General features: G+C 41.0%; 1 long non-coding RNA gene across 1 annotated transcript; it reads left to right on the top strand.

Annotated features, from left to right (window-relative positions):
- Positions 1-26,829: 26,829 nt before the first annotated feature.
- LOC112635343 lies at positions 26,830-62,248 on the top strand. Its single transcript, XR_003121897.1, has 2 exons — positions 26,830-27,109; positions 62,107-62,248. It is a non-coding gene; the product is annotated as an uncharacterized LOC112635343 (long non-coding RNA).
- Positions 62,249-72,089: the final 9,841 nt, after the last annotated feature.

Raw genomic sequence — 72,089 nt, 5'->3', positions numbered from 1 at the left:
GTAGATCATGTATGTACAATGCTTAGCATAATGGCTAGAATATAGGAAGTGGTCAAAAATATTAGCTATCATCATCATGATCATTATCAATATCATCATGATGATCATGATCATCATCACCATCATCATCATCACCACCATCATCATTATCACCATCATCATGACCATTATCATGATCATCATCACCATTATCATCAACAGCATCATTGCCATCTTTGTTACTATCATCATCATCACATCATCACCATCATCATCATCACCATCACTGTCATCATTACCATCATCATCATCACCATTAGCATTACCATCATTATCACCCAATAAAGGAAAGGCCAATAAGATAAAACATATTATTGTAACACCAATCTAAATATTTATTTTGACTTTTTAAATGACCTATTGAAGGCCAAGGAACCACCACAGGTTAAAAAGGAAGGGAAAAATATTAATTCATATCACAGCATGAAGAATGTCACCGGAATGAGCAGCTGAGCATCTTCAAATACCTGGAGGGCAGTGATTAACCTTAATAGTAAGCTCTGTGTCTGTTGCTCTCAAGAGAAGAGCCCAGGGACCCTGATAAGACATCTGCTTACAGACCACAGAAATTAGTCACTGATATGGTTTGACTCTGCCTCCCCACCCCATCCAAATCTCAGGTTGAATTGTGAGCCCAAATGTTGGAGGTGGGGTCTGGTGGAAGGTGATTGGATCATGATAATTGTTTCTAACAGTTTATCACCATTTCCCTAGTGCTATCTTGTGATAGAGTTCTCATAAGATTCGGTTGTTTGAAAGTGTGTAGCACCTCTCTCTTTGCTCTCTCTCTCCTGCTGGCCATGTGAAGACGTGCTTGCTTCCCCTTGGCCTTCTGCCACAATTGTAAGTTTCCTGAGGCCTCCCCAGAAGCAGAAGCCTGTACAACCCCCAGAACTATGAGCTGATTAAACCTCTTTTCTTTGTAAATTACCCAGTTTCAGGTATATCTTTATAGCAATGTGAGAATGGACTAACACAGTCACTAAAAATAATCAGCACTGATGGTGGAAAAGAGATTTTAAAAAAAGAAGGCCAGGTGCAGTGGCTCACACCTGTAATCCCAGCACTTTAGGAGGCCAAGCTGGGTGTATCGCGAGGTCAGGAGATCGAGACCAGCCTGGCCAACATAGTGAAACCGCATCTCTACTGAAAATACAAAAAATTAGCCGGGTATGGTGGTGGGCACCTGTAATCCCAGCTACTCAGAAGGCTGAGGCAGGAGAATCTTTTGAAGCCAGGAGGCAGAGGTTATAATGAGCCAAGATCATGCCACTGCACTCCAGCCTGGGTAACAAGAGTGAAACTCTGTCTCAAAAAAAAAAAAAAAAAAAAAAAAAGAGAACACACAATAGCTGAATGTTTCAGGGGTTTCAGATAAGGCTAACACTAGAGTCAGAAGTCAGGTCAATACAACATTCTCCCATTTATTCTATCAAGATGGGGACCAGAAACTACTCCATCTCTGTATTTTATGAGGGTTCTCTGTTCTTGGGGGATAAATTCCCAATTCAAAATCCTCTTTCTTTAAGAGAAAAATATTTAATGCCAACTGAACAAAAGGAATCCTCTCTCTCTCTCTTGCTATCTGTTATCTACTGATCTTAATGAGGGTGCTGGAAAATATTGCCTGTATTTTATTTTGTGAATTACAGATATAAAAATATTTATCCAATATTATGTACTGTCATCAGAATTTCATGTGACAGAGGACATTTTTTTCTTATGAAAGATGTGAAATACAAAATAGCAGAATAGAGAAAATTTATAGGCAAGAAAGGAATCATAGCAACCTCAATATACTCATCATTGTACCCATTTTTGTTATCTTCTTCAAAACCTATGAAAGTTTCCTAATGTCCATTGCAGATCAGTGAATACAGAAAAACAGACAACTTGTATTAAGAGAAAGTGGGTTTTGGTCTAGGTACTGCCACTTTCTGACTTAACTTGTTTCTCAATTTTCCTTAGTTTCCCTTTATTAAAACTCTTCCTTATCCATCTTCTAGCACACACACACACACACACACACACACACATACACACACACAAACATGCAAGAATGCACCCAAGGCAGCCAGCTCATTTCAGGGAGAGAGGCTGCTACATACTGCATACCTATGCAGTTTGTCAAGGACAGGAGAGTTTGAACTCTACAATCTAACTTTGGCCATAAGTGAAATAGAACTTGGGGGAAGATAGTGGTGATTCATTGATTTCGTCTGATTCTCTGAAATAGAAGAGGAAAAACTACCAGAATAGCCAACATGATTTTCAGGAAGAAGCACAGAAGTAGGAGTTGAGATTTGGCTCTGAGATGACAAAATAAAAACTAGAGTTAAAGTAGCAAAAACATAGTTATTGTCTTAGTACAGAAACAGGCAGGTTGATGGAACATAAATGAATTCCCTCTATGAAGAAATTTATTATTATTTTTTTACATTCTGAATGATTTGTTGCTGTTATTGTTGTTTTCCCTAAATGGGTCCTGCCTTACTGACTAAATCGTTCTCTAAATGAGGGAGAGGATAGAACAGAAGACACCGGGCTTTGTGTGCAGAGCTTGGCATCAAGGAGGACCAGGCAATAGACGTGGCTTCTGATTTGTGGTTGCAAATGGGCTTCCTTTCCTCTGTTAGAGTTTGCACAAGTTGTTCCCTCTTCATATGGCAGAGAGGAGGTTCTCATTCTAAAGCCAGCCAGATCAGAGCAATGACTGTGCTCCCAGTGGGGAATAGTATTGGGTTCACACATGACAGGATGTTTCTAGGATTTGCATCAATTTTCTCTTTGAAAGGTTATGAGCCAGCTTTCTAATCCTCTATAGAGTTTGCAAAGTGTTCTAAAGAAACTTTCCTTCCTTCTTCCTCTCTTCCCTTCCCTTCCCTTCCCTCCCCTCCCTTCCCCTCTCTTCCCCTCCCTTCCCCTCCCTTCCCCTCCCTTCCCCTCCCTTCCCCTCCCTTTTCTTCTTTCCTACATCTCCCTGCAAAATGTTCACAGGGTCAAAAGTGCTCGATAATGGTTTACAGGGCAGACTTTTAAGAGAGAGACATCCATATTGGCTCAACTGACTAAGCACCAACTCTGTGCTGAGCGCTGCTTTAAGAGTCGTACTTTTATCATCTTACTTAACTACCACAACCTCTCGTTCTTATTTAACAACAGCAACCTTCCTCATCCCGTTTGAGGGATGAGGAAAGTGAAGCTTGGTGCTCAAGAACTTGTTCGATGTATAGTTAGAGAGATAGTGGTGGGGCTGGGATCTAAAATCAGACGGGTCTGGTTCCAGGTCCCAAGTGTTTGAGACACCATAGTACGAGATGAAGTGCTAAGATCACTTCAAGCATGATGCAGGGAGGTATTGCAGGAAAGTGGCGTGAGTTACATTTGCACCACAGATGACTGACCTGTGGTGGATTACTGTGCCAGGGAGATTATTTTCCTCTGTGCTGCCTCACTACCAGGTGGTTGTTAGAGTTCCAAATGATAAAGGGAAAGAAATAGCTCTAGCAGCCAATCACGCACATTCATATGGAAACATTCCCTGTGACTCAGTGGTGCATTAATAATGTCTGTAGCTGCAAACCAGAGAAATAAAACTCACAGAGTCTCACGTGGCATGGAGCATTAGGAATTTCACTATCAAGAAGTATCATGGGGCTGGACGCAGTGGCTCACGCCTGTAATCCCAGCACTTTGGGAGGCCAAGGCCGGTGGATCATTTGAGGTCAGCAGTTCGAGACCCGCCTGGCCAACATGGTGAAACCCTGTCTCTACTAAAAATACAAAAATTAGCCAGGCGGTAGTGGCGCGACTGTAATCCCAGCTACTCGGGAGGCTGAGGCAGGAGAATCACTTGAGCCTGGGAGATGGAGGTTGTGGTGAGCTGAGACTGGACCACTGTACTCCAGCCTGGTGACAGAGTGAGACCCTGTCTACAAAAATAAAAAATAAAAATAAGAAGTATCCTAGTAGGGCAGTTTGGAAATAGGCTAATTTTTAACAGCTCAAAGGTGTCAAATTGGTTCAGATTCTTTCTGTGCTTTTGCTTTGCTGTCTTCATCTTGTTGACTAGGTCCTTAGGCTGACTCCCTTACAGTCAGCAGAATGGCTGCTCGTGTTCCGGGGATTTTGTCACAACTGGACAGGTATTCTACGTGTCTCCTTTTATCAGTAAGAGAACTTTTTTAAAGGAAATTCCCAGCAGATGGAAATTTAAAGGAAATTCCCTTTGCATCTCATTGTCCAGAACCAGGTCTCATGCCCAAGGGGAGACAGCACGAGTGGTTTAGACAATTCTGGGTTTACCCCTGGGGCAGGGGTGGGGTCACCTTCCATGAAGGGTGAATGGACTTTGGTTAAGAAGCCAATTGTCCTGCCTTGTGAGTTAAATAATTTTGAAGCAAAGAGTAGAATTATTCGGGAGTTCACCTTCAGCTGTCTTTCCGTTGTCCCTGTGACATGGTCTGCAGTCCCTAAAACACACAGCTGAGGCATATTTTACACACCAGCAGAACCTGCCCAGTGATCTGCTGCTAGCAGCCCAAGTGAGTTCTCAAAAGGCTGAATTATTTCTTTTACCCAGACCAGATCCACCTTGGACAGTGAAAAATTTATTTATCACTCAAGTTGCCATAGCTATTTTTTAAAAAGACCTGCCAGGAACACTTAAAAATATTTTTCTGTTGGTGTCTGTTGAGAAACCAGGTGATTACTCCTGAATTTGGGTAGTTCTGCTCTGGATTTACACTACAGATTATTGGGAAGAATATGTTTTGTTTAAGTGGAATTTTGGTGCCAATCTACTCTGTAGACGCTCACCCGGGACCCCCCTGCTTGTGTGTGGTGCGTGTTACGTCTCTGGCAGACATCTTTGGGTTTTGAATTGTAATCAAGGAATGTCTAGGCACACGTGTTTTGTTCTTCTTTAAAAATTTTTCATCTTTATTTCCTTTTTTGTGGAGAAAAGGAGCTTGCTATGTTGCTGAGACCACATGTGCTTTTTCTTTTTGCGTTGTTTTATTTTATTATTTTTATTTATTTATTTATTTTTGAGACGAAGTCTTACTCTGTTGCCCAGGCTGGAGTGCAGTGGCACTCTCTTGACGCATCACCACCTCTGCCTTCCATGTTCAAGCGATTCTCCTGCCTCAGCCTCCCAAGTCGCTGGGATTACAGGCATGCACCACCACGCCTGGCTAATTTTTGTAATTTTAGTAGACACGAGGTTTCACCATGTTGGCCAGGCTGGTCTCGAACTCCTGACCTCAGGTGATCCTCAGCCTCCCAAAGTGCTGCGATTACAGGCATGAGCCACCGCGCCCAGCCCACATGTGTTTCTTCTATCAACAACTTTTAAAAAGGAAGGGAAGGTTATCACAAGATCACTGAGTATTGAGCCTGCTTGTGCCTTGTGACCACAGCCCTTCAGTGAAAAGGGCTGACGCATTTGATTATGGAATCATCAGGCGTTGTGCTGGAGAAACTAGTTTAAAACCTCAACACATGAGTTTTGCAAATGTAGCCCTTAGAATTTAAATCAGTACCATGTTTCCTACCTTTTCCCCAGGAAAATACACCATGCATTCACAGAGCCCTCCAGGCCTTGAGTCTTCCTGCTTTTCAATTGCTTATTTACTGCCTATCAACAAACTGGTTGCCAGTGTCCAGCCATAATTATCCTTGGATCTTGGTTATAATTTTAGGCTGAGGAGAGGTTCTCTGCAATATCATGAATTACTCTTGGGCTCTTACGGAAGATTCTAAGCTAGAAAGCTTGTATTTGGGGAATTAAATACAGTGCTGAATATTCATGCTTTTTAAAAAAGATTTTTTTCTTTCTTTAAATGTCAGCTTTTCTAGTGCATGACTTCATATTTGTTTATAGGTCATGGGCTATAAAATTTCAGCCTATAGAGCTCACAAAAATTGGTCAAATTAATTTAAAATAGTGTGTTGGGTGAACCTAAGAATTTAAACTTAAATGTATATTTTCTTTTACATTTAGGAGTAGAGAGGAAGAGGTTTTTTTTTTTTTTTTTTTTTTGGTATGACCTATTAATGTATGCTAATAGAGTAAAAATGTCATAATGCTGAACAAAATCTGAGATCTATCTTGTGAGCTCAAATAATCTTTGACTTCTTTTTGAGAATAAGGTCAAACATCAAAGAGATGCCAGACAAGAGGTATCACTGCTTCTATTAGTCTGACCTCATGAGGAAAGACGGGTGTTGGTGAAGGGGTAGAGAAGTCCCCCACCAGGCCAGAGTCAGAGAAAGAGCCCTAGGCTGCTGCTTAACAAATTTCTCAGCCCTCCATCCCTCCCTTCTCCCTTGCTTCCTTCCTGGCCTTCACCCTATATGGCTTTGTCCTCTCTCAGTGTATCCAATGTGCATATAAAGTCCCACACTCCTTAAATAGATCATTATTTAGAGGAAACTTCCAAAGTGAAGCAGCCTCCAGCCAAGAGGCCAAGAGCTGTCTTTGTTATTCAAGCTAGGCTTTCATTGCCTGGACCTTGGAAAAGCCATTCGACCTCGGGGTGCCAGTTGGCCCAACCACCAAATAAAGTGATTGCTGCTGGCTCTAACATACTGTGATCTGTTTTTGTAAATAAATGATTTAAATACCTCCTAAGATGAAAGGAATGTGCATTTTTGCCTAAGATAGAATTATAACCTTCAGATATAATTAGATTGATTATAGTGGTCTAATTTAACACTTGAATTCCTCAATCATTTATATCCTATGTTATTTTAAAACTCCCACTTCCACCCTGGAAATCTTTTACCAACTGTGACTCGGGGTGGTGCAGAGGGAATGAAACGTAGTGGTCTCCATTTTTGACAACTCAGGCCTGCAGGGGTTGATAGGAAGGCCATGTAGATCTAAAACTAAGATATATATATATCTTCACTTTCTGTGGCGAGTGTGCAAGATGCAGTGAGCAAGTTAGGCTTGCGTTATTTGGTTCATGCTGTGGCTTGGAGATGACACTCAAACAATGTACACTAGAGTTGAGAAAATTTAGAATCTAAAAAGCAAATCCAGAGATGTTATTTGAACGGAAGGGGTGGGGACAGGGGTAAGGCCTGAGATGAATAATATCCATTTCACTGTCTTCACTTCAATCCTGTCTTCCTTCCATGTAGCAGTGTCTATGGGGCAAGGGAATGTGTCTGCTTATACTGCCATAAGGCTCTAATCATCACTGCCGGCACAGAACCTCAGCAAATCTCTATGCAAAACAGTTTTCTGAGCTCTGGGCTTCACTTGTGCCCAGGAACTCTAACCTGGGCTGGATAGAGAACAGCCCCACATCATCCATTCTATCCTCTGGATACCTCCTTCTCAATTCTCCCCCTTGCCAACAGTCCTTCCTCCTCCTGTATTGAGCATTTGTGCACACAATTTGGCTTAGAAGTTGTATATCCTCAAGTTATATTTCCCAGAGTCATTGCTGTTTTTTTTTTAAAAAAGAGATGTTCACAAACTGTCCAAATCAACAGAAAACCACAAACCCCATGTTCTCACTTATAAGTGGGAGCTAAGTGATGGGAACACATGGACACGTAGAGGGGAACAACACACATCGGGGCCTACTGGAGGGTGGAGGGTGGGAAGAGGGAGAGTATCAGGAAAAATAACTAGACGGTCCTAAACGTAATACCTGGGTATGAAATAATCTGTACAACAAACCCTCGTGACACAAGTTTACCTATAAAACAACCCTTCACACGTACTCCTGAACTTAAAATAAAAGTTTTTTTTTAAAGACCGTAGAAAGAAAAAGAAACTGTCCAAATCAGGACAATTTGGAAAGCAGCTGGTCTTTGAGGTATTTCTGAGGAGCAACAGTAACATACAGGGTGGGGTCGATGGTCTCCTTGCTTGAATTTGCACCGAAGTTAAACACAGCCACTGTGTCTTTCCCAATCTCTGCTCTGAAGATGTTCTTTACATCATTCAATTCCTTTAAAATTGGAAGATGTGAGACCATTTCAAGGTTAAAATTCACTGTGACATAGATTTATTTTTCTTTTTTTAGCTAGGAATACTCTAGACCAGGTAGAATTTATTTTAGGTTGTTGAACAAAGTACCACTTTGGGCTACCTGGTTCTATATAGTCTATATTTATAGAAATTTACATGTACATTTGCTATAGTTGATAATTTGGCAATAAATGTTCAATGACAGAATAATCGTTATATGTCTACAGTGTGTCAATTTGCTTCCTAGTCTGCAAAAGTACAGTCTTGTTCTACATCTAGAAGAGATGTAAGACAAAACACAAACACACAACACAAAACTATTTTGTTTTCTAACAATTGAAATGATTTCTAGTCTTGGCATTGGCTGAGAAGAGTGTGTTTAGAATATTTTTACATAAAGTGATTTTTTTTGTTGTCGTTATTATGTTTACCTTCATAAAGAAACTGAAAATGTTGTTTTGCAGATTGTTTAAATAAAATAAAGCATTATCCACATGGCTTGTAAACATTTTAAAACTATAATATAAGAAGTGGAGCTGGCCAGGTGCAGTGGCTCATGCCTGTAATCTCAGCAGTTTGGGAAGCCAAGGTGGGCAGATCACTTGAGGTCAGGAGTTTGAGACCAGCCTGGCCAACATGGTGATACCCAGTCTCTACCAAAAATATAAAAATATACAAATTAGCCAGGTATGGTAGGTGCCAGAATCACTTGAACCTGGGAAGCGAAGGTTGCAGCGAGCTGAGATTGTCCACTGTACTCCAACCCGGTGACAGAGTGAGACTCCTGCCTCAAAAAAAAAAAAAAAAAAAAGAAGTAGGGCTAATATGTCCAATGAAATTGAATATGGAGATATGAAAGAGTTTTGTAATTTCACATGCTCTGTTGTGTCACCCGGAACAAACAACAAATTACAGTAGGAACTAATGAGTCTAAGTATCTACAGTCATCTTTTGAAAGAATGAGGCTTCGTTCTGTCCAGCCACCTAGTAGCTGAGGCTGGACCAGTGATGGGGCTTGGAGGGTTTGCAGAAAAATGTTAACATAGCCAGAGACTGCTCTTCTTAGAATGGTCTGCTTGCTGGCCATTGGCTGGTGTCTGGTACTTTGCAGTTGAGCTATTCCCTAAGTGATAATAATGACTCGCTGTTTTTAGAACGTTTGTGCCAATCATGTGGCTTTTGCTGAACATCTGGTTTCTTTCTGTGAATCTGAAGTTTTGAAACATGATTGGCAGAGTGCCTATGTCAGCAGGTCCAGATAAAAACCTTGGGCTTCCCTGGGCCTAAATCTTGTGAACATTTTGCAGAAAAGCTCACTCCGTGTTACTCTCGTATGGGAGGAAGAAACCATGAGAAAGACTGCCTATGAATTCCTCCAGACTCCCACGGTGTCTTTGTCCCTTACAATCTGCCTGTGTTGTCTCGTTTTGCTGCTGTAACAAATCTTAGCCATAAGTACAACTCTATGCTGAGCCGCTTGAGTATTTCTAGTGACACTCTGAACATCAGGGTCCCCAACACAGAGGGGAGCAGTCCAGAAAGTAAGCATGGTTACCTCTCAGAACCCCACATACATCAACTTCAGGACATCAAGATCTGGGCAGAGGGGAAGAGTCTTGGGGAATCATCTCCCTGTGATTTGCATCCTGTACTGGCAATGGAAAGACCATAGAGCTCAATGAGGCATGAAATGGAAATGCTGTAGGAAGGAAGTAATAGATGAATGTAAAATGGTGTGGTTTTGATGGATAAGGTTATGGTTTTGATGGATTCTAATGGAAAACAGAGTAAAATATATATGAGAGGTCTGAGTATACACCAAATATTTCATTTGAACTTTTGTCTTCTGAGGAGAAAAACTGCTAAAATGTGCAAAATGTTCCTTTTTTTTAAAAAAAACTGTAAGGTTAGAAATGTGTAGAAATATTAAAGGGAAGGTTCTTTTTTTGAGATGGAATCTCACGCTGTTGCCAGGCTGGAGTGCAGTGGCGCAATCTCGGCTCACCACAACCTCTGCCTCCCGGGTTCAAGTGATTCTCCTGCCTTAGCCTTCCAAGTAGCTGGGATTATAGGCAGGTGCAACCACGCCCAGCTAATTTTTGTATTTTTAGTAGAGACGGGTTTCGCCCTGTTGACCAGTCTGGTCTAGAACTCCTGACCTCAGGTGATCCGCCTGCCTTGGCCTCCCAAAGTGCTGGGATTACAGACGTGAACCACCGCACCCAGCCTCTTTTTATCCCAAATTCCATTAATTTTTAATACTTCTGAATATGGGATACATTATTGTCACGTTAGGTTTATTCCACTGCAAAAATATCCATATTGAAAATGTATAATACTCGACTCCCCAGGCAGCTACCTGTCCCTGTGGTACCTTTGTAAAGTTAGAAAAAGCATCCCTTCCTCAAAGAGTTTGACTGCCGTCTTTCTGAAAATGGTTATAATTAATACTGTGCCATATTTCATTAGATGTAAGATGCTAGCATTGGTCAGACTTACTCTTATTTTATATACCACTAAGAAAAACAAATGCTGCCTACAAGATGAATTAGTTGTAAGATGCCTCCTCATCTTACAGATAATTGATGAAATATAAATGAATGAAGCTAAAATACAGGATGTGAATTTTGTCTTGTTAAAACATACCCCTCTGCATGTGTGTGCCTGCTAACTTCTCAGATCTTGTCTTCAATACTGTGTGCCTTTCAGAATCCTGACATTCCTTCATTTACCAAACACCTGAGCACAGACCATAGGTGCCAGCATCCCACATCCTACTAAGAGTCATAAGTATATCAAAACCCAGTTCACAGAGTGGAGCCTATGTTCTGTAGCAGCCAGTACCAGGAGTGAGAACATATCCTTCGATTTGGAAAGGGGCAGTCCTGGGTCTGCAGCTCGTTAGTTGTGTAGCATTGGGCTGGTCATGCCACCTCCTGAACTCAGCTTCTTTCACCGGAGAAAGGAGATCATAACATACACAGCTCAGAGCTGATTGAGAATTTTCTGGGTTCGTTAAGGAGCTATCTGTGTTTAGTAAATACCTGTTCTGTTTTACTTATTGAGAATTCTTGCTAAACCATCCAGAAGTGTGTTTTATTTGCTTGTCTCTAAGACACACAAAAGGAAAAAAAAATATATAAAATGTGACATTTTGAGGGTGGAACTGTTTATGCTGGCTTTAAGCTACTACCTCAGCTCCAGACCTACCCTTTCACATCCTGATGTCAGGGCTGGAGCTCTGCAAACCACACCTCTGCTTTGCCAGCTGCTTTCTGTTGGGCTCTGTCATTAGGGGCACTGGAGGGAGACCTTGGGGGTAGAAGGGGAAAAGGATCTTGCTCTTTATGACTTTCCTGCTGCTCCCCTATGCCACCCAGCAAATGGCCCTGCATGCTGGCAGCAGTCATGGATTCTAGCTTCCAGCTTCCTCCTACTCTCCAAGGTCAGCTTCAGCACAAGCTCCAAAGACATCAGCATCCTCTGGACAATTTCACCTTCTGAGAGCCTGGGTCTCGGCTCCCTGGGGAACTTCTTCCCAGGTCTCAGGCATTGCTAGCAACTGGGTGGTGGTCTTTCTTCTGAATGATGGGTCTTTGCTTGGCACAGTCCTCCAAGCTTCTAGGCTCCAATATAACTACATGTGTGGTGTTTTTTCTTGAAAGTTACAGGCAATACTTCATGTAAAGAGGTCTCTGTGTGCAGCAAATGCTAGTTTCATTTCGCTCATTCGTGGCACCTTTAAGAACAGGTTGCAAGTATTTTATTTGCATTCCAGGCATATCAGAACATAAAACATTCTGATTTAATGCGGAATATTTGTAGGAGGATGTGAGTGATTTTTACAGTGGATTCACTGGAAGTGATATTAAAAAGGTTTTATAGAGGAAATGCGTTATGATACCCATGCAGATACATCATAATCTAGGTTGGAATGTAGCAGGAAACTGTTCAAAATATAAAATAATAGTCCATTAGCTCTGAGAAATGTAAAAATCACATAACTAAAGGAAATATATTGGCTTAAGTAAATCCTGGTTCAAAGCAGACGAAAAATGCCAAGAAAAATACTGCTAAGTAGATTCTTATCCCTTATTTGTGGTCTATAAAAGCAAATGGTAGCACTGCAGTTCAGGAAATATTGGTGACTAAAAAGCAAGTCTCAGCATAAAATTGTATGACATAAGAACAAATGCCTTTACTTGAAAGCAAAGGAAATCAAACAACAACAACCACCTATAAATTTGACTGAATTCCCACACAGGTTGTGTTGCATATTGACAAGCAAATCAGTATAAAACCTGTAAAAAAAAAAAAAATATTGAAAGTACCCCAAGGTCATTCTCATGCATGCAGTAAAAGGCAGTATTTGCTTGGCTATGAGCACATGAATAAGCGCAAAGAGGAAAATAATTCTGATAGAAACCAGCCTAAAACATAGTTTCAAGAGCTTCCCGGAAATTCCATTCCTGTTTGAGCCATGGTTTATGGCAGTGTTCAATTGAAATCTAGTCAGAAAATAGCCCATAATTTACCTCTGATAATCTGGGTGGCTAATACCTTATTTCTCAAGTAAAGAAAAGCAGGCTGGGTGCAGCGGCTCACACCTGTAATCCCAGCACTTTGTGAGGCCGAGGCAGGTGGATCATCTGAGGTCAGGGGTTCAAGACCAGCCTGGCCAACATGGCGAAACCCTGTCTCCACTAAAACTATAAAAAATTAGCTGGGCCTGCTGGTGGGTGCCTGTAATCCCAGCTACTTGGGAGGCTGAGACAGGAGAACTGCTTGAGCCCATGAGACTGAGGTTGCAGTGAGCTGAGATCATGCTATTGTACTGCAGCCTGGGCGACAGAGTGAAACTCCGCCTCAAAAGAAAGAAAAAAAAAAAAAGAAAAGCACGCAAGGATAGAAATCACCAATCTTTTCTGTTATGTTTGTGTTTCCGTTTTCTACCACTAGGGGCTAATGATATTACCACGGTCTGTAAATCCACTACTCCTCTTTCCTTCCCTGTTGGGCTTTCAATAGGCTTAGGTCACTAGACATGGGGTAAATATGTTGCTTTTTGGTAAAGATGAGTTTTGCTTGCTGACAAATATGGTAGCTCCTTACAAAGTGAGCAGTGATCGGAGACAGCGTAAGCTAGTAGAACAATGCATTGCTGTAAGCTACCCCAAATTTATTTGATTCAGCTTAGGTTAAAATACAAGCTAATGACAAGGACTCAACATTTTGTTTTACGTTTGTTGGACAGAACATTTGAGAACAACTTTAAGAAGTTACTTACACAAGTGTTTTCAAGGATTTTGTTCATTGATATTTAGCCTTTGTTTTCATAGGGAAGACGGAAGGTTACCAGATAGTTTACATTCTTATTATCATGACATATATGTCATACTTAATAGGTCGGTATCATGGCATTTTAGCTTTTGAATTTTTCTCTGTTTAGATAGGAAAAGAAATTTTTCATTATATTGAAAGTTCATTTTAACTGCTTCAAGAACTATTGGCTTTATTATTGAGACTATGAATGTTTACTACAGGAAACTATATTTGGAAAACTTTGTTCACTGTAATTGGAAATTGAGTTTGCCACCAAAGGCTGATTAAACCCAACAACTATTTAAACTTCTGACTCTTCCTTTAGTTTACACAGACAAGATAAAAGAGATTGAACAGAATCTTTTCCTTGACCTCGAGAAATGAATGACTTTCACAGGTAAAAAGGATGGACAATGTGTGACAATTTAAACAGTCATTTCACCTTCTCCATGAGCCTCAGTGAATTAAGAAATTTTCAACGCCTTTATGACTGTTCAAGAGGAAATAGGGTGGTGAACCTGTGTTTTATATAGGCTTTCTGCTGTTTATCTTTTCAGTCCTTTATATATGGCCTTCTATTGTTTCTCTTTTCTGCCCCTGAGAAGCTTCCTCTCGTATCTTTCACTGGAAGATTTGATTGTATTGGAAGAGGGAAGGAATCTCACAGGAGATCAATATGGTTTTATCTTGTATCTGTGCTATCCATGCCTCATTTCCCTTTCAGTATTCTGTTGTGGGCAGAATCCAGGGACAAGTTGTCCTGGCATTCTCATTTTGCACAGAACAGTGCCCTGAACATAGTAAGTAGTTGGAAATAGTAACTTGAGTGCATGGCTATCCTACTACAAATTATTTCTTAATGCCCATCTTTTAAGGGTATCATGGAAAATCAGGATTATGCATCATCTATAATGGAATTCATCACATTCCCTGTGCTCATTTTCCAGGTCTCCTGTATCAATGGATGGCTCTGTCTTGTGTTCAGTGCTAAAAGATGGAATTCTCCAGTGAGCGTTCTCTCATCTCATGACCAAGTCCAGCCATAGTCTGCTGCCTCCACACCACAAATGTCCTTCAATTCCAGCCTTTTGCACAATTTCCAGTTCAAACTAACCAGTGTCTCTCAATTCATCCTTTGTTCCCTACTGAGTTTCTCTTACAGCACCCACATCTGATTATAGTATTTTCTTACTTAATGTCTTTCTGTGGCTCACAGCTTACTTTTCTAAAATGATCTTGATTCTTCCAACAGCTGAAAAGATTTAATATGTCCCAGCCTCTGCTGACCTGTCTGGCCTCATCTCACCTTACCCTCATTCTTGAGAATCTTTGTTTTATTTTGTTTTTGCAGAGCGGCCATTATGATTTATTTGTCAGTCCTTGAAAAGCACTGGACTTCTCGTCCGGGGCTTCGGCATTGTCATTCCTTCTTTCTGATTCCCTTTTTATAGAGTGTTCTGATTACTCACTCATCCAGTTGATTTCACTTATTTAAAAAAATTTCAGAACAAATGTCACTTCCTGAATGGATTTTCCTGATTACACAAACTCATTTTGACTCTCCTATCATACGTTCATTCCCCTAGGATTGATCTTGTATATATCTACTAAATCTGTGATTAAATAACTCATTTTTGTTAGTTGCCTATTACATATTTTCATGGCTAGAATGTTATTCTTTGTCCTAGATCCTAACAGTAGGATACATATCCTACTAGATAGATAGATAGATAGATAGATAGATAGATAGATAGATATCCTACTATATGGGATATATATGGGATTATATCCTACTATATAGGATTATGTATGGGATCACTATATATTATGCATGGGATTACTATATAATCCCATATATATAGTAGGATGCACACATACACATACACACACTTAAAAGAACAACACACACACATGCACAAATATAAGAACAAATTATTTTTAATCCAGATTTTTAATACCATAGATCATGATTTTTTATAATGCATATTCATTTTTCTGTCACTCTCTGACCCCCAAAACATGTGGGAGATTGTTCTTGGCCATGGGTTTTGGGTGGTAAGGAGATAAATGTTGTCCTTAGCCTCAAGGGGCTCATAATTGTTCAGCAGAATTTGCTTAAAATGAACCTGTCTGCCAATATGTATAGATGAAGTATACTTAAAGCGTGTTGTGGCTTATTAGGGAACGGTCATAGGAAGTGTTGGGTTGAGGGGCTGAAATAGTGGGTCAGCCTATGTGCATTGAGAAGCGAGCCACTGGATCCCAGTCTCTGCCACCCCAAAATGAGACTGATCAGCCTGCATGTTATTGAAGGCAGAACCATTACAAAACCTCCAAGGGCAAGGTGCTGAGGTGGAATAGGGGACAGAGGAACTGGGTCTTCTCTTTAATTCTGCACACAGCATCTGTGAGCACGTGGAGGAGTTAGGTCACACCCCTGGCCATTATAAAATGTTTGGGAAGAAAATGCAGTGGCATTTGTGAAGTGTCTAGCACACTGCCTTTGCTCTCAGTCAACAAATGAATGCTCATTTCTTTCCCTGCCCTTTTTCCTCATCATCAGACCCATCATTCTAAAATATTTTTATATTCCCTTCCTGCTAACTAAGGAAGCAAACCGATGACTCGGTGTGTCCCTGTGTTCTCTGCTTGTACAGAATTTTTAAAAAGTCATATATAGTGATAGAAGCTATATACATATATTTATAATTTATCCCACATGAGTTTTGAGATTATTTTTATATGTCCTCCAGCTACAATGAAAATTTCATAAATAAACAGCCCCCTTTTATAGGTTTCATGTTACTCCAAAATGCTCTGTTAGTGCTTTGCGGACAATAGTTTCTGGTCACCTGCCTATGGAAAAAGTAAGTGTCCATGAATGCTGAAATGGCCTCGAGAAAGAAGAAGGAGAACTCAAAGCCAAGGGTCTGATAATCTGCAGAATGTTTGCTACAAATGTTTTAAGCACAGGAGTGACCTGGCTGATGTAACTACATGATGTTTGCTAACTGGCCTGTCAATTTACAGATCCCATCATCATTTTCTTTTTTTTTTTTTTTTTTTTTTTGATACGGAGTCTCGCTGTGCTCCCAGGCTGGAGTGCAGTGGCGTGATCTCGGCTCACTGCAAGCTCCGCCTTCCAGGTTCACGCCATTCTCCCGCCTCAGCCTCCCAAGTAGCTGAGACTACAGGTGCCCACCACCACGCCCGGCTAGTTTTTTGTATTTTTAGTAGAGACGGGGTTTCACCATGTTAGCCAGGATAGTCTCGATCTCCTGACCTCGTGATCCACCCGCCTCGGCCTCCCAAAGTGCTGGGATTACAGGCTTGAGCCACCGCGCCCGGCCCCACCCATCATCATTTTCTAACTCCCTCACTTCCACTGACTCTTTCAGCAGAATGAAGGTATCTTCTGACATAATGTTGACGGGCACCAAAAAATTACACATGAAATTATGAAATGTTTTAATTAAGTAGTTACTAGTTAACAATATGTATAAAGTATTTGCTATTTTGTTCTATGTTAAGCATTCCAGATTTGTGGTGAGCAAAAATGCATGGATCCCTCCTTCTATCTTGTTTATACAGAAAGGATCTCATTCCCTCTCCAGGGTCCCCGTTTACCTATACAATACGCTCTTGAAATATACATCACAGGATGCATTGTTGAATGTTACACAATGTTGAATGTTACACAATATAATGTAGTTGATTTCAACAGGAATAGTTTTATGAGTTCCTCAATGCCACAGCTATTATTATGCATTCCCAAATAACATCAAATCTTACAAAAACTGAAATAATTTTTCCAGGAGTTAGCAGTTGACAGGAAACTTTTTCCTCAGTAATGACTATAATCTAATTGTCCATATTTTCTATTTAAGCACTGTATTAGTCTGTTCTCATGCTGCCAATAAAGACATACTTGAGACTGGGTAATTTATAAAGGAAAGATAGTTAATTGACTCATAGTTCAGCATGGCTGGGGAGGCCTCACAATCATGATGGAAGATGAAGGAGGAGCAAAGACATATCTTACATGGTGGCAGGCAGGGAAGTGTGTGCAGGGGAACTGTCCTTTATAAAACCATCAGATCTCGTGAGACTTAGTCATTATCATGAGAACAGCACAGGAAAAACCCACCCCCATGATTTGATTACCTCCCACCGGGTCCCTCCCTCAACACATGGGGATTATGGGAGCTACAATTCAAGATGAAATTTGGGTGGGGACACAGCTAAACTCTATCAAGCACTTTAGAGTAATTATTTAAGCCAACTCACAATAAAAACATAACATGATACATGATATTCACATAATTCAAGCTGTAAGGCCACCTTTTTCACTAAACATAAACAAAGGAAACCCAATTAAATATTAATGGTAACTAACCAGAAAACAGCAAAGCACATGAGAGCCCTGCACACAGCAAGTGCTCCTGGCCCTGCCATGAGTCAGCCAACTTCCAAAGCTGTAAAAGGAGAACTTCTGTAACTTCACACCAATGGCACAGTGGCACAGAGCCCTTGTCTTACAGCCTCAGCTGCTTCAGGGTTAGAAACAACCAAATGGGTCCTGAGAATAGGTCTTGTGAGCAGAGAATGGGGGAATTAAATGAATTCTTCTTGCCGAAACCAAATGTGCAAATCTGATACTTAGACTGTATGTATGTGTGAAAAAGGAGGATAAGATATGATTAACAAAAGATAAATCAGCTGTCTATAAGCCCTATATTTTCAGGTGATTTTTTAAAGATTGTTTTTCACAATTTTTATATATATTATATATAATATATATTATATAATACATATATATTATATAGAATATATACAATATGCAATATATATTATATAATACATATAATATGCAATATATTATATAATACGTATTATATATATTATATATGTATTATATAATTATATTATTATAATTATATATTATAATATATAATACGTATTATATAATTATATTATTATATAATTATTATATAATATATTATAATACAGATATAATATATGTATTATATATTATATATTATATAATATTTGTATAATATAATATATAATATATGTATTATATATTATGTATTATATATGCATTATATAATATATCTGTATTATATAATATATATACACATATATATATAATTTTATGACCAGGCATGGTGGCTCACGCCTATAATCCCAGCACTTTGAGAGGCCAAGGCAGTTGGATCACCTGAGGTCGGGAGTTTGAGACCAGCCTGACCAACATGGAGAAACCCTGTCTCTACTAAAAATACAAGAAGTTAGCCTGGCATGGTGGCGCATGCCTGTAAACCCAGATACTCAGGAAGCTGAGGCAGGAGAATTGCTTGAACCCGGGAGGCAGAGGTTGCCATGAGCTGAGATTGTTCCATTGCACCCCAGCCTGGGCAACAAGCGTGAAACTTAATCTCAAAAAAATAATAATAATTTTATAATAAGGAGTCATTTGAATTAACAAAAAAGGGCACCACAAACTAAGTGAAAATTGAGCAATGAGCCGATGGGTTAGTGATTCTCAGGTCACCAACTTTGTCCTGAAAATGAGTTTCACTCAAATCCCAAGCCTATATGGCTGCCATAACCCCAGGAACATGTAAGGATAAGGGAAAAAAAGGAACAAACTGCATCACCACTTGTAAATGTGGTACGTCCTGGGGCTGTTGCTCCGATAAGGAAAAGCTGCAGCATCTGGCATCAGGCATCCATCCTACCTCGTTCCTTGCCTTCTCTTGGGCCACATGTCATAGTGATGCCCCCAGCCAGCCTTCCACATAAGTGGTCCTACCAGCTGCTACCTGGAATGGAACTGAGAGGCCAGATTCATTTTCCAGGAGGAGGCCCCAGTGAGATTAGAGGATATTTACTGAAATGACGGTTCTCTCTGCCTGGAAAACAGCATCCCACCTCGGGCTTATGCTATACCCCAGGGTTTGGTGTGTAATGACAGAGGTCATCCATCCATTCAGGGGACACTCTGGGATCATAGAGCCCCTCTCCCACTTTTCCCTCGAGATAATCTTGCCCATAAAGGGAAATAGATAGACCAGGCTTTGAAGATTCTGTGGCAATTATAAAGCCTGGGAATCTTGCAGGCAGGAGACTAGACTTACCAGTGTCCAGCACTAGAGAGAGGGCTGTGGGGAGGAGAGATGCTCCTTTCACAACCAAGGGTTCAGGGTCAGTGGAGGTTAGCAACCCTCTCCCCACCCCGTGACCCCCTCCATACACTCTACCAGGGGTCTGACCTTGGGCAAGTTACCTACCCTCAGTTTTTCTCATCCATAAAATGGGATACTTAACATGACATACATCACAGGGGAGATGTGAAGATTAAATTAGCCTGTGTGCAGAGAATGATTGGAACAGTGGGTGTCATGCAGAAAGCACTCAGTAAATTCGGTCAGCAGCCAGTGTCATTGCTGTCACTCCTCCCGTGTCCTGTGTGTGCTCATATGTGAACAGTGCCCTGGTTGCTGTTGCAGTGAGAATGAGCAACAAAAGATTTAGCTTCTAAGAGCTCAAGTTCAGCATTTCCCAGGAAAATTAGAATTTTAAAGGAACAGTCTCCTGTGGACCCAAAATGAATGGAATTTTAATTCTGCCAGATCTGTGTTAGACCTTGACTGTTACCAAGATATTTAACTTTCAAATGACTAAGTTTGCTAATCTACAAAATAAGGATATTGATATTAACCTGTGGGGTCTGTAAAACTTCAAAAAAGGAAGGGTGAAAGTCTGATGGGGTTCAGAAGAGTCTGTGCAATTAGAGGCAAATGCATGCAAATTCCAGCTCAGCCAATGAGAACTTATCTCCTCTAGCTTCATGTTCCTTATCTATAAAATCAAGATAAGAGTAGCCCCATACTTTAAATAATTATGAGGATTAAATATAATAATCTGTGTAAAATGCTTAGTGTCTGCTAAGAATTTTAGATTTGGTTCTTATCATTACATGAAATTCTATTGTATTAATCAGGCAGGATCCATTCAGCTGCAAGTGATAGAACACTTGCTTAAGCAAAATGAGCTAATTTGCTGCCTCATGTCCAGGAGTTGATCTGAGGGTTCAGTCCGGATGGGATCCAGGAGCTGAAACACTTCGGTCAGCAATTGTTTTCCTCTCTGTATCCTCACTCTTCCGTTGTTTATAATTTGCCTCCATCCCAAGAAGGTTTTCTCCTGGTGATGTTAAAGCTCTAGTCACATATTCTGCAAGTTTGGCCATCTCAGCGGGAGATACCATTTCTTAATTCCAACACTTAAAACATGAAGTCTCCATGCAGTGCTCACCAGTTCTTATTAACTTGGATGCCATTGCTGGCTCATTCCTGAAGCACTCATTGTTGACAGTAGGGTGGGAGGCTCTGGTTGGCCATCCTGGATCATTAGCTCACCCCATAGCCAGGGTGGGAGTCAGCCCCACCTGACAGCATAGGCTGAATATGGTGTGGTGTTTCTCCAAAAGGAAAGGGAAAAAATGGTGCTGTATCAGTTTGTTAGTGCTGCCATAACAAAAGAACACAGACTGGGTGTCTAAAAAAATAGAAATTTATTTTCTCATAACATGGAAGCTTTCATAATATGAAAATCCAAGATCAGGATACGGACAGGGTTAGTTTCTTTGGCGGCCTCTCCCATTGGTTCCCAGATGGCTGTCTTCTCTCTGCATCTTCCCATGGTCTTTTCTCTGTGTACACAGTTACCTCTGTCCAAATTTCCTCTTCTTAGGAGGACACTAGTCGTATTGGATTATGACCCACCCTGAAGACTTCATTTTAATTTAATTATTTCTTTAAAGACTGTATCTTCTGATAGGATTACCTTCTAGGCACTGCCGGCTGGGATTTCAATATATGCAATTCAGTGAGGGAGAGGGACACAATTTAGCACATAATTGCTGCTACTAGAGGAGAGGTGCTGTTCAGGAGTGGAAGGTCAGGCCGGAATTGCCAACACTCCAGACTATCACTGGTCTATCTCATCACAGGTTGAGTTCTGTTTTGCAAAGTAAGATGCGAGCTCAGCATCGACAACTGAGGCTTGTTCCGTTTTGCGGCTCCTCCCTCTTGACTGTGGCTTCTGCTTTTCTGCCACTGGGAAGAGAAGCTGGAAGTTCAAGAGTCGGCCTTTCCATGCTTGAGCCCAGCAGAGATCTCACTTCTGCTCAACCCACTAGCAAAAGGAGTCACAAAGCCCCACCTAACTGCAGAGAGGTTGGACAATCATGGAGAGAAGATGGATATTCAGCGTGCCATCTCCAAAGGAAAAACTGAGTCACTTCAGGAAACGGCAGCGATTATCTCGTCTTTTCTTCCAAGTTTCCATGCTGGTATTGGTTACTGCATCATCCTATCACTGTAGAGGCACGTGTTTTTCTTCCTTCCTGCCTCTGCAGTTGAGTAGGCTCTATACTCCATCAGCATCTATACTCTACTCCATCAGTTATGTCTATCACTTCCTTTTCTTCATGTTTAGTTTAGTGCCATTATCCTTGTTCAGGTCTCTATAACAACATATATAGACTATTGCAAGAAGAAGATCTAGAATACAAAAACGCTCAGAGTTGGAAACTCTAATGGGTACTGGAAAAGGAGGAATGATTCTTCATCCCCAGAGCATAAAATTCAGGACTGGAATGAGGCAAGAGACAGGAGATGAGGCTGGCTGGGCAGGTGAGCAGGAGACTAACCAATACCAGCTGTGATCAAGTCAGTCCAGAAAACTGAGAACTCGCATCCAGTGAGTGATTGGGAGCTACTGGGTAACTTGAGTAGGGAAGGTGAAGGGTGAGGGGGACTGGGGAAATATGAAGCTAGAAGCAGGAGTCCGGTGTTGTTGGAGTCAGATTTTAGCCTGTAAGGAGATCACAGAGGTCCACAGGACTTTTGACAAGTGACTGGAGTTCTCTGTCCCGCTCAAGTTCCTTATTTATAAAAAAGCAACAATTCTAACATTTCCTGCAGAGGTGGATTTAGGGAACTAATGTATACATGACAGCTATCACTGCTCTTGAGCATAATAAGTGATCAGTGAAAACTGGTTATAATTCAGAGGAGGAGAGTCAGATGGAGCAGGTTGCCTTGAGAGAAGCTATGAGATCTGTGACAAAACACACCCAGTCAGCTGGCAACTCTGCCTGGAGAACGCTGATGAAATAAACACATGACTTTATTCTCCCTCGCTCTTTTATCGTCTTCTATCATTGGCCAGAGCCAACTGGAAACCAAGGCAGAAAGGAAGAAAGAACCAGTAAGGGTAGACAGCAAGACAGGGAAGGCAGAGAGTGAGTTCGTGGGGCAAACAGAAAACATCCAGTACCCCACTGTGGATAAAATTCAAGAACAAGTATTCTCTCAGCTGCAAGTGATGGAAACTCAAGTCACACTTGCTTATGCAAAAATGAGATGATTTACCAACTCATGCCATTGGAAAGTCCAGCAGTAGATTTTGTAAGGTTCAGGCAAGGTGGGATCCAGGTGTGGAAGAACTGTGGGTAAAATCACGGAGAGAATTATCAGGGTTATTGTACTTACATTTGAGTAGTAAAGTACTAAAGTGACCCTTATTAATAGGACATGGTGATCTGTGCTTTGATGCAATTCATGAACAATAGAGATGGCTTTACTGTCACACACTTGCCTGTCCTTGGCCATCACTATATCACTACAGGTAAACTGAGCCAGCCTGGGTCATCTGTACACTGGTTCACCTGACCTGAAGAGTGTCATTATCACCAATTTATTATCTTCCAGTTTTAACCTTCTTGATCATCTCTGGTTACTGGGTGAATTATCTAACAAAAGAAATACACATTTGAGTTGACCACATGCTCTGTCTGCATGTGAAACTAGAACCACGCAAGCCTCATTGAAGATCCCTCCAAAGTGGCAAACCAGGTAAGGGGAAATGTGATCAGAGAGTTATTAGCAAAGCCACAACCTGTGAAACTCTCCACCCACTACTAGCGGATCCTGAAAGGAATCACATGGACAATCTGTGACTTGAAAGTCCAATGTCCCACATGTCCTAAACTCAGAATATTTTAAAGGTGTTCGACTGGAGTTAGCAAGGAGGTGAGACATGACTGTAATTTTATCTCTTAGCATGCTCTTTGACATCTGCCAGTCCAGGGTTTTTCGTTCTGCACACTTGTCATGACTTGTTGCCTGATTGAAAGGAGCACAAGTATCGTCTCCCACCATGATTCTTTCATCAGAGATCTGAATTGGAAAAAACTGATGTGGCAAAGCCCTTCTGTCTAGGGATGGATATCAGAACTCTGTATCCAGGGGATGGGTGACTTTGGTGGGCATAACTTGCCTAGCATGTGACCTTCTCCCACTACAAGAATAGCCAACATCCATCTCTCTCCTGTCTAGCCTAAGCTATGCAGTATAATAATGAATGGTTTCTCATGGATATGAAATAGATGTTTCCTCAGGCACACTCAATACATTTGTCACTGAATTCTTCTTGTTCTCGGGTCTGTAAGAACTGATTATGCATGTCAGATTTTTCCTCAATTCAACGGAGTTTAGCAAAACATTCAAAGGCAGTTTAGAAATGTCTTTCCTTAGACTTGGCGTCTCCATCATGCAGCAAATGACTAAGGTTTCCTAATAACTGTCTGCAGTCATGGTTATTAATCACTGCAGGGACAGGTTTTATGCCCGGGGACTCCTGCCCCTGGGCTGGTGAGTGGCTGGTGCTCATCGGGGCCCAATGGAAGGTGTCGGATGCTTCACTGTTGCATCTAAATACACCACTTGTCTCAATGACCGCAGACACTGGGTTGATGTGTGGTGCTTTCTGTATTCTCTGATGGTTTTAATATTTTCAAGTAAGAAAAAATGCACAAAAGATTTATAATTGCTGTTTGTGGTTGACTGTCATTTCCCACAGTATTTTTTTTCCCGTATTGAGTACATTATTTGAAAAATAAAATCACGAGTTGGACAGGAAACGTCATTACGGGAGACAAACTGTGTAAGGAAATTACCTGCTGTCTTCAAGGACACAATTGTCCCTTCTGACTCAAAAACCTGAAAACTTTCCTCAGGTGAAAAGGGTTGATTAGAGTGTGATAGTTAATGTATATGCCAGTCCGACTGGGCCCTGAGGTGCTCCTATCGAACATCATTTCTGAGTGTATCTGTCAGGATATTTGCCGACGAGATTAGTATATGAATTGGTGGACTCAGTGAAGTGCAATATTTCCCCTTCCCCAAAGCGTGCGGGCACCAACCAATCCACTGAGGGCCCGAATAGAACAAAAGGTGGAGAGACGATAATTTTTCCCCCTTGTTTATTTATTTTTTTCTGCCTCATTGCTTGACCTCAGACACCTCATCTCATCTCATCCTGCCATGAGACTGGGATTTGTACCATCAGTCCCCACCGGTTCTCAGGCCTTTGAGCTCAGACTGAATTACACCACCAGCTTGCCTGGGTCTCCAGATGGTCGGAGGCACATTGTGGGATATCTCATCTCCATAACTGTGTGAGCCAGGTCCTCATCGCCGCAGCACGAAACCCAAAACCTTCCGTCTCCCTGTGCATCCATCAGGGGACAACTGATATGACTGATAAAAGGAAGAGACTGGCCACTCAATGCCAGAAGACAAGAGGAGGCGATGGCAGATTCTACCTGACAGTCATCAATGGCAAACCGTCCAGGCCTTGCTGGTGAAATATGGGCATTGTCAGTGGATACGACACAGGGAGTCATGCCCACTTCAGGAAGGCTGAGCGGCTTCTCCACGCTTCTGACCTTTCTAGGGGAAACAGCCATCACTGCAGGCCAAGCTCTGGTCACTTGTCTTTGCCCAGCTGCCCACGTTGGTTCCTGGAGTGGGGGCTGAGGACGGCCACCAGGAGGTGGCTGTGCTAGACTTGACTGGGGCTGCTAGTTCCTCCCTTCTCCTCAGCCTCCTGCAGGCTACAAGCTGTTTCCACACTTGCAAGGAGGTTTCAGCATCAGTCAGGAGAGGAGGTGGTCAGACAGCGGCGGGGTCACAGGGGAACACAGAGCTGTCAGCCCAGGGACAAGGGACTGACCGATGAGCCGGGCCTCTGCAGTGACAAATGTCACAGCTGGGCAGTTTTTTTCTGAATTGAGGTGCCCCCGTTTGTCTGACTGATTCACCAGGGGGAAATACAACAGCCAGATTCTCAGGGCTCAATCTACTTGAAGAAACCTGAACTATACCATTGACAACATATAGAATTTATAGCCACAACCGGGGCTTTCTCTATCCAAACTTTAGTTCTAGTTTTCCTTTTGTTGATGAGTTCATTTACATTCAAATTTAGAAATGAAATGTATTTTAAAACTCCAAGTGCAGCTCCTACAGGAAATTTTCAAGCCCTATAACCTATCAGAATAACAAATGCGAAAGCCCACAGGAGTTAGGCGGGCAGCGTGGAAGCGTGGCTTGGCTTGTTGGCGCTGGAGCAAAGTTACCAGCCAAAACTCAGCTTCTCAGGGACACTCAGCCTCAGCCACCTACTGCCCATGGCAGCCAGAGCCGCCTGTCCCAAAGGTCACCGCCCCTAGGTGCTGACAGGCAGGGCTCCAGAGCCACACTGCAGCTGCTAATCCCAGCAGGGCCACTAACTAGCTGTGGGGTCTTGGCCCAGTCAGCTAAACTTATCAGGGTCTGTTTTCTGATTTGTAAAATAGGAAAACTAACAGTGTCGGCCTCATGATGAGTGTCGAGTCCAGGATTAAATACATTAATGAGAGAAATCTTTTAAAACAGGGGTAACACATTGGAAATGCTACATGGATGTTACCTACTGCTATGGCACATTTATTTTCATTTTTAAAAATACCTTAAAACATGAATTATTATGTGAAATCTCTTTAGATATGGGCAACTAATTGAAATATATTGAATTCATATATTCATATTTATATAGGATACATTTAATAGATAATAAATTCATATATACAATAGAGCTTGAAATATGTATGCATAATGTAAATATATGAAAATCTATTCAATACATTTAATATAGTATATGAATATAAATGCAGTATTTATGTCAATATACTCACATATTTGCATATATTTATATTTATTTGAACTTAAGATGCCCTGTATTTGCTATGGGCTGTGGGACACCTGCGAATAATCTCCAAAGAAAAATGCTCTTCTGTAACATGTGCTGAACCTGTGAGCAGGAGAGAACTAGCATCCACATTGTCCGTAGTAGAAAATGAACTGGTCTTCTTTGGAGACGAGCTCCGTTTCCAGAAGGAGAAGCCATGGTTTGCCCATGCTCTTCAACTCCTTCAGTACTGATTGTTCCAACATTGATAGCCTGCTCCAAAGTTTGTCCTACCATTGGCTAACCAGTGGCCAATCAGATACTCTCAATGGCACGAACCAAGATTGGGCTGTGGGCCCTGAACTGTGACGTCACAGAACCTGGGACCTGCACCCATACTAGGCTAGGACAAGGGGTAGAGGCAGAGAGAGAGAGAGAGGAGCCACCCTGAGAAGGAAGAGACCAGGTGGGCTCTGAGATAGGGAGACCCTTTCTATGTCGGTGCCTTGACATGTGGCACTTTGTGCTCCAGGATCGCCCCCAGAGGAACTGCTATCACTTTCAAATGACCTCGTCTTTTCTAGGGCCTTCCGAACTGATCATCTCTCCCTTCTGATACAAGACGGTCTTCCCTGGAAGACCACTGCACACCTTCTAGTAACACTGGGACCCTGGGTGAGTCACTTAACTTCTCTGGGTCTCAGTTTTGTCATCTGTAAAATGTCCAGAGCACCTCCCCAACTCGACAGAGCTATTCTCAGGATCAAAGGAGCAAACTCAGTTCATACATGAGATACTTGCCTTTTGCCTGGCCCTCAGTAGAAATCGTGTATCTTCTAATCAGCCACTTGCTTTTCCTGAACCTTTGCCAAGTAAAAGTCTGCCTCAGGACTCACAGGCTCCACACTTGTGTCCCATCGGAGTCTCTGACCAGGGAGAGCAGCCTTCAAAGTGCAAACAGGAAATTAGCCTCCAGCCACAGCTGTTCCTCCAAGTGCCATGCGGCATTCAGGCTCAGGCAGGCAGTGGGACTACAGATCCTTGTTTGTCCACTTTACTCGGTTTCCTTATCTGTAAGTGGGGATAACAATAGTAATCATGTGAGAGAGATACATATTATATATACCTCTCCCTATATTTGCTATGGGCTGTGGGACACCTGTGAGTGTGTATATATATATATATAATCACGTGAGATATTTATCTATATATCTTCTATCTATCTATACACACATACAACAAGATGAATATGAGATATGGAGATGAGACATCCCCAATGTGCCCCCAACCATATATACTTGTAAATATACAACAAGCATAATCATGTGAGATATATATACTATGTAATAATAGTAATAGTTAACATATATGATTGCTAACAATAGTTGTGAGAGATGTATATAATATATATAATCTCTCATGTAATTACTAATATATATGATATATATCTCTCTCACATAATTACTATTGTTATTAATCATATATATTAACTACTACTGTTAATATATATATTGAGAGAAAAATATATGGATTAAGTAATCCAATGTTCTAATGCCTCTAAAGTGCCTAGAGCCTGTCACGTAGTGTCGTATAAACATTAGCCATTAGTATTCTCTTATTGTATCCAGTCAGCAATTCAATAGTACTCACTGTGATTATTCTGAATTACAGATCTAATTTTCTGTTAAAAATCCTTCCGTGGCTCTCCATTTCTCTTAGTTGGCCTGGCCGCTGCCCACCTCTCCATCCTCATCTTATGTTAGATGCTCCTTCCCCAGCAGCCACACTGGCACGTTCAGTCTCTCTTTCAACCCTGGGCAGGTGGTCTCAGGCCCCTGCCTCCTGCCTTGTGGAGATGACTCTTGCTCATCCTGTGTTTCACAGCTCAGCGCTTACCTCCTCTGGGAAGGCTTCCTTGACCCCCTAAGTTTGAATTAGATGTTCCCCATCACCTTAGACTTACTTCCACCAGAGCACTTACAGCCTGTGCAGTAATTATTAGTTTGCACGCTGCCTCCTCACTAATCAGTAATTCCATCTGTTTGTGTGCTATACCTGAGTGGATGTAGCCTAATCACCAGGAAACTTCTCACCCGACAAGCAAATGGTGTTTCTAGGATGGGTTCATTGACTCCAGTCAGAGCTCTGGAAAGGCTTCTCTGCGATCCTTTTGGTCTTCCCTCATTGGCAGAAGGTGGCTGCCAAGGCTCCAAGTATTTGGTCCTCACAAAATCACCTGAAAGTGGAGCAAAGGGAGGGAGGGGTTTTCTTCACACTTCTCCAGCTTAAAAGAGCTGGAGGGAGAGGAGGGGGAGCAGGGTGTGGAACTTCCTGGAGACTGCTCAGTTCTCAAGAGTCTAGAACTTCCTGAAACACAATGGTGTAAATACTCTCCAAAACCTCTTCCAGGATGCGGTGACTTTACCCCTAGTGAATTTCATATGCTGCTACATCTATCAATGTTCTGCTATTTTATATGAAGTTGTTAGTGGGAAATGCAGATATTTACATACTGAAGATAAAAGTATGAGGCGTAGTTATCAAAAACCTTTGCTTTTTAATAGATAAATAAGGGAAACCAGGAGATTGTGCAGTTCTGTTGGGCTCCGGATCCCACTTGAGCTTTCCCCAGCATTGGGAGTGTCTCTCCTGGATTTTTAGCTATCATAGGTGTTATTGGCCTACCTCCTATCATTGCCAGGTAGGGCTGGGGCTGAGATTTCTGCCTGTAGTGTTTTCTGGACACCTTCTTGCTTCCTGAAGGGACCAGAGGGTTCAGCCATGGCAGAGACACTTTCTGGCCTGACAAATCAGGATGAGGACTAAAACTACAGAGAAGAACGAAGCCTCCCTGTTGGCTCCTGCTACTCAAAATCTTCTATCATTTTAAAAATTGTTTTCATAGGTTTTTGGGGAACAGGTGTTATTTGGTACATGAGTAAGCTCTTTAGTGGTGATTTGTGAGATTTTGGTGCACCCATCACCCAAGCGGTATACACTGAACCCAATTGGTCATCTTTTATCCCTCACCCCCTTCCCACCCTTTCCCCCTGAGTCCCCAAAGTCCATCATGTCATTCTTACGCTTTTGCATACTCCTAGCTTAGCTACCACTTATAAGTGAGAACAAATGATGTTTGGTTTTCCATTCTTGAGTTACTTCACTTAGAATGATAGTCTCCAATCTCATCCAGGTAGATGTAAATGCCATTAATTTATTCTTTTTCTGTGGCTGAGTTGTATTCCATCACATATATATTATATATTATAGACACACACACAAAACAGTTTCTTTATCCACTCGTTGATTGATGGGCATTTGGGTTGGTTTCACATTTTTGCAATCGTGAATTGTACTGCCATAAACATGCCTGAGCAAGTATCTTTTTCATAGAATAACTTCTAAACAGCAAATCTTCTAATTTCGGATTAATGAGTTTCAGTTTCTCCTGCTTTGTTTTTGAGGATGGGGAGATAGATAAAAAAGCTTAGTTTCTGTTCCACCAAATTCTACCCTTTTTCCTAAATGACCAGGAGAGTGAAGCAAATGACCTGCTAATAACCTCCACTTTGGTGGAAAAAAAATTGTGTGGCTGAAGACTAATAATGATAGTAAATTAATAATTGAATAAAATGTCACATGTGCTCTATGAGAAAAAAATATCTGTGGTCACATGTTGAACCAATTTTATGCATGGCTGCTCACCCTATATAATTGTATCTAACTACTTATTATGAAACTTTTCAAATATGCAGAAAAATTGAAATAAGTTTTTAGTGAAGACCCATATACCTACCAGCACCTAATTTCTACTGTTAACATTTTATTCTTCTTTCTTTATTCTATATCTTTTCATTTCTGTCAAAGGATGATGACTTGATACCTGAGATTATGTGGTGAATCCTATCAATCTTTCCTCCGTTTTGATTTGAGACTTTTGTGTGTGTTTTTTTTTTTTTTTTGGGGGAGTCTCTCTTTGTCACCTGACTGGAGTGCAATGGTGTGATCTTGGCTCACCGCAACCTCTGCCTCCTGGGTTCAAGCGATTCTCCTGCCTCAGCCTCCAGAGTAGCTGGGACTACAGGCACCTGCCACCAAGCCCAGCTAATTTTTAGTAGGGATGGGGTTTCACCATGTTGGCCAGGAAGGTCTCTCTCTCTTGACCTTGTGATCTGCCTACCTTAGCCTCCCAAAGTGCTGGGAGTGAGCTACCAAGTACAGGTGTGAGCTACCAAGCCTGACCTTTGGCTAAATCTGTCCCTGTGCTCCTCTTGTACTTTTATCATTTTGCATTTTACGTTTAATTTTTAATCCAGTAGAAATTATATTTATATAAGGAATGAGAAAAATCTCCAACTTTTATTTGTTTGTTTTTCTTCCCAAATTGCTAACTAGTCATTCTGCTTCTGATTCCAATTTAGGGCTTTGGACTTGCCCTAGAATTTCTTTGTGTCCACTCCTTTTTGGCTCCTGTCTCCTCCATGTGTCTCCATAGCTGGATGCCCTAGGCCCATGTGCTCAAATGAAAGACACATCACAGCTCTGCAAAAGGCACTGGAAGGGACCAGATGTGCAACTGCAGAACTAATGCTGGAGGCAGCAGTAGCTGCTGAGAAAATTAAATCTCTCCTCTGGGATGCAGAAGGGAGAGACCCAGGATGTGAGAACAATAAAATCTGTTCACACAGCTCAGGGGCTTCTCAGATCCCACCCTACCTGTGGTGCTTAGCTTGTATTCAGCTTCAGCCCTGGCTATGCTCCAGGACTCCTGGGCAGCCATGTCCCTGGTACTATTCCAGGCCTCACTGGGCTGAGTTGCCTGTTTCCTTCTCATCTGTTAAAACCATAGGCTTAGAATTTAGGATGGCACTGGGGGAGGGGAACTAACCTCTCTTAGGAGAAAAAAATAGGGTCTAAAATACAGCTTTTCAGGGAGAGAGACTGGCCATAATGAGAAAGAAAGAAAGAGAGAAAGGGAGGGGGAGCGCATACAGTGGTGTCCGTGAAAACCTGGGTTCTGAACCATGACAATGTTCATAGGTGTTATAGGATCCAGGGTGTGATAACCTCTCTGAATTTTGGGTCCCCACCTATAAATGATGATGTAATTCTTCTTACCTCTAAGGGTTTTGAAGGATTGAGACAATCCATGCAAACTGCTTCACTCAATAACTAGCAATAGTAGTCACTCAAAAATTAATATTTACACACACACATACACATGTACACATATGCACATGCACACGTACAAGGAAAACATAAGGAAATTCTGGCTACTGCAGGACCCTGACAGGGATCCTTCATTCTCCTCGTAGACAGATTCAAACTTGAACATGTCAAAATACTGAGCCCCATCAAATGACTTTCTCAGGCACTGACTTGAGCTGTCAGGGTATCTTGTGGTCCAGAAACTAAATGAACACAGCAGGAAAGGCAGAGGAACATGGCTGAGTGAGTCTGACTCTTTCATCCCTCCATCCTGGAAGTCTAAAAACATCAAGGCCTCTTTGGTCTTTGTACCACAAGATGTCAACAATGAAGATGACAGACCTGGTGACAGCAGAGGAGGAAATGGGGGAGCAGAGCCCCCAGGTCAGAAAGACCCTGGAGGGCAGTCTCTCTAATGAGGATTTTTATGATTTTTCTCTGTCTCTCCACCCAAATCTCATCTCAAATTGTAATCTCTATGTGTCAAGAGCAGGACCAGGTGGGAGACGATCAGATCATGGGGGTGGTTTCTCCATGTGGTTCTCATGATAGTGAGTGACTTCTTACAAAATCTGATGGTTTTGTAAGTGTTTGGCAGTTTCTCCTTTGATCTCTCTCTGTCTCTCTCCTGCCACCTTGTGAAGAAGGTGCTTGCTTCCACTTTACCTTCTCCCATGATTGTAACTTTCCCGTGGCCTTCCCAGCAATGCGGGATTGTGGGTCAAGTAAACCTCTTTCCTTTATAAATTACCCAGTTTGGGGTATTTTATAGCAGTGTGAAAACAAGTAATATAACGGGTATCAAGAGTGTGGTGCTGCCATAAAGATAACCTGAAAACGTGGAGGCCACTTTGGAACAAGCAGGTGTTGGAACAGTTTGGAGGGCTCAGAAAAAGACAGGAGGACGTGGGAAAGTTTGGAACTTCCTGGAGACTTGTTAAATGGTTTTGACCAAAATGCTGTTAGTGATATGAACAATGAAGTCCAGGCTGAGGTGGTATCAGATGGAGATGAGGAACTTATGTTTACAAGGGAAGCAGAGCATAAAAGTTTGGAAAATTTGCAGCCTGATGATGCAGTAGAAAAGAAAACCCCATTTTCTGGGGAGAAATTCAAGCCAGCTGCAAAAATTTGCAAAAGTAACAAGGAGCTGAATGTTAATCACCAAGACATGGAGGAAAATGTCTCCAAGGCATGTCAGAGATCTTCAAGGCAACCCCTTCTATCACAGGCCTGGAGGCATAGGATGGGAAAATGCTTTAGTGGGCCTAGAGGATGTAAGGAATGCCTAGAGGATGTATGGAAATGCCTGGATGTCCTTGCAGAAGTCTGCTGCAGGGGTGGAGCCCTCATGGAGAATCTCTGCTAGGGTAGTACAAAAGGGAAATGTGGGGTTGGAGCCCCAGCACAGAATCCTCACTGGGGCACTGCCTAATGGAGCTGTGAGAAGAGAGCCACTGTCCTCCAGCCCCCAGAGTGGTAGATGCACTGACAGATTGCACTGTGCACCTGGAAAAGGCATTCAATGCCAGCCTGTAAAGGAGCTGCCCAAGGCTGTGGGGGCCACACGTTGCATCAGTGTGCTCCAGATGTGAGACATGGAGTCAAAGGATATCATTTTGGAGCTTTAAGATTGAATGACTGCCCTGCTGGATTTCTGATTTCATGGGGCCTGTAGCCCCTTTGTTTTGGCCAATTTCTCCTATTTGGAAGGCGAGCATTTATGCAATGCCTGTACCCCCATTGTATCTTGGAAGTAAGTAACTTGCTTTCGATTTTACAGGCATATAGGCAAAAGGCTCATGCCTTGTCTCAGGTGAGACTTTGGACTTTGACTTTTGAGTTAATGGTGAAATGAATTAAGACTTTCAGGGACTGTTGGGAAGGCATGATTGGTTTTGAAATGTAAAAAGGACAGGAGATTTGGGAGGGGCTAGGGGCAGAATGATATGGTTTGGCTCTGTGTCCCTACTGAAGTCTCATCTCAAATTGTAATCCCCATGTGTCAAAGGAGGGACCTGGTGGGAGGTGATTGGATCATGGGGGGTGGTTTCCGCCATCTGTTTCTCATGATAGTGAGTGAGTTCTCACGAGACCTGATGGTTCTATAAATGTTTGGAAGTTCCTCCTTCACCCTCTCTTTTTCCTGCTGCCTTGTGAAGAAGATGCCTGCTTCCCCTTTGTCTTCTGCCATGATTGCAAGTTTCCTAGGGCATCCCCAGCAATGTGGAACTGTGAGTCAATTAAACCTCTTTCCTTTATAAATTATGAAGTCTGGGGTATTCCTTTATAGCAGTGTGAAAATGGACTAATACAAGTCCCCCACCCAGCCCCACTCAGAACCACTGTATTTTCAAAGGGCAGGGGACACTGGGGCCAATCCTTCTTATCCCACAAGTTTAGAAATGTTTAATTGGTAGGACCCAGAGCTGAGCACTAATAATGAGAGTCTGGTGAGATTATTCTTCTTAAAGAGCAGAGCTGCATTTCTGGTGTAGCTTCTGCCTGATACAGATTGGGGAAGTTCATTCGTGAGTCTCTTTCATGAGTAGATAGCAACAGACCCACATTTCTTTTGGTACCAATTAAATAACTTCATTCAAACAGCAAACATGGTAATAGAAATGAATTCAATAATTCTGTGTTCTTTGACTTACAAGAAAGATAAATTTGAAAAGAACAAAACAAAACCAGAACTCAACGTTGAACAAATGCCACAATTTAAATGTTTTTTATGTCATAAAAGACAGTATGACCATAGAAATGTAAAGAGTCATTGGAAAGGAAAAAAGTAAGATGTCTCTGCTGCAGAATGAATCCAAATTACTGCAACAATACTGCTGGAAATTTGAGAATTAAGTGGAAAGGTTTGTATTTCTGTCTCTCAGCAGAGGACCATCAGTTCTTTCCTGTTTGCACCCTTGTATTAAAAAGACGATTGTCCCCAAAAGTTTCAGTGCCACTGCTTTAGCCCTGATAGAACAGCCACCTCAGGAGACAGAGCTGGCACATTCAAAGGTTAGGAGTGAGACAGAGTTTAGGGTGGTGGATGGGAGTCTGGGGATTAAGTCAGAGAACGTGTGTCAAGTTCAGGATCTGCCTATCAATAGTTATGTGAGAATGCAATTGGCTGATACTTATATAGAGTTTATTGTTCAAAAGTTACTCATACATTCATCCTCACTGCAGTCCTAGAGAGGTCAGGACCCCTGCTTGTCCTCTTGTAGCTCCTTGTGCATTTTATCTGTGGTGCATATTTCAGTATGTAATTTAATAGGTATGTGCTTGTTTGATTAATGTCTTTCTTCTCTAGTAGACTGTAACCACCACGACTGGATGGTCCAGGTTTGGTTTAGTTCTCCACTGGATATTCAGCACCTAGGGCAGTGCCTAACATATCATTAGGGGTTCAGCTATTTAATGAAGGGAAGCTCAGGGCTTTACATTGGAGAGATTGCTGAGCTGCACAAGGTAGGAACTCAATGAATGTTTGACTCTTAAATTCACAAATGAAGAGGGGGGCCTGGCTCAATGAAAATTTAAAATCCAAATGTCCTGTAATGTGTTTGGTGCTTAATAGGCAGCAGCTATAATAGAGTGCATAACCAAAGACAGAATGTTCACAGGCCTGGATGGAAATAATGCTGGTGGGTAGAGGGCATTTAAACACTCCTGAGCAGGTTGAGAATAATCGACTCACAGTGGTGGAGTGAACTCAAGTTGACGCACTTTTGTCCTCAGGAGAATCCCTAAATGGGGTCTGCAACCTGGGCAGAGTTGTGTGATATTTCCTCTTTCCTCTAAGAACAAATTGTTCAGAAGAAAGGAATTCCAAAGATTCTTCCACCTTTAATGAGAAATAATTGAGAAACTGGGAACTGTGTCCTGCTTTATATTCCAAATAAAGACAAGCACTTGTGATACGAATAACTGCAGGCAGAGGTTGAACTGGATTTCACCAGGCATGGAGGGTAATTGAATTTCACTTTGTGCTCACTATTTTTCCCTGGATAAATAATAAGAATATATCCTCCAATATTTCTTGGCTATGGGCTCCTATGAAAATTTTTCTATCACCTGATCCCAAATGCTGAATGAAAAACACCAGTTCTTGGACTCAAACAACTCAGATCAGGAAAGAATCACTTTCAGTCTTCAGGAAGAAGGTGAAGAATTGCAAAAAATATCTCAGCAATTTCTGGGCTTTATATTTGAAAAAGCAAAAATAATTGTGGCCCATGTACCAATTTGCAGTTACTTCCTCAGTCCGTAGGTGTCTAATTTGGGTCGACATGTTCCACAGTTAGAATTGCACATGGGATATCCGTCCTGTGAGGTCAGAACTGGAATAGTGGGAAAGGCCAAATATGAGTCACTTTAACTGCCCCCACACAGTCAAAGTCGCAAAACCAAAACAATATTACATCCTGAGGAGAGGGCTAGCAGAGATTCACTCCCCAGTTAAAGATCAATGAGTGCGGGGATCATGCCCACAATCATATTTTTGTTTATTTCACCAGTTTAGCCCCTCCAAAAAGCAGATGAAGCTTGGTCTGTGACTTTACACTATCTCAACTTCTGTCAAGCAGTAGCCCTGATCAGTCACTATCTCAGATGGGCTATTGTTATTAGAACAAATTATTAAAGCCTCAGGTCCATGGTATGTGTCTACTTATTTGGCCAACAATTTACATTTTAATCCCAGGAAAATCAGACACAATTCATATACAAATGGAATGCATTTCTTTACATCTTTGCTCCAATATTATGCTAATGCTCCCATCCTTACTCATGATGTATTCTAAAGAAATATGGACCATCTAGACATCCTGAAAATTAACATGTTGTTTCATTATGTTGATGACATCATGCTGATTGGTCAGGGCAAGCAACAGGTGATTGGTTTGCAGAAGTCTTTAATAAGACACGTATGTAAAAAAATAAGAAAGTCCGGGACCTGCCATTTCAATATGTTTTCAGGTGTCCAGTATTCAGGGTTTACAGGAACTCCACATTAAAAGACAAATTGCTGCACCTTGCATCCCCTGCAACAATGAAGTAAACATAATATCTGGTGGGACGCTCCAGGTTCTGGAGGCAGCACATTCCACACACAAAAACACTGCTGAGAACCATATATTTTAAGACACAGAAGTTGACTTGCTTTGGTCAGGAAAAAGCTCTGCAGCAGATGCAAGCGCTACTGTAGACAGCCTTGCCACTTGGGCCATATGATCCATTAGTCACTACAGTCACTATGATGTTAGAGATGTCAGGGGTGTATACACACACACACATACACACACACACAGAGACACACACATACACTTATATGTATTGTGGAGTTTATGGCAAATCACAATTGGGGTTTTAAAGCAAAGCCATGAAGTTCTACAACCAGGCCATACCATCCGTAGCAGAAATGTATGTGCTTTTCTTGTGTGAGTCCAATCCTGGCATATTACTCTTCTCCAGTAGAGATTAAACAGAGATGGACCAAGAGAGCACCAAATGACCATGCATCTGGAACTGTTAGTTATGAGCTATGTTCTATTGGACCCTCTTTTCCCAAGGTCAGGCAGGACCACAACATCCATCATAAAATGGAAATGGCACATATGAGATTAAGCCAGAACAAAACCAGAGGGACTGAGTACACTGTATGAGCAAGTAACCTAGCCATGCATGTCACCTGCCGTGGTTACACAAGAATCATTCCATCAGCTCACTCCCAGATCTTGGTTTTTAGATAGGTCAGCTAGGTATGTAGGCACAACTTAAAAATGGATGGGGGCTGCATTACACATATACTCGGTGGTGGGGTTGAAAGGCAGTGGTGAGGGTAAATCTTCGTCATTGTTAGAACTGGAATGAGTGTACCTGGCCATCCTCTTTGTATGCAAGTAGAATCCTGAGATGCGAATAGTTATAGATTCCTGAACAGTGGTCAATGACCTGGGTGGCTGGTCAGAGTCCCATAAGGAAAAGACTGGAAAGTCTGAGACAAAAAATCTGGGAAAGAGGTACATGGATGGGCATAACAGAGTTGGCATAAGCCGTGAAGCTGTTTCACACATTTATGTCACTATAAGTAATCTATGATTGAAGAATAAATCAACAATCCAGGAGACAAAATGATCCTGCCAGTTCACATGGCAAACCTTTGTCATTATCTACTCCAGAACTAGCATGGTAGATACACTGATTAGTCTTCATGGTGGCAAAGGTGGAAAGTATAGATGGGCCCAATAACATGGACTTTAACTCATAAAGTTCGTTCTCATTATTGCATCTCTAAACACCCAATCTGCTTGCAAGAGAGATCAAAATTGAGTTTAAATTACGACACACTGGTCCCAAGGAGAAGAGCCACTTTGTTCCAAGACGACTAAATTGGATCCCTTCCTTCCTGGAAAACCCAGTGACTAATCACAGCCTTAGATATATATTTCATAGACAGATTTGCTTTCCTGCCAGGGGCATCTCAGCCAGTACCACTATCTGTGTGCTTATAGGTGGCTTGATCCACAAGCATGAAATTTCATACAACATGGCATCCAACAGGAACCCACTACATAACAAGGAGGTTCATGAAAGGCCCCATAAACATAAGATCTAACAGCCACAAAACATATTGCATTGCGTGGAAGGATTGGAGAGCTTGAGAGAATTGGAATTACTTCCTAAGGCATGGTTGAAATACCAGATTGGGGTAATACTCTGTGAGGATAGATTACCATTTTTTAGAATGTAGTATATGCATTAAATCAGAGACCTCTATATGGTGTTGTGTAGCTAAGGGAAGACTAAGTTGATCCATAAAATCAGAGTAATAAAACAATGGCTCTATTTACCATCTTCCCAATGGCCCATTGGGAGAATGTTTGTCTCTCATTCCTGCCATTCTGAGTTGTGCACAGCTAAGGGTCCTGTCCCTGAATGGAGGCACTCTGTCCATGGGAAAAGCAAGGTTCCCCTTGAGCTACAGGTTATGGCAGGCACCTGGGCACCTTGGACCCCTTGTGAAGAGGTCAACAGATAAGGGGTCACCACAATGGCAGGCATAACTGACCCTGATTGAAAGGATATGAAAATGCTCTTACACAATGGGGGCAAGAGAAGAATGAGAAGAATATGCATGGAACTCACATGATCCACTTTGGTTCCTTCTTATATTCCTTTGTCTAATTATAATTGTGAGTGAACATGTATAGCAACCCCCTACTGAAAAGAATGTGATTACCAGCAGGTCAAACCCATCAGGGATGGTTAGGCTGCAGTATCAAGTCCACCAGCAAGATCTTCAGGGAAAACCCACGAGAGTGGGAGAATTTGTCATTTATACTGGAGGAGAGAGATGGTAAGAACCTCATGTGCTGCTAAGATCAACTGCAGCAACCAAGTCTGTAGGGTGTTCCATATACTCGCTCTTCTTATCTTCCCTTCAGGGAATAAGGCCCATGGGATGCACTGAGTAACTACTTCCTGATCATGTGCAGAAGAAGACCTGTGCAGCCCAAGGGGTGGACGCTGGTAGCCTTAGATTCCAGTGCTCACACCTCCCTTCACAAAAACCTGCTTCAAGGACCATAGATCTCCATCCTCCCACCCAAGGTATTTCCAAACACTAACCAAAAGTGGCAGTGGGGTAGTAGAGCCAGGACATTTCTGCCCAATGTGAACTCCCACTGGGCATTTTTGCCTGTGGACTCCTTATGTGCCTGGCTGGATTTCTTAGAGATCTGCAACAGTGTGAGTGTGAGTCTTCCTTCCCTCTCTCCACTTGCTGGAGTCACACCTGCCTCATAGTCTAAAGCCTCTCCTTGCATGTCCCTGTCTACTCTTCTCTTCATCCTTCACAAGCATTTCTCATAATAGACCTTTCATGTGTATAATGTCATCGTGGAATCTGCTTCTCAGTGGACATGAATTGGCAGAAATATTTATCAAATGGAGAATACATAAATAAATGAACAGACCAGTGTTTAAATCCTTATTTTGTCACATTATCGCATACTTGTACAGTGTATTTTGTCTCTTGTAATTTTGTTCTCCTCCTCTTTCTCCACTTTCTCCCCATTTTTTTTTCAAGGAAAGATGGCATTTTATTATTATTATTATTTTATTTATTTATTTATTATTATTATTGTACTTTAAGTTCTAGGGTACATGTGCATAACGTGCAGGTTTGTTACATGTGTATACTTGTGCCATGTTGGTGTGCTGCACCCATCAACTCGTCAGCACCCATCAACTCGTCATTTACATCAGGTATAACTCCCAATGCAATCCCTCCCCCTCCCTCCTCCCCATAATAGGCCCCAGTGTGTGATGTTCCCCTTCCTGAGTCCAAGTGATCTCATTGTTCAGTTCCCACCTATGAGTGAGAACATGCGGTGTTTGGTTGTCTGTTCTTGCGATAGTTTGCTGAGAATGATGGTTTCCAGCTGCATCCATGTCCCTACAAAGGATGCAAACTCATCCTTTTTTATGGCTGCATAGTATTCCATGGTGTATATGTGCCACATTTTCTTAATCCAGTCTGTCACTGATGGACATTTGGGTTGATTCCAAGTCTTTGCTATTGTGAATAGTGCCGCAATAAACATACGTGTGCATGTGTCTTTATAGCAGCATGATTTATAATCCTTTGGGTATATACCCAGTCTCTGTTTGAGGATTTCCTATTTTCCACTAAATTTATGGGCTTTGAGAGTGGCCCAACCCTCAAGTCTCTCAACCTTCTCCCCAAACCTAGGTGAATACGTGTCTCAGAGTCCAGGACTGAAAAGTACACTCTTGTCCTGACCCTCAACCACATAGAGTAGCGACCTTGGGAACCCTTCCCTCTCTATTGCTGCTTTCTCCTTTGGCCTCTCACCCTCTGAAACTAAGGGAAAAAAAGAAAATTAGGATAAATAAAGGTAAAAAGGGAAGAGTAGGAACTTCTGTTTAGTATTGAGCTAGTTCACAGGGCTCTTCTTGTCTTTACAGGAAAGATAGCTTCTAAAACTCTTTAATGTGATTTATAAGGTCTCTGCCTTTTCTAAATACAGCAGCAGCAGCAGCAGACCCAGTATGGGTAACAAGTAGGGCTCAGTGTGTCATTTGCTATTTTGCACCATGACAAGCTTGAACAGCTGTTCAGTGTGAAGAGCATCTCCACCCAACAAGGAGGTTTTCCAAAGGACAAAGGGAATTGTTCTGGCCTTGTGACTCATAGAGAGTAAATAGGGAGTAAGTGTCCAATTATGGTCAATTCAACATTACATTCTGGGACACTTTGTTATGCTTGAGTGCATCCCCTCTTTCTTAGAGAAAACAAGGGATGCACAGAGAAATTGCAGCCTAAATGGGAAGGTACTTAGAAAGGAAAGAGGAAGAAACCTCTTTTGCTCTTTGAGAAAGACATAAAATAAGTGAACCAGGGGTGCTTTTTATCTGTTGTTTTATCTCAGGTCTGCCTTTGAGTTGCACTCATACCTGTTTAGGTTTTATAGTCAAGAACGTAGAGTTAAATTAGGAAAAACAGCTTTTCTTGAGCTCGAGATTCCCTGAAGGAGGATCTGCATTTCACGTGGATGGTCAGGATACTAAGGTCTCTGAGCCTCTTGGTTCCTTCATCTGTATGATGGGTAATGGTAGCACCAACCTCAAAGGGTGCTCGTGGGGATCTCCTAAAAAGCTGGTTAGGAAACTAACTAGAGGAAGGCGGTCTGGTCCAAAGGACAAAGGCCTAATGACAAAGGTCCAAATTAAAAGGTCCGTTGTCATTAACCATTTGTGTGACACTGGCCTGCCTCTCTTGCTTTAGTTGCTTTATTAGAAAAATGGGATGTGTGTGTGTGTGTATATATATACATAGTACATATATATATATGTTGTACATATATGTGTGATATACATATACACACATATACAGACATATATTTACAAGCCTATATATATGCATGTGTGTGTGTGTATGTGTGTAGAGAGAGAGAGAGAGAGAAACAGAGACAAGGAAAGAGGGTTGCTGTATTACATAATTTAACCCATACAAAGCAATTAGGAGAGTACCTACAGGTTGTTGCTGCTCAACACAACGTAGATCTTCTGGTCATTATAATTATGTAAGCACATAATCTAGACTTAAAGTTGGATACCCAGGGAAGTCTCAGCTGACAGCAAGATTGGCCCCCAGATTTTCCTCAGGCAAAAGGAAAAGAATGAAAGACAATAAATGCCTTCCTCAAAAAAGTAGAAAAACTTCAAATGAACCTAATGATGCATCTCAAAGAAATAGAAAAACAAGGGCACATTTAAAGCAGTGTGTAGAGGGAAATTTATATCACCAAAGGCCCACAAAAGAAAGCAGGAAACATCTAAAATTGACACCCTAACATCACAATTAAAAGAACTAGAGAAGCAAGAGCAAACACATTCAAAAGCTAGCAGAAGGCAAGAAATAACTAAGATCAGAGCAGAACTGGAGGAGATAGAGACACAAAAAACCCTTCAAAGAAATCAATGAATCCAGGAGCTGGTTTTTTGAAAAGATCAACAAAATTGATAGACTGCTATAGCAAGACTAAGAAGAAAAGAGAGAAGAATCAAATAGATGCAATAAAAAATGATAAAGGGGATATCACCACCGACCCCTCAGAAATACAAACTACCATCAGGGAATACTAGAAACACTTCTATGCAAATAAACTAGAAAACCTAGAAGAAATAGATAAATACCTGGACACATACACTTTTCCAAGACTAAACCAGGAAGAAGTTGAATCCCTGAATAGACCAATAACGGGTTCTGAAATTGAGGCAATAATTAATAGCCTACCAATCAAAAAAAGTCCAGGACCAGATGGATTCACAGCCAAATTCTACCAGAGGTACAAGGAGAAGCTGGTACCATTCCTTCTGAAATGATTCCAATCAATAGAAAAAGAGGGAATCCTCCCTAACTCATTTTATGAGGCCAACATCATCCGGATACCAAAGCCTGGCAGAGACATAACAAAAAAAGAGAATTTTAGACCAATATAAATGATGAACATCAATGCAAAATCCTCAGTAAAATACTGGCAAACTGAATCCAGCAGCACATCAAAAAGCTTATCCACCATGATCAAGTGGGCTTCATTCCTGGGATGCAAGGCTGGTTCAATATACACAAATCAGTAAATGTAATCCAGCATATAAACAGAACCAAGGACAAAAACCACATGATTATCTCAATAGATGAGAAAGGGCCTTTGACAAAATTCAACAGCCCTTCATGCTAAAAACTCTCAACAAATTCGGTATTGATGGAATGTATCTCAAAATAATGAAAGCTATTTACGACAAACCTACAGCCAATATTATACTGAATGGGCAAAAACTGGAAGTATTCCCTTTGAAAACTGGCACAAGACAGGGATATCCTCTCTCACCACTCCTATTCAACATAGTGTTGGAAGTTCTGACCAGAGCAATCAGGGAGAAGAAAGAAATAAAGGGTATTCAATTAGGAAAAGAGGAAGTCAAATTGTCCGTGTTTGCAGATAACAAGATTATATATTTAGAAAACCCCATCGTCTCAGCCCAAAATCTCCTTAAGCTGATAAGCAACTTCAGCAAAGTCTCAGGATACAAAATCAGTGTGCAAAAATCACAAGCATTCTTATACACCAATAACAGACAAACAGAGAGCCAAATCATGAGTGAACTCCCATTTACAATTGCTTCAAAAAGAATAAAATACCTAGGAATCCATCTTACAAGGGATGTGAAGGACCTCTTCAAGGAGAACTACAAACCACTGCTCAATGAAATAAAAGAGGACACAAACAAATGGAAGAACATTCCATGCTCATGGATAGGAAGAATCAATACTGTGAAAATGGCCATACCGCCCAAGGTAATTTATAGATTCAATGCCATCCCCATTAAGCTACCAATGACTTTCCTCACAGAATTGTAAAAAACTACTTTAAAGTTCATATGGAACCAAGAAGAGCCAATATTGCCAAGACAATCCTAAGCCAAAAGAACAAAGTTGGAGGCATCATGCTACCTGACTTCAAACTATAGTACAAGGCTACAGTAACCAAAACAGCATGGTACTGGTACCAAAACAGAGATACAGACCAATGGAACAGAACAGAGCCCTCAGAAATAATAGCACACATCTACAACCATCTGATCTTTGACAAACCTGACACAACCAAGAAATGAGGAAAGGATTCCCTATTTAATAAATGGTGCTCCAGACACATCTGAACATCTGAAGGAACGAACTCCGGACACACCATCTTTAAGAACCGTAACACTCATCGCGAGGGTGCGTGGCTTCATTCTTGAAGTCAGTGAGACCAAAAACCCACCAATTCCGGACACACTAGAAGAAAATATTGGGAAACTCTCTAGGACATTGGTCTTGGCAAGGATTTCTTGAATAATACCCCCCCACACACACAGCAACTAAAACAAAAATGAACAAATTGAATTGAATTAAGTTGAAAACCTGCACAGCAAAGAATACAATAACGAAGTGAAGAGACAACCCACCGAATGAGAGAAAAATATTTGTAACCCACTCATCTGACAAGATATTAATAAACAGAATATAGAAAGTGCTCAAACAACTCTATAGGAAAAAAATCTAATAATCCAACTAAAACTGGGCAAAAGACCTGAAGAGACTTCTCCAAGAACACATACAAATGGCCAAGAGGTATATGAAAAAATCCTCATCACTTATCATCGAGAAATGCAAATCACTGCTGTAGTGAGATATCATCTCACTGCAGTTAAAATGGCTTTTATCCAAAAGACAGGTAATAAGTTCTGGTGAGGATATATACTGTTGTTGAGAATGGAAATTAGCACAACCACTGTGGAGAACAGTATGAAGTTTCCTCAAAAAACTAAAAATAGAACTACCACATGATCCAGGAATCCCATTCCTGGGTATATCTATAAAAGAAAGGAAATTCATATATTGCAGAGATAGCTGCACTCCCATGTTTATTTTAGGACTATTCATAGTATTCACACTATTCCAAGGTTTGGAATCAACCTAAGTGTCTATCAGTGGATGAATAAATAAAACGTGGTACATTACACAAGGGAGTATTACTCAGCCTCTGAAAAAGGATGAAATCCTGCTATTTGCAACAATATGGATGGAACTAGAGGAAATTAAGTAAAGTAAGTCAGGGACAGAAAGACAAACATTGCATGTTCTCATTCATATGTTGGACCAAAAAAAAGTTGATTTTATGGAGGTGGAGAGTAGAACGCTGGTAACCAGAGGCTGGGAAGGATTTTGTTGGGGGGCATAAACATGCAGTTAGAAGGAGTAAGTTCTAATATTTGACAGCAGAATAGGGTGACAATATTTAACAGCAATATATTGGGTATTTTAAAATAGCTAGAAGAGAGAACTGGAAATGTTCCTAACACATAGAAACAATAAATATTTAAAGTGATGGAGACCCCAAATATCCTGACTTGATCATTACATTTAACGAAGTATCACATGAACCCCATAAATATGAACACCATATTCTGCGTCTATAAAACATTAAAAAATAATTTCCCAGTAAACTAATACCAAGCAGAGCCACTCTGTGATTCTAATAGACTAAGGTGATAACTAGACCACTTTAAAATCATGTCTGAATTCTCAAAAATACAATGACATTAAATAACCTACAAAAACGATGAAACATCCCTTTATTTTCCTGACTGATATGAGTGAATACAGTTTTTTCTTAAGTATAGGCTTAACTTTGATCTGGTATTTCTGCCTTTTAGATAGACATATGAACTAGTCCAGTTGTAGCATTAACCTTGCTTTTAAAAAGCATTTTATTCAAAGCCTCACTTCATGGAACCTATCCAAAAATCATCTAAAAGAAGAAAGCCCAAATCCTAGAATGCCCTGTTTTTGATACACTCTTCTTGAGACACCTAATGGTTTCCATGGTGCTCACCTTCTCTTGTTGCCACAAAGTAATTAACCCGACTTTGCTGAGCTTCAAGTGGGTCCTTGCATATCTTTGATTGAAGAGTATTGGCGCCATTCTCACTGGAGTGGGCCCTGCTCTGTGCTGACCCTCCCCTCAGCGTGAGACCCCGCACCCCTGTAGCATCAGCCGCTGACTCCCGCTGGATGGGACGCTCCACATGAGCAGGCCTATTAGCATCTAAATTTGATAGAAGAGAAAACTAGACCCAGAGAGGTAAAGTGACTGCCCACATCCATGCAGTTGTAGGTGGCTGGGAGTCCAATCCAGCCTTCTGTCTTCTCGGCTCCAGGACCTGCATTGTTTCATTGCATTCTTTTTAACCAGAAAGTTTGTCTTTTTATTATTATTATTATTTATTTATTTATTTATTTATCTATTTATTTATTTATTTATTTATTTTTTGCCAGGGTCTTCTCTATCACCCAGGCTAAATAGAATGCAGTGGTACAATTAAGGTTCACTGCAACCTTGACCTCCCAGGGTTCATAACTACCTCCCACTTCAGCCTTCCACCTAGCTAGGACCACAGGAATGCACCATCACGCCCAGCTAATTTTTGTATTTTTTTATAGGGACAGAGTCTTGCCGTGTTGTCCAGGATGGTCTCGAATTCCTGGGCTCAAGCATTCCTTCTAAAGTGCTAGGATTGCAGGCATGAGCCACCATGCCTAGCCAAAAATTTGCTGTTAACCAAAATTGCTCAAACCTGTCTGGTTTTCTGAGTCACATTGGGCACTTATTAAAAGTACTTATTCCTGGGTCCCACCCTGGACTTATATACCTCTCCCAGTGAGAAGCCTGGCATCTTTACATTTACCAACATCATCAGGTCATTAATTTTTACCACTCGGGTTTAGAAAACTCTACTTGGATAATACAACATGTGTAGAGGTAAGACACCTGCCAAATTAAGTTCACCAGGCTTTATTGAAGACAAAATCTAATTAACCAATCTCCTCAGCGAGAAGTAACCTTTCACTGAAAGATACTTTCGTGTTTTTTCTGCTTCTCGCTAACTCGCCCATAAAAATTATAAGGAAATAAAAATAAAAAGCTGAGAGGCAGAAGTATTTACCACTTACCGTTTATTCAGGGCAGTAGGCAGTTTCAAAGAGGACAGGAAAGAAGAAAACGAAATGCTGTCCAACATAAAGCTTTCCCTGCTGTGAAAGGCAGCACAGTGGCAAACCTGATTGGTTTGGATCTGTTCATATTTCAAGGGATGAATTCATAAAATACTACATTGACAAACATAATGAACTTTAATGGTGTCTCCCTTCACTAAAGCAAATCAAGGACATGCAGAGAAAAATCAGGAAACTTCCTTGCAATGAATGATTGGGTTCTGGGTGAAGATAAAGTGGACTTGGTTATTTGTCCAAGAATATTGAAGATTTCTCCATCTTTCCACTCTCTGGATTGAGGGCAGGCTGAAGCATCAAAAAATAGGTAATCTTGGCTGTGTGCAGTGGTTCACGCCTGTAATCCCAGCACTGTGCAAGGCCAAGGCAGGTGGATAACTTAAGGCCTGAAGTGACCAGCCTGGCCAACATGTCAAAAACACATCTCTACTAAAAATAGAAAAATTAGCTGGGCATAGTGGCATGAGCCTGTAATCCCAGCTACTCAGGAGGCAGAGACAGGAGAATTGCTTGAACCCAGGAAGCAAAGGTTGCAGTGAGCCAAGATCATGTCACTGCACTCCAGCCTAGGAGACAGAGTGGAACTCTGTCTCAAAAAAAAAAAAAAAAAAAAAAAAAAATGCTACTACTAATAAAAAAAAAGGTAACCTAGAGACCTATATGTTAGAGAAACCTGATGATGGCTGCTTAGCAGATACTCTGACTTTATACAAAAGTGGTTAGGCGATGTCAAACCTCAACCACAGAGGAGAGGTTCAGGGAACCAAATACCTGGATTTCGTCTCCTCTCATTCTCTGATTTCTTGCAAGTAACTCTCATTTTCCAATCTAACTTGATGTTGGAGGGCAAAGCATCTAATTAATGGTGCCAAACCATATTGTTAGCCCTCATGGGTACAAAGTGGGAGGGAAAATGGTGAAGAGTACTGAAGTGTTGCCAGTGGAGAATATCCGGCACACGACTAGAGGGTCACTGTCTTTGCTTTAGAAAAAGTACTGTGAGCTGCAAAACATTTTCAGTTTTTCCATGATCGGCAACAGAAGGTATCTGGAATAAGAGTGATTCATAGTCTAAAGAATACAATAGTAAAAATTCCTATAGACCAGCATGGCACAGAACAAACTCTTGTAGACTTGGGAGGTACTAAGATGAAGAAGGATAATTTCTGGGCATGAGGAGCCTCTCAGAAGGGAACGAGAGATGATACAGCAGCAACCTGTGTGACTCAGTTACCTAGTACAAGATAGGATAAATGATGTCCCTGCAGAGGGCTGCACAGTCCGAAGATACCATGTGGGCCGTGATACTCTCTAAGTCATTTGAATAGAGATACAGCTTTGGAGAGATACAGTGGCAACCCTAAATCATCATGACGACGGCAATTGCAAGTACCAGGCACTCTTGCAAATGCTTTGTATTGACTCATTCACCCATCGCATCAACTCTAGGGTGTGTGCATTACTGTAACCCCCATCACAGGGAAGTTAATCTTGCTCAAGCCCTCATAAATTGAGTAAGGTCAACATTCCTCAGAGATGAGAGGAGGTTAAAAATATAACTTAAGTAGAATTTCAGAATAAAGCAAGATAAAATTATATGTCTTGATGATCTGAATTTGTGGATGGAGACGTGTGCCTTCCACATACAGATGGTTTTTCCCAGTCTTGATTGCTGCTGGAAGAGATTTCAGGAAGCATCCTAGGCACAATGATGGTTGAGTTTTTGTTTCTGGGTAGCCACCAGTCTGCCTGATCGTATAAATAAATGGCAGGTGAGCAGTCTGAGGTCTGAAGGAAAGTAAACTCAGTCCCAGTAGATAGGAAATGCTAAGAAGGGCCTAGAATTCAGACATAGAGCTCCTGCGGCATAGTCCCTCTGTGTCAGATATGGGAGACAACAACATCTGAGAGTCTTCAACTTCAGCTAAGATCCAACCTTGTGCCTTTTAAGGAGAAGCACCTTAAAGCAGAGATTCCAAAACGTTGCTTTGAAACATTTCAAGGTGTCTTTCATTAAAATAATGCTGTACATATGTGTTTAATAATTTAAATATATATTTAAATATATATTAAGTATACATGTATATTTAAATATTTTAATGTATCTATATATTTGAATGTATATTTATATATATTTGAATCCATATTAAGTACTTTTTGAATCACTTTAAATATCACGAATGAGTGGACAGGATGTCACAAAATTATCACAGACTGTAGTCTATTCAAATGCTTAGGAATCATGTGTTTTATGACCGAATTTCCTATGACACCAGCACTTTTTTCTATAGTAAGAGAGCCTCAATATAGCACACTTGACGTGTTTCTTGTGCACAGACATGGGCTGATTCTTTATTAGCTGCACAGGTCAGTGACAGGACCAAGCAACATCAAATCCGTTGACAAATTGAGTGATAAAAGAATTATGTCTACTCCTGTTTATTGTATTCTTTAGACATTTAGTAGGTCAGTGGTGGGGATCAACTCTGTTTTTCCAGAAACTTCAGAGGTGGCATCGAAGCTCCTGGTCCTTAAAAATTTCCAGCAACCTCAGAGGTGGCATCGAAGCTACTGGTCCTTAAAAATTTCCGGCAACCTCAGAGGTGGCATCGAAGCTCCTGGTCCTTAAAAATTTCCGGCAACCTCAGAGGTGGCATTGAAGCTCCTGGTCCTTCAAAAACACTCTGAGCATCAAGGTTCCAGAAGATCCCCTTAGGCCTCATAAGCCAGGATTGCATCACCATTCACCTTTGGTTCTAAGGGAGGCAGGGAATGCATTTGGCAAAGAGGAATGGGAAGTCAAGGCTGTAGCAGACAAACCGTGACTCAGTCTCTGGGGCTGGGCACATTACTGTCTGGACAAAAGCAATTTAGCCATAAAGAAAAAACAATGACTATCGGGAAGAAAATTGTTGCTGCCAAGGCAAATGTTCCAGAGCAGCTCGTGTAGCAAAGACAATGGAGTTTCCGAGCATGTTTCATTTCTTATGAGACCTCCCTTTTTCTGTCTACTCCCAGTATCCAATATATGAGTTGCATTTGCCGTTTTACTAACTTTGCTGATTTAAAAAAAAATACTTTCAAACATACACAGAAATTTAAAGGAAACTATAACAAAACTGCATGCACTGCCCAAATTCAATGAAGATGCAGACTTTGCCATATTTCCTTTATTTATTTTGGAACCATTTCAAGAAAAAAATTACAAACAGCATGATACTTCTACTCCAAATACCTTATCACACATCTCCAAAAAATAAGGAATCTCCTATATCAGCTGACACTATTTTGATGTTTAACAAAATTAGCAAATCATTCATTTCACCTGGTCCACGTTTAAATTTCTCCAGTTGTCCGCTAATTGTTTGGTGTAACAGCTTTTAATGGATCCAGGATCCAGCCAAGAATTAACTGATTTCACTTTAATTGTTCTCGTCTCTTCCAGTCTCCTTGCTCCTTATACTTTAGACCATCACTGGGCCCCCTGACCCCTTTCCTTTACTATTCAAACCCCAGATGGATTATTCTCTTAAAATTTATGCTACTTATTTTTTCTGTCTTCAAGGGAGTGTCGCACCTTACCATTCAAGGGCACCACTCCAGTGCTGCTGAATCTGGAACACCTACCATGTCTTGGATTTGACCTCTGCTTTATCATCTACATTTCCTGTCATTCTTCCCTCTGCATGCTCCATTCTACCCATCGTTTCTTTCTTCCAAATTTTTATCCATCCTTCAAAGCCTGAATTCCATATCTAATGTTTATTTGATTAGCTCAGATTAGAGAAACCCCCCATTTTTAAAATGTAACAACAATCCCATAAAGTCTTGAAATGAAGTTGTTTCTATGCACATTTGCTCCATCTGTTGGCATTCTAAGACCTAGAGGCAGGGTTCCTGTCGAATTAGCTCTATGTTCCTAGCGATTTGGGTAGTCCCTGCTCCATGGTACTTACTGGGTAAATGTTTGGTGAGTGAATGAAGGTGTAAAAATGGTTAAATACATGCTGATTCTGTCTATTAAATATACTCAAAGTGGCCACCATCCTGAGTGCAAGAAAACTCCTGTGGCTGCAAATTATTCAGGTTGTCTAAATATTTGAGTGACATAGAAAATATAATTCAAAACAGCTTAGGTACACAAGATAATTTGTTGATGTAACTCTTTATTGGAAGAAATGAATTCAGGTAAGGCTGGGATTGGGACTCACACAAGGATACCAGGATTTGGTCTCCATCTCCCAGGTCTTCCCTTATCCATGTTGACTTCATTGTCAGGCTCCACATGGAATTGAGATGGGATCTGGGAGGGGTGTATCCTCTCAGGTTCAAGTCCTATTAAAAAATATGTTTTTCCTCCACACAATAGCCCCCAAAATTCTTTGTCTCTCATTTACTCATTAGGTCAATAACTATTCCTAAAGTACTGTGGTCATGTCAACGAGATGCTTTGATTTCCCTCATGTGAGGTACATATTTAATTCCAGAAAAGAATGAGAGCATTCTATGGAAGAAAAATGTTATCACCTATTTTCCCCATCGTGTGATAAAGTAAAAGATATCTATTGAAATTAATGAACATTTTAAAACTTACTAAATCTAGAATAATAGAGCAGATACGGATAAATGTGCCGCATCTGGGAACTAGCTATGGTTTAGTACAGGAACGGCAATTAAGTAGCTCTTATTACACTACAACCACTCAGTCTTCCTGACCTGCAGCAGACATTCCTAGTCAATCTTTTCGCTTTTCATTCTAACCCTAGATGCATCCTTAGAAAAATCTCAGCACATCTCTGGGCAATGAGATCATTCTTTTGGGACTTGACACATGAACTGAAGTGTAATTGGCATTCTTTATTGGAAGGGGCATGGATTTAGAGTTAAATTGTCATGAGTTCAAATACCAACCCCACCTATCATTTACTATACAGGTGAATGTAGACAAGTGATATAACTCTTGTAAGTTTTTATTTTTTTTTTGTCATTTGGAAAGTGGGAAAATTAAATATATATACATATATTAAGCGAGTATAGTTAAGTTCATAACCCAGGCAGTGTTAAATACATGCTATTTTGCCTTCTCCTTCCCAAAAGAGACTCTCTTTGCACTGAGTGGAGCTTGTGGGATCCTCTCTTTGAGGAACTGAAGACAATGAAACCTCAGCCTGTAATCAAGTAGCTATAGCTCTCCCTGGGAAATTCAAGATTGAGGGTTTCAACTCATCCAAATCACCTAGCACCACCTATCTTTGGACAAATGATAGTCTTGGAAGAACAAATGTGTTTCAGGATGCTAAAAAGACTTAATCTATGATTGAAAAAATACTAGCCCACTCAGTACAAAACCTTTGTAAGATTATACTGGAAAATTTTAACACTGTAGTTTGTGACAGGGGATTGTTGCCTTTAGAGGAGAGGGCATCCTGCATGGAGCTGCTTGGCTCACGGACCAGCCCTGCCCCCAGGACACTTAAGGCAAATCAATAGCTCCTGGATACGTTTCTCCTTTAGAGCCCGTTTACACTTATTTTTTTTTTTTTCTTTACTCTGAAGACACACAATCAATGAAACATGAGTGATTACCTAACCTGAACTGAGTATTTGTTCCTTATGCATCAAAAGTTTGGAGGAAGCATTTCGATTCCAAAAATTACCTTTCCTCCTTGTCCACTGGGAAGGTGCCCTTGCCTTTGAGTTTACATGTAACTGCACTGGAATTTGGTAATAATGCTCAATCTTTAATAGAAGTGTGAAATGGCATTTCTTTGTCTCATCCACCTTTTAATTGACACATAATTTTGAGTATCAACTATTTTGTCAGACCCTCCATTATGTGTTAGGGGGTGTACCTGAGAAACTTGCTTTCTGTCTGCTTATGAAATTTGCAATTGAATAAAGAAGGCAGATGTTAAACCATTTATTTCAAAATCCACCCTTTAATTGCATTTAAGACAATACTTATCAAGGGAAAGTGCACAATGCAATCTAAAGGTATAACTGGGTAGCTGTTTTATCTTTAATATGTATTTTAAAGTTTTATATAAAATAATTAAGCTAAAATGTGTAGTGTTTTTAATACTGAAGAAAAATTGAACTTTGGGGAATATTTTGCGTTAAAATAACAGAAATCCTAAATAATAATTATTTAAATTAATAACTATGGAGATGAGCAGTGCTAAGGTCATTTATCAGTGCTGTCATATCAGGTCGTGGCATCACCATGAGCCAGTCCTCTCAACTTTCAGGTTCAGGTATCATGGCCTTACATGATATTCATCTGAAGCAGGATGAGACCGAGCAGGCAGAAAAGGAAACGTTTCTGACAGTGTTCTCTTATGAAGAATCCACCTTTCCTAGAAGCCCTAGTGAACCTCCCATCCGACTTACAGGTGCAAATTGCCTGAAAGACTCATTCCAAGACCAAGCACAGGTACAAGGGCCAAAACTGGCTTAGAACAGGCATGACTCACCTTTTCAGCTTCTCAGTTATCTCCTCTCAAGGGCACAGGTCAGTCCAATTGGTTTGTGAATAAAACTGGGGAACTGTCGTAAGGGAAGAAGCAACAATGAGACCCTTTCCGTAAAGAGGAGAGACATAAACAGGCATACCTCACCAGGACCACCTCCAAGTAATTACTTAAGAAATAAAAGCTCTATTAGTAAGAATTTTGGAATTTCTGTCTTGTTTTTAATCCCATTAAAAAAGGTTCAAGATCCATTGGTATCAATCTATAGATCAAAAAGAATCAGGTCTCTTTTAAACAGCAAGGAGGAAAAAAAAAATGAAATCTCATGGACGGCAGTGGTATTGCTCCACATGGCCTCACGGTGGCACTGTTGAAGAGTCATTCTGTGCAGATGCCTGGGCTACGTTGTTTGGGACTGCCTAGATCCCTGTGCTCAGGCACAGTTGGCTGCCAAATTATCGTTCTTTCAGAGTCATACACATCTTTAGCCATTTCTTCAAATCACCACCTCTGTTCTATGAAGAATCCCACAATCAGTTGCATATTTTTTTGAAGCCAACCCTTTGAAATGAACTCTTAGCACCTTTAGCTGAGCCAGGTCACTGACTTCTTCCTACAAAGCAATTTTATTTCATAGAAATGCAGCTGAAGTTAGAGGAAAGGCAGCATCCACTTCCACCCTACTGGGAGATCCTGGATTCTCTATGAAAATTAAGATTTCTACCTTCCAGAGTTAATACTGTATGCCAAAAAAGGGCATGCCACTGAATACCCTTTTTGGCATACACTGAATACTATAATTTTGTATGCCATTGAAATGACTGTATGGGAAGAGGAATTTATCTGCCCTTTTCTATCTCTGTTTACTGGATAGAGTTCAATCTTTTGAGGAAATGAAGGCATGAATGAATGCAGCTACTCAGATATTTGTCATATGAAAATTTTAAGAAAATAAATATTTATATAACTAAGAGGGATGGTTCAAGTGACTTTCCTGGAGAAAACCTCAGCTGTGTCATTGTTTTCCTGCCTAGAAGAGGGTAAGACAGATGCAATTTTATACACACTGTCAATGACAACCTCATGTACTCTGTCTTAGGAGGCATCCTTCACACACTGTAAAAGTCTCTTGAGAGATGCTACCTGTTCTTATCAGAGAGAAGAAAATGAAGAAAAAACCCCAAACTTTCAAATTCTTAAATACAAAAATATTGTTAAATAAAAAACTACATCTCAGCCTGTGATGTTGCAGTGCAGATTGGCTCAATTCTACAACAATGCTCAAGTCCGTGCCTTCTGCACATTTGCCTCATACATTCTAGGCAATCTCCAAACTCCTTGGGCCCTTTGTTTCCAAACCTAAATAACTTTCTTACAGCAGCCCTGGCAAACAAATATACCTATTTTTGTTTGCTTCTCTATGTTTGATTTTTTTTCTGTTTGGGGAATTCCCCAGCTGAAGATTTTTGTAGGAAGCAAAGATTACCACCCACTCCACAATATGAAACTGCCAGGGCCTTCTTCAACTCCCGTGAAGCTGGGGTATAAGAGACCAGCCTCACCAAGAGAATAACCTGAGCTGGCTTTTGTTTCAGGAGATGTAAATGCAGCAAAGTCTTATGAAGACATGATGGTAAATGTTAGGTGTCAACTTGACTGCATTAAGGGATATCCAGAGAGCTCGTAAAGCATTATTTCTGGGTGTATTAGTCCACTCTCATGTTGCTGATAAAGACATATTCAAGACTGGGTAATTTATAAAAGAAAGATGTTTAGTGGACTCATAGTTTCACTTGGCTGGGGAGGCCTCACAATTGTGATGGAAGATGAAGGAAGAGCAAAGCCATGTCTTACCTCGCGACAGGCAGGAGAGAGCTTGTCCAAGGGAACTCCCATTTATAAAACCATCAGATCTTGTGAGACTTACTCACTACTACAAGAACAGTATGGGGGAAACTGACCCCATGATTCAATTATCTCTAACTGGCCCTGCCCTTGAAATGTGGGGATTATTATGATTCAAGGTGAGATTTGGGTGGGGACACAGCCAAGCCATGTCAGTGAGTATGCCTATGAGGATATTTCTGGGAGAGTTTGACATTTGAATAAGTGAGCTAAATAAGGAGGATCCACTTCACCCAATGTGGCCAGCGCCTTCCAATCGACTGAGGACCAGATTAGAACAAAGGAGGAAAGAGGAATTAGTTCTCCCTGCCTCTCTCTTTCTCCCTCTCTCTCCTGGAACTGAGACGCGCCCCCTCTCCTGTCCTGAGAGATCAAAATTTCACGTTTTCCAGCCTTCAGACTCCTGGACTTGCACCAGTGGCCCCTGGGTTCTCAGGCCTTGCATCTTAGACTGAGAGCTACATCATTTGCTAATGAGGGATGGGGCTGAAGAGGAGGCAATTAAGTGAAATCAACCACACATTTGCAGAGTGTACCTAACAGTCCTAAAGGTCAACTGGGTCAAAGAACCGTGGGGCAAGCAGAACTTCTAGTTGCATTTGACTGGCCAGAGCACATGGATATGATCTTGCACTAAAGTCACATAACAATCTCCAATTTTCCAAGTTTATTCACAAATCTGAATGCCAATGAGAAATCCAGGCAAAGGCTGACAGTCATTTTTTTCCTTGGTTCACAGTCATATTCCTAGACCATGTAAATATATTGCATTCATTTGAGATTTGGTCTGCATTACACAGGTTAAAAATAGAGAAATCTTTCCCCAAATGGCAGCTATTCTATGATCTAAGATCTCCCTGCATGCACCAAATTGTCTCATAATCTCTTATTAAGCAGAAGTGAAATAAAACTACACAATTAGGAATAATTTTAATTATAAATGGCCCTCCCAGAGAGAACTTAAATTACCGTTAAAACATAGAAAATCAAATAAAATCCAAGAAAATACCAAAGAGCAAATAGAAGTCTCAAATAAAAGGTCCTTGTACAGAAAGCAGATTGCAGATAATTAGAAATAAAGCTGGAGATTCAATTACTTGGCTTTTCTTCTAAGAAGATAATGTTTATTTTTTACAATATGTCTGATTTTTAAACAATCAATAAATCGCAATGGAAAAAATATTGAAATAATTCATTATACTTAAATATCGAAATACAAATAATAGCATCATGCCATTTAAAATAATATATGATAGCAGCATTTACATTCAGGAATGAATGTTCCAAACTTGCTGTCAAAAAGCCTTATGATCTTAACTGGGCTTCATGAATTTTAACTTTATGAAACAGGCACAATTATAAGATTGTTTAAAAAAAAGTAAGCAAAGGAATCCAACATTCACATATAGATGGAATAGAACTCAGAATACAATTACTGGTGAAAATCAATAATTTTTAATATTTGTATATTTTTTAACTTTTCATATAAGCAATAAAAATAAAATATTTTATCAAAAAATAGCTACATTATATGATTGAGCCCTATGAGAATTTCTGTAGTTTACCAAGTTCTGGACAAAGCAAGACAAATATCTATAAAAGAAGTAATTTTCCTTCATTCATTTTACTTCTTTTGACTGGAATTCATAGATTTCTATTTTCATCTCCATCAAAACATAAACATTAAAGACTCGAATGACTGACGTGATTCTCGTCACGAGATCTTAGTCTGTTTGGGATGCTATCACAAAATGCCATAAACTCATTAGCTTAAAAAGCATGAATTTACTTCTCACATTTCTGGAGGCTGAGAAGTTTAAGACAGAAAGCTGGTGGATTCCACACCTGATGAGGACTCACTACCTCATTCACAAAGACAGCCTTCTCTCTGTGTCCTCGCATGGTGGAGGGGAAAAGTTCTGGTCTTTCCAGCCCCCTTTAAAGGCACTCATTCCATTGTGAGGCTCCACATTCATGGTCTAATCACCTTCCAGTGGCCTCATCTCCTAATAGCATCACTTTCAAGACAGGCTTGGACATAGGAACTTTGATGGGGCACAAGCATTCAGACCGTAGCATAGAGTGATCATCATCAGTGGTGTTTTAAAAGCTCTCAGGAGGCCAAACCTGTCTCCTATATCCCAGAGTTTAAATATTTTTGAAATCAAGACATTACACATCTTTATCTCTGTCTGTCATGCATTTCTTTTGAACAGTTTACTCCTTCCTCCTTCTTTTCCATCCCCTGTGGAGTAGTGGTGGAGCTTGAGCACTCCCACATCCTCAAATCCATCATAGCCTAAGTAAAGGTCATGAGTGCAACATTCTCTCAAGGTAAAATAGATAGCGCATCCCTTTGTATTCTTAAACAGGCTTCTGTCTGGCTAAGCCTCCACCCATCAGGGATGGTAGAAAACGCAGTTGAGTAATTTTGAGGGAGATCTTCCCTCACCGTCTGTGATTGTCAGGAATGTAGAGACTTGTACAAGCTAGAAGAATTGAAGAAATCCCTGGTCCTCAGTTCACCCTGGCTACTGCTCCTGGGGTCTTCTGTTTGACATCCACAGTTTCTGCTCAGAGACAGCCAGCTCCCTTCCTTCAAGCTGAGCTGGAGATGAAGAGCCCTCTGCAGAGGAAACGGGTGCCCAGCTGCCTGCGCGGGCTCAGAGCTCCACCTGCTTGATCTTCTACGGTGCTCAGGGAGCTGGGTCCACACGGGGGGGAATCCACAATCCATCTGCCACATTATCTGGGCCAATCCCCTTAGTTACTCCACCTCAGTCTGGCCACTCTCCATAATTGCAACCCTCTTCTCTCTGGGAAACACCAGCCACTTAGAATCAAGAGTCTAAACATTCAGAGGCTGGGTGTGGTGGCTGGCACCTGTAATCCCAGCACTTTGGGAGGCCAAGGTGGGGAGGATCCCTTGAGGCCAGGAGTTCAAGACTCACCTGGGCAACATGGCAAACACCCATCTCTACAAAAAATAGGAAAATTGGCCGGGCGCGGTGGCTCAAGCCTGTAATCCCAGCACTTTGGGAGGCCGAGACGGGCGGATCACGAGGTCAGGAGATCGAGACCATCCTGGCTAACACAGTGAAACCCCGTCTCTAAAAATACAAAAACTTAGCCGGGTGAGGTGGCGGGCGCCTGTAGTCCCAGCTACTCGGGAGGCTGAGGCAGGAGAATGGCGTGAAACCGGGAGGCGGAGCTTGCAGTGAGCTGAGATCCGGCCACTGCACTCCAGCCTGGGTGACAGAGCGAGACTCCGTCTCAAAAAAAAAAAAAAAAAAAAAATAGGAAAATTAGCCGGGCATGGCGGCATGTGCCTGTAGTCCCAGCTCCCCAAGAGGCTGAGGTAGCAGGATCTCCTGAGCCCAGGAGTTTGAGGCTGCACCATGAGCTGTGATTGCGCCACTGCCCTCCAGCTTGGGCAATAGAGCAAGACTTTAGGGGGGGAAAAAAAAAGAGTCTTCACATTCTGAAATTAATAATCTCCTAATCACTTACTTTGCCATCAAAGATGAGCTTTTCCCTTCAGGAAAGGAAACTCCAGCTCGGAGTTCGGGTTTCTTTCTTCAGAGGGGTGTGGACAACCCTTATTCATCCATGATAATTCTTCTAATAAGAAATCAAGGAACAATCTCTTTTTTCAATGAAGCCATCTAAATCCATAGAACTTTCTCTTTCTAAGGCGATTATCAATCTTGGGCACACATTTAAATCACTTGCAGACTTTTAAAACTCCCAGGCCCGCAGTCCAGGCCAACCCAATCAGAACTTCTGTAGATAGACCTTGGGCATCACGAAAGGGCAGGTAAGCCATCCTCAGGTGATTCTCTTGTGCAGTGAGCACTGCGAACTGCTGTTCTACAGCATGGGTTTCCATTGCTCGAACAGAATCCTTGGTAACTGGTTAATGAGGATAGAGGCTTTGTATTGTGTTAACTGTTTTGCAAGGATCGTATGCATCCAGATGATGTTCTAGGAACTGTAAATACTAAGGGAAAAAACAGAAAACAAGATTGGGCATTGCCCACAAAGTACAACAGTTTTATTCTTTGTTTATCATAATATAGACAAAAAGGAAAAAGAAATATTTATAAAAGTAATATTTATAAAATAATAGAAACATGATAAATTAAAAATATTTTATTTATAAAACAAATCAGTGAGCAGGTACAAGAGATTGTCTTTAGAGATAAAAGCTAACATTAATTGACTACATATAGCAAAAAGCATATTGGTATTGCTAAAATTGGTGGTGATGGACAGAGAATATCAGCTTATGAGGGTTGCCTATTGTGCAGAGAAGGAAGGATTAATGCAGGAACGGAGCTCTGAAGATCTGATTCACTGTCTGTCTGTCAGTGGCTCAAGCACACAGTGATCAGGTACAAGAGATGCTCGTAGAGATAGAAACTCACATAAAGTAACTACATATAGTGAAAAGCACACTGGTACTGATAAAACTGGTGGTGATGCACAGAGAATGTCAGCTTATGAGGAAGAAGAGGGGACACTGACTCCCCAGAAGCCATTCAGTCCCCAGCCTCCCTCCCACCTGCATGAGGCTGCTGGAGCTCTGTGGCACCAAAAACCATTGGCTCCCAGGATTCTATAGTCCAGACTGAAGTTCTGGCTTCCTGCTCACAAGCTGTGTAAACCTGGATAGGTTACTTAACTTCTCTGGGCTTCTTACTGTCGCCTCAATTGTAAAACTGGTTTAATGACAGTGATTTGTTACCATGAGGGTTATAAAAGTAAACATTTACAGTGTGCTTAGATTCGTGCTTGAAAGGGCAAAAAATGGTCCAAGGTGTATTATGTGATACATTTATTCTAGTTGGGATCAAAGGCAGAGGCTAGTCAAAAATCTTAGAGGTTTACCAGTACTATAGTAACTTTCGTTACTAAACTTGGTTTTGGGAAAAAAAAAATGCCTGTGCTGTTTTGAGAATGAAGCGCCCTGCCCCATCCCTGCAGCATGGTCCAGAGCTCCGGATTGTGTGCAGGTGAGGCTCCACAGGTATAGAAACCTGCTCATCTGTAGCAGTGAGCACGGTCCATGCCCTCTTTATTGCTCCTGGGCTGGGTGGGACGTTGGAACCTTTGCAGGAAGTGCTGTGGGTGGACCTTGATCGATCCTGCTGAACATCCTCTCTGTACTCCTAACACTTGAGTTAATATCACAATGATACTGCTTGTCACTTATACATATGTGCAAATGGGAAGACATCAGGATTAAAGAACAGTGCTGGGTCTGGGAGATTAGATATAGATGCTCTTACCACTTACCAGTGTATTTCCATATCTCTTCCTTTACAATGATTATGTATTACTTACGTTAAAACTTGGAAAGCAAAAATCCTATTTTCAAAGATTTTAATGGACCCACAAATGCTTAAGACATAATACTAAGTGGAAAAACAATACAAACGATCTTAATGGTATCTTCTTTAAAATATACATATAGAAAAACTACTGGAAGTTAATACTGTATATCTCAGGGATACAGGGCTTTGGGAACTTATATTTTCTTCTTTAGTTGTAATGAAAATTTTAAATTTAAATGACAAAACAGTTCCTTTACAATGGGAATTTATATGTCCTAATCAAAAGACATATTTAACTTATGAAAGAAATGGCATCACCAATTTTATCTATTGTACAAATTTTAAAGAGTCCCTGTTGCTAATGCTTAGGGTTGTGTTGCTTGAACCTTCTGAAAACTACATATACAGGAGAACTGTTGGCTCCTTTTTTCCTTCAATTACTGAATTCTCTATTCTTGACATTCTGCTGAGGCTCTATTAGACGACGGGAAAAATCATATAGAATGTCTGGTACTTTTTTCTCAAGAGAGAAGGCATTAAATGTAATACTGGGTATTTTTCCAAATGTCTGAAATTGGGCTGATAGGGTGTATAGGTTTGGAAGTCTTGACTTTTCTACAGGAGTCTTTTGGGAATTTACTGACTATGTCACGCAGTGTTGGAGGAAACTTTTTGACCTAGAGTCTTGCTTAATATGCACGTGACTGACTCTGCACAGAAGGTTGGACCTGGCTGCTTCAAAGGGTCACCTATTGTGCGGGGAAGGAAGGGTTAATGTAGAAACAGAGCTCTGAAGATTCAATTCCCTGTCTGTCAATGGCTCAGGCATACAATGATCAGGTACAAGAGATTGTCCTTAGAGATACAAACTAACATTAATTACTCAAAACCTTTTATGCCATGATTAGGGTAGAACTTACAGTACTTATGAAATTAGCCGTGGTTCACGGTTCATCCTTTCTGACTTCTGATAAGGTAAGATATGAGACTGGGCCAGGCGTGGTGGCTCACTCCTGTAATCCCAGCACTTTGGGAGGCCTAGGTGGGTGGATCACGAGGTGACGAGTTCAAGACCAACTTGGCCAACGTGGTGAAACCCTGTCTCTACAAAAAAACTACAAAAATTAGCCTGGCATGGTGGCACATGCCTGTGGTCCTGGCTACTCAGGAGGCTGAGGCAGAAGAATCGCTTGAACCCGGGAGGCGGAGCTTGCAGTCAGTGAGCCGCGATCGCTTCACTGCACTCCAGCCTAGGCGACAGGGTGAGACTCTGTCTCAAAAAAAAAGAAAAAAAAGATATGAGACTGAACTTTACCAAGAAATGCAGTTCAAAATAATGAAACTAGCATTTCAGTACAATGAGAGAAACACATATTTGGAAACCAATGAAACCGCCAAAATAAAATATTCACATGACTGTGTTCACAAATCCACCTCCCTAGGACAACATGCATGTGGGATGTCTTGTGTATATTGGAAGCAGTTCTAGGAGTGAATGAACTAAATTTTTTCCCTTGAGCTGATGACTTTGGTTCTATATTAAGCAAAACTTACAGTGTAATAAATCTCAAAATAAAATTAATTAAATGTCCTCTAACCCTTCCTCAGATAATATTCTACTTTGAAGAACACCAATAGACAGAAGCAAGAGGACTACTTTTTAATGCTAAAGTATGCAAAACCTGCCACTTCACTGGCAAGCCATGAATTATTCATAAATATAGACTTGGTTAATATCTTTAAAAATGCAGCATATTTTGCCTTGTGATTTCGAGCTTGGATAACAGTTTTGGAATCATGACATATGAACCAAATTACAACAAGCCCCCATATTGATTTTCTGCAGATTAGGGAAATATGTTCATTGACTCAGTAAGAGATCATCAGTAGGTACCCGAAATAAGGAAATTAAACTCATCTTTTGCACAGCAGTTTTGGCAGGATTTGTGCTAGGAACACTGAAATAAAGAATGTATCATTTTAGGGAAATGTTTATTATATGTTTTAACAGCTGAAGAATATTATTCAGTGGTTTCTCACTAGCTTTGCCTAAAAAATTTGATTAAATTGTGGGCCTCTCCATTGAGCAGGAGACACTAATATCAAATGTGTGTGCATAAGCTGGAGTGACAAATCCTTTAGTCTCAAATCACTGAGCTGGAAAGGGTATCCCATCACCATCTCTCCCTATAGTTAGTTTAGACTTAAGTTTTCAAAATGCATTTATTTTTAAATTCACTGACCTACCCCAACCTCTTGCTTCTCAAATAATGCTGTTCTTTATACGGGGTTTCTCAGATTGAATTGGACTTCCTCAGCTCCAGGCCACACAGAGTATTGTGTATACTTAATCATAACTTAATGCTTTTACAACTGCTCTAAAGGGATTACTATGGATTCCATCTCAAATGCCTCACAGTTACATTATTGTCGCATACTTATAATTACCTGCAAAGGTTTTTAGATGCGATGCACTTTTTCCATAAATACTTGATGTAATCTACATTTTGTTTGTCACATTTTGTTCATTTCTGTTGTGGACGCAAAATATCAGAGCAATTTAAGATCTTACTGAATGAGAAACTTGAACAGAAATAATGACGTAGTATCTGCCATTTTTATTCTAACTAAATAAAATCAAATATCAATTTAAAACATGCAATAAAAAATCAACATTACATGAGAAAGATACAATAACACATGTTATTAAAACCAAAGTAGGTGAATAAGAGTATTAACATGGCTATGTTGAGCTGGGTCTTTTAAACCCGATTGCTAATGAAATCAGGCATTAGGAAGTGAGTCTTCAGTTAGAAACACCGTGTTTGACTTTTGTCTTCTAAATGAGAGTGGCTGCAGCTTAGACACTGGGTAAGAGAATGGGAGGCCCCCAGCTTGGGAACCTCAGCAGGTCTGACTCCTGCCTTCCTCCTTCAGCCCTAGAACAAAGAATAAGGTAATTGAGGTGATTTCTGGCTTTTTGTTATACTCCCTCAAGGCCAAGGAAAGGGAACCGGTCTTGTGCTCTGACTTAGAATATTCACAAGAACATTATCACATAGTTGTTACTCTCATTCTCCAGTGAACATATGCGGAGGTGAACATGACCTATGATTTCAGAGCTGGGAAGAGACCTTGGGCTTTCATTCAGGAGGAGTCCAAGGAAACGAGCGGTTTGCTGTCAGGGCTGGCAAAGAAACACTGGGAGAAGCTTCACCTAAATTTTCTGCCGCACCGAAGGTTTTTGCTACCAGCAAAAACGAGGACATAAGAGTAAGAGTCTTCTTGGTTTTATTCTCATCTCTGCCTCTCAGCGGTGTGACCTTGGTCAAGTTGTTCTATTTCTTCCTGAAATAGGAAAAGCTCCTGTGTATATGGGTGTGTGTGTGTGTGTGTGTGTGTGTGTGTGTGTGTGTGTGTATGTATTAAATGTAATGATATCACATATGTGCAGGGTCTGGTTCATGGACAGCCTCCAACACATGGTGTGCAGCAAAGGAAGAGCAGCTGGGCTGGAACTGTCATCTGTAGAAAGGCCTGTTGTCAAGATCGGCCCTTTTTCATCTGGGAACTTGTCTCTCAATGTCAATCGTTCACTGATAAGAGCACCCATGGTGCCTAAACTGCTGTGCAAATGATATTGTTTATGTGAACACCTGCTTTTCCTCTGGGGAGTCTGGAATTTGGGGACTCGTCAAAAGAAAGAAGCAAGTGTTCACATAAACCATACCCTCTGCTAGACAGAGGTGTCTACATGACCAGCCCACAGTAAAACTCCTGGGCACTGAGTCTGTAACAGATTTCCCTTCGTTGAAACACGGTATTCATGTTTCAGCAGTTTTACTGTTGGGGGAAGAGTGGGCTTTGTGTGACCTTTGTGGGAGAGAGATGATGAGAATCCTGCACACGGATTCCTACCAACTCCACCAGTATAACCCTTGTGGTTCGATTGAATATCTGACCAATATTGCAGGAATAAAACTTAGCTGTATAAACAATATGTGCAGAGCCCTGTGGATCTTTCTAGGGAAATCTCTGAACAGGCAGGTGGTCCTAGGAACCCCAGAAACCAACAGGGCTTGTTACTATCACACTGTGAACTTCACTATGGTGTGTCCTTATTTTACCCCTTTCTGAATCTCTTACAGGTCAAGAAAAAAGGCTCAAGAAAAATATAATACAAATATTCCAAAAACTGAAAAAGTGGATAAGGGATACTCAACTGTATCTGCTCTGCTAAGATCTGTAGTCCCAGATCTACAATCACACTTTCGTAATTGAGCTACATTTTTCATTTTTGCTCTGTGGGTTATACTTTAAAATTAGGCCCAAATTTACTGAAGGACATAAATTTTTTTGTATGAAAAGACTTCCAATACCCTAGTCCTGTCTAAGACATTGCATTAAATGAGTACATTCCTCTAGGGGAACTTTATGAGGATTGTTACAGATAAATCTGGTAAGGTATCATTTGCAGCAGACTTAAGGATCTTAGAGTACAAGACTCTGGCAGATTTTTAGGACCATGCAGCGTTCGAGGATGGGTGTTACTCCCAATTACAGAGCTGGCACAATGTTCTTGGCCCTATGCTCAGCATTTTACAAGCTTCACCTCACTTAATTCTCATGACAATCCAAGGAGGGAGGTTCTACCATTATACCCATTTTATATAGAAGGGAACTGAGAGAATTTAAATAGCTTGAGGCTAAGAAATCTTTTCAAGTCCACGCAGCTGTTAAGTGTCAGAGCTGTATCCAACCTGACTTCATCTGACACCAGACCCTGAGGCCTCTACATCCTGCCTTTCACAAGATACTGTTTGACAGTTTCAGGGAAATCGTTGAAAACCAGAGACAAAAATACAATCCTTGAAGGGTTTGTGGAAAATCACATCTATTCCTAAAGTATGCACTTTCACAAAAATTTCTCAAAACGGTTCCTCCTATTTGATCTTGTTTTTAGTATGTAAATTTTAAATAAAACCCATGTCTTCCCCAACAGGGGCAGGGAGCTCCTTCCTTCCTTCCTTCCTTCCTCCCTCCCTCCCTCCCTTCCTCCCTCCCTGTTTTTCTTTCTTTCCTCTTTTTTTTTTTTTTTTTGTTTTGAGAGGGAGTCTCGCTCTGTCGCCCAGGCTGGAGTGCAGTGGCGCAATCTCAGCTCACTGCAAGCTCCGCTTCCCGGGTTTACACCATTCTCCTGCCTCCCGAGCAGCTGAGACTACCAGCGCACGCCACCACACCCGGCTAATTTTTTGCATTTTTAGTAGAGACGGGGTTTCACCGTGTTAGCCAGGATGGTCTCTATCTCCTGACCTCATGATCCGCCCTCCTCGGCCTCCCAGAGTGCTGGGATTCCAGGCATGAGCCACCGCGCCCGGCTCAGGGAGCTCTTTCTTTCTCACTTGTCATCCGGGTCAACAGATGCAGCCAATGCAGGTTGAATATCCCTGATCCAAAAATCCAAAATCCCAAATTCTTCAAAATCTGGAACTTTTTCAGCACTGATGCTCAAAGGAAATGTTCACTGAAGGGTTCTGGATTTCAGATGTTCAGATTAGGGATGTTCAGTGATAAGTATAATACAAGTATTCCAAAACTGAAAAAAATCAGTTTCCAAATATGATAAATATAATACAAATATTCCAAAATTGAAAAAATGCTTGGGACTGAAATACTTCTAGTCCCAAGCATTTTGGATAGGGGTGCTCAACTGTATCTGCTCTACTGAGATCTGTTACCAGGTGGGAGGTGAGGATGCAACACTTATTCTAACGCTTTGAAATAGGGACACCGCCTGCCCGCAACCTTTGTCTACATTTCCAATCTTAGCCTCTAGCTATTAATATGATGATAATTATACTTATGAAAACAGCAATAAAAATATTAATAATTTTCCAAAAACATTGATTAGGTGCTGGGAATTGTGCTAAGGGCTTTACACATACAATTTTATTTAATCTTCCCAAGAGCCACCATATAATTGGTATTCGTAATCCTTATTTTTCAGACAAAGAAACCAGGGTACAGAGAGATTAATCATTCAGCTCATATCTCTCAGCTGGAATGTGGAAAAGCCGACAGTCACCCACAGCTCTGGGTTTGACCCAAAACTGCCTGCAATTCCCTACTATGTGATCTACAAATACAAAGACTGCAGACAGCGTAGCATTCTCCTGTTTGAGAAATACGGCGGCAGCCTTGGTCTTCTTACACGTTGCAGACATATGCAGCATGAAAGGAGAACAGCTTTCATAACCAACGACAAGTGTTCTAAAATACACACCTTGGAGCAGCTGCCTCCTATAGTTACAGGAGGTGGCTGGTGGGGCATAAGCAGGGCAGGAGAGGGCTCCCCTGACCATACACACGCCAGGAGTGTTGGGTGACCACCAGGTGATGGTCAGGCTGTTGCTAACCCTTTTCAAAAGTAATAATTAGCCACAGCCTGCACCAGGAAAAGGCAATATCCTAATAGACAGAAAACACCTGAAAGTGATCAGCAGTTTCCCAATAAGATCCCGGAAGTATGCCAACATAGAAAAGCCCCAAGTCAGGCCAGGTGCAGTGGCTCACACCTGTAATTCCAGCACTTTTGAGGCCAAGGCGGGCGGATCACAAGGTCAAGAGATCGAGACCATCCTGGCCAACATGGTAAAATCCTGTCTCTACTAAAAATACTAAAATTAGCTGTGCATGGTGGCATATGCCTGTAGTCCAGGCTACTCGGGAGGCTGGGGCAGGAGAATCGCTTGAACCTAGGAGGCGGAGGTTGCAGTGAGCTGAGATCACGCCACTGCACTCCAGCCTGGCGACAGAGTGAGACTCCATGTCAAAAAAAAAAAAAAAAAAAAAAAGCCACAAGTCAAGAGGTCAAGCTGTGTACTTGGTTTCTCTAGTCGCCCCCTTGGCCCTCTCCCAAGTTGTACTTTCCTTCTCTTGCCTTTCCTTCCTTTCCTTACTGTTCTAATAAATTTTTAATAAACGTTCACTCCTGCTCTGAAATTTGCCTGGGTCTCTCCTTCTGTCTCATGCCTCCTAGTAAAATTCTTTCTTCTCAAGAGGCAAGAATTAAAGTTGCTGCGGACGCATAGGGATTCGCCACTGGTAACTCAGTGTAACTCAGGATACCTGTCGCCAGGAACACTATGACATATTATGGCCCTTATACCAGGCTTGGAGGTAATGTGCTAAATCAGTCTAGTTTTTGTAAGACCTTCTCTGAGACAGAACTATGACCTGTTGGATTCACATCAGGTAAATAGAGATAAAGTATGTTTATCCTTACACACCGAGTGTGCTTTTGAAACTCAATATATGCGGTGGTGATTTTTCCCTTGTCACTATGTATATATGACCAGGTCTGGTAAAACACAGGCCATTCTTTTTTTCCTTATAGGTCTTTGTTATAAATATCTTAGCATCTTCATACAACATATTTCCTGTAATTTTTCCAAGTGAGCTTTAATTAATTTCTTTAAATAAAACATGTTATTATTATAAAGTACACATAAGATTTGTCATCTTAGTCGTTTGTAAGTATTCAGACCAGTGGTATTAAGTCCATTCATATTGTTGTGTTGTGGATTATGTATTTTGACATTAGGTACTGAACATTCCTGGGCAAAACTGAGGAAAACAACGTGAAAACTTTCTTTTCCCCATATATCCTGAACTGTGGTCTCTAGGCATTGCAGGGACATGACAGAATTCACTAGAGCACTGTAGTAACAACATTCTATTTCAAGTGCTTTAGCTCCTGAAGAACTCTAAGATATAGTTAAGCTAACATGGAATGTTAGTTAGTATGTTAGATATAGTTAACCTAACATTGAACAAAGCTGGTAAATACATCAAACAATGAGCTACTTTGAGAGGCATGCAGTCTAATGGTGAAGATGATAGAGTTTTGTGTAACAAAATGAATGTTCCATAATTTCTTCTTAAAAAAGGCAAAGTGGACCTTATCAAAATGCAAAATGCTTGCACTTCAGAAAATGTGAAGAAAATGAAAAAAACAACAGACAGAGAGAAAACATTTGTAAAATACAAATCTGATGAAGGACGTTTCTCTAGAATTTACAATGAACTCTTAAAAATTCAATAATAAAAAGACAACTCAATCCAAAATAGGCAAATGATATGAATAGATATTTCACCAAGGAAGGTATATTAGTGATTAATAAGCATATGGAAAGATGTTCACCATCATTAGTCATTAGGAAAATGTAGGTTAAAACCACAAGGAATACCATTTTACACCCACTAGAATGACAATGGTAAATGAGAAAGATGAATACAAGTGGTACTGTAATATTGATGAAATGTAAAATGGCACCACCACTTTGAAAAACCGTTCTTCACAAAGTTAAATGAAAACTACCATATGACCCAGCAATTTTACTTTTGGAAAATAGAGGTAAGATGAAAACACATGTCCATGTGAAAACTTATGCACGAATTGTTCATAATAGAATTATTCATAATAGGAAAAAGTAGAAACGACTGAAATTTCCATCAGTTGGTATGTAGATAAGATACAATATATTCATAAGTGAAATAGTATTCAGCAATAAGAATGAATGGACTACTGACACACGCAATGTCATGGGTGGACTTATGATTACCATGTTAAGTGAAATAAGCCAGACACAAGGGAACACGTATTGTATGTTTCCATTTATGTAAAATGTTCAGACAAGGCATATTTATAGAGATGGTAAAGTAGATTAGTAGTTGCCTGGAGCTGGAGATGGTACCAGGGGTATATTGTAAATGGGATCTTATGGGAATATATATTTTTTGAAATGGAGTCTCACTTTGCTGCCCAGGCTGGAGTGCAGTGGCATGATATTGGCTCACTGCAGCCTCCACCTCCCAGGTTCAAGTGATTCTCCTGGCTCAGCCTCCTGAGTAGCTGGGATTATAGGCACCCACAACCAAGCCCAGCTAATTTTTGCGTTTAATTTATTAGAAATGGGGTTTCACCATGTTGGCCAGGTTGGTCTCGAACTCCTGACCTCAGGTGTTCCATCCACCTCGGCCTCCCAAAGTGCTGGAATTACAGGCATGAGCCACCATGCCCAGTCACATATGGGAATATTTTAAAGCTGACTTATAGTAATGCTTTCAAGACTTAGTAAAGTGACTAAAAGTCATGGAACTGTGCACCTGAAGTGGATGAATTTCAAATGGTCAAATATACCTCAACAAAGTTGTTTTTAAAAAACAATGACAAGATGTCTTAATTTTGTATTGCTGCTGTAACATGCTTAGCTTAAAACAGCAAAACTTTATAGTCTTACTGTTCTACGGGTCATACATCTGAGTTTTTCTGCCTTAAACCAAGATATGGACAAGGCTGCATTCTTTTCTGGAGGCTGTAGAGAAAAATTGGTTTTCTTGCTCTTTCTAGCTTCTAGAAGCTGCCCATGATTCTTGGCTCATTGCTGCCTTTTATCTGTAAAGCCAGCAATGGTGGTGAGTCCTTCCCACACTGACTCACTTCGATGTGTGCTTCTCTGACCCTCCTTGGCATCCATTATCCACCTTGAAAAACCCTTGTTATTATTGAGCCTACCCAACAATTTAGGATAATCTCTCCCACTTTAAGGTCCACTTGATCACATTTCCAAATCTGTTTTGCCGCATAAGGTGACACTGTCAAAGATTAGAGAAACTAGGACATCTTTGGGGAGGGGACATTATCTGCTTAGCACACACAGGGTTTCAGTTCAGACTTTCTGGTGAGACTGCCAGTTGCTTAGTGGTGTGACTTGGGCACGTTGCCCATCCTTGCTGTGTTTCAGTGTCTTCATTGGTGTAATGACCATGATATTAGTATCTGATGCACGAATTACTTTGAGAGATATAAATGGGTTAATGCATATAAAATACTTAAAAATTTAACCTAGTTAATATTCATAAAGGTTCAACATATATTAGCTATTATTATTATATTATTGTTTAGTCCAGTTCATTAATCATTTACTTTTCTTTTCACAGATATCAATAAGAAGGGCCCTCTATGGCTGCAGAACAAAGAGAAAGGCCCACATTTCCTTGGCAAAAGTAACCAACACCTGTATTATGCATTCAGCTGTGTTAAATCAATCTCGGTACAACTGATGGCCTGGAGGAGTCTGCTGCTATCAAATACAGACTCAAGAAATGTAGTGGGTGAGCCTATGACTAGGAAATGTCAAAAGGACTGGGAGACCAGGCTGCCAACCCACCACAGTAGAAACAACAAACTCTGCTCATTCATTTCGAAATACAAAATCTCTTTTAGGGGAGTGGGAAGACTGGAAAGAACTTTTTCAACTGAAGGTGATAGAAATTCCATCTCAAATTGGCAACAATATGAAGTTTATTCATATTTATCATAACTGAAATATCCAGGAAGGAGACTCCTTCAGGTATGGCTTGAACCAGTGATATGGTTTGGCTGTGTCCCCACCCAAATCTAATCTTGAACTGCAGCTGCCATAATCCCCAAGTGTTGTGGGAGGGACTCAGTGGGAGGTAGTTGAATCATGGGGGTGCATTTTTCCCATGATAGTGAATAAATCTCAAGAGATCTGATGGTTTTATAAATGGGAGTTCCCCTACTCACGTTCTCTCTTGCCTGCCACCATGTGAGATGTGACTTTGCCCCTCATTCGCCTTCCACCGTGATTGTGAGGCCTCCCCAGCCATGATGAACTGTGAGTCAAACTTCTTTCCTTTATAAATTATCCAGTCTCAGGTATGTATTATTAACACCATGAGAACAGACTAATACAACCAGGGATTTCTTTAATGTCACCAGCATCTGGTTACTTTCTTTTCTTCTATTTGCATTGTTTCCCCTTGCAATTCTTAGACAGAATCTCCCTTTTTGAAGGCACAATGCCTGTATTATCTCCAACTTTTCATTCTACCTGACTCCAGTTCCCTTAAAAAGAACAGGTGCATCTTCCAACACTCCCAGACGGGGACCCATCATTACTCGTCAGCTCTGATTAACTCTGAAATGGACATCTATGAACCAACCACTGGGACTGGAGAAACTGAACAATCCAGTTGATCTGGTCTGAGTCAATACCCCTCCATGTAATAAGACAGAAGAGGCTTCCCAAATTCATAATCTGAGAGTGGAAGAGGACTGCCTACAGCAAACTAAGCTGTTATTACTGGGGAAAGGGGAGGGCTCAGGGACTGCTGATAAAGAGCAAATGTGCACCATGAAGCAGCCAGAAGGTCCTATACCTTGAGAACAGATTTGCATATCCCACAGTGTCTTTAGCTTTGATGCATGCAGTCAGGTCACTTCAAGCCAAGCCCTATGAGAAAAAGGGTCTGTGGGGAAGAAAAGATCTGATTTGATAGGGGAAAAGGAGGTACTATAATTAGGTCAGTTCCACAGGGTCTACTTACACGGAGGAGCAAGGTTATGGCTCAGCATAGTGAGAAGAGCCTTTTTCAAAGTGGGATGAGACTCTTCCAGAGTAGGGAGTGGATGGCTGCTAAAGGGAGTGTATCAGTTTGGATCCAATCAGGAAAAAGGAAGTTACGGTGGTTACTTTAACAGAAATAGGTTAATACATAGAGTT

The sequence above is a fragment of the Theropithecus gelada genome, chromosome 11, assembly GCF_003255815.1.
Source record: "Theropithecus gelada isolate Dixy chromosome 11, Tgel_1.0, whole genome shotgun sequence".
NCBI classification, from domain to species: Eukaryota; Metazoa; Chordata; class Mammalia; order Primates; family Cercopithecidae; genus Theropithecus; species Theropithecus gelada.
This window is presented reverse-complemented; position numbering and strand designations above follow the sequence as displayed.